Here is a 60763-nt window from a genome sequence, read left to right on the forward strand (position 1 = left end):
TGGTGTTGTCATGAGCCTGTAGTCCCAGCTACTCAGCTGAGATGGAAGGATCATTTGAGCCTGGGAGGTTGAGGCTACAATGACTGCACTACTGCACTCCATCCTGGGTGACAGAGCAAGACCTAGTGTCTAAAAATAAAAAATAGGCTGGGCACGGTGGCTCACGCCTGTAATCCCAAAGCTTTGGGAGGTCAAGGTGGGTGGATCACCTGAGGTCAGGAGTTCGGGACCAGTCTGGCCAACATGGAGAAACCCCATCTCTACTGAAAATACAAAAATTAGCTACTCACGATGGCACATGCCTGTAATCCCAGCTACTCGGGAGGCTAAGGCAGGAGAATTGCTTGAGCCTGGGAGGCAGAGGTTGCAGTGAGCTGAGATTGCACCACTGCACTCCATCCAGCCTGGGCAACAGAGCGAGACTACATCTCAAAAAAAAAAAAAAAAAAAAAAGCAAAAATTAGCCAGGCGTGGTGGTGCATGCCTGTAATCCCAGCTACTTGGGAGGCTGAGGGAGGAGAATTGCTTGAACCAAAGAGGCGGAGGCTGCAGTGAGACAAGATTGTCCCACTGCACTCCAACCTGGGGGATAGAGTGAGACTCTGTCTCCAAAATAAAAATAAAAAATTTAATATCTGACTTTTTTGTATGTATATTTTTTGAGACCGGGTCTCACTCTGTCAAGGTGCCCAGGCTGGAGTGCAGTGGTGTGATCATGGCTCACTGCAGCCTTGACCTCCAGGGCTTGGGCGATCCTTCTATTTCAGCGTCCCTATTAGCTGGCACTAGAGTTCTGTGCCAACACGTCTGGCTATTTTTTTGTATTTTTAGTAGAGATGAGGTTTTGCCATGTTGCCCAGGCTGGCCTCCAAGTCCTGGGCTCAAGCAATCCTCCAGCCTCGGCCTCCCAAAGTGCTGGGATTACAGGCATGAGCATGCAACTGGCCACACCTTTTCGTAAATACATTAAATCACATTGATTCACATGGACTCTACTAGTTACTTCAAGGTCTAAGTCAGGGTGAGCATCTGTGATATTTTAGGGTGTCTCCTATGATCAGGATGTGATATGAAATTATCTTTGATTTCCACAGGGGACAAAGTTCCAGGGCTAGCCAATGTCTGCATTCACAGTGAGAGGACCTGATGAATTCCAGTTAGAGGCTAATGAAATGGGCCGGGCACAGTGGCTCACGCCTGTAATCCCAGCAATTTGGGAGGCCGAGGCGGGAGGATCACCTAAAGTCAGGAGTTCAAGACCAGCCTGGCCAACATATAATGAAACCCCATCTCCACTAAAAAAATACAAAAATTAGCTGGGTGTGGTAGCGCACTCCTGTAATCCCAGGTACTCAGGAGGCTGAGGCAGGAGAATCGCTTAAACCCGGGAGGCAGAGGTTGCAGTGAGCTGAGATCACGCCACTGCACTCCAGCCTGGGTTACAGAGTCAGACTCTGTCTCTAAAAAAACAAAACAAAACAAAATGGGGGGACTGGGCGCGGTGGCTCATGCCTGTAATCCCAGCACTTTGGGAGGCCAAGGCAGGCGCATCACGAGGTCAGGAGATCGAGACCATCTTGGCTAACATGGTGAAACCCTGTCTCTACTAAAAATACAAAAAAAAAATAGCCGGGCGTGGTGGCGGGCACCTGTAGTCCCAGCTACTGGGGAGGCTGAGGCAGGAGAATGGCATGAACCCGGGAGGCGAAGCTTGCAGTGAGCCGAGATCGCGCCTCTGCACTCCAGGCTGGGCGACAGAGTGAGACTCCATCTCAAATAAAAAAAGAAGAAGAAGAAGAAGCGAATGTATTTTTTTTCCTCCATCCTCCTGAATTCTGTCTGGACCGCCCACACCTTAAGACTGTAGATGTGTAGGTGTAGAAGGCTGAAAGTCATGGATATTATATTTTGCATCTCCAACTCCAACCCTGTCAAAGGGTAGAGACTAGTTCTGCCCCCCCTTGAATCCAGGTAGGTTTCATGACTTGCTTTGACGTATCAAATGTGGTGGAATGGGCTAAGCGCGGTGGTTCAGCCTGTAATCCCAGCACTTTTGCAGGCTGAGGCAGGCGGATCACTTGAGGTCAGGAGTTCGAGACCAGCCTAGACAACAATGGTGAAACCCTGTCTCTACTAAAAATACAAAAATTAGCTGGGCATGGTGGCAGGTGCCTGTAATCCCAGCTACTCAGGAGGCTGAAGTGGGAGAATTGCTTGAATTTGGGAGGCGGAGATTGCAGTGAGCTGCGATCGCACCATTGCACTCCAGCCTAGGAGACAGAGCATGACTCCATCTCAAAAATAAATAAATAAAATAGAATGTGGTGAAATGTGTGAGTTTCAAAGATGTCTTCATTTTATTTTATTTTTCAGAGACGGGGTCTCGATCTGTCATTCAGGCTGAAGTGCAGTGGTGCAATCATAGCTCACTGTAGTCTTGACCTCCTGGACTCATGGGATCCTCCTGCCTCGGCCTCCTGAGTAGATGGGACTACAGGTGCATGCCAGCATGCCCATCTAGTTTTAAAATTTTTTGTAGAGGTCGGGTCTCACTCTTTTGCCCATGCCGATCTGGAACTCCTGGTCTTAAGTGATACTCCCGCCTTAGCTTCTCAAAGTGCTGGGATTACAGCTGTAATGTGCCTGGCCTGAAGAGTATCTTTAGTTTCCTTCTGCCTCTCATTTTACTCTTGAAACTCTATTGGGACCCCATGTAAGAAAGCCGATCTAGGCAGGGCAAATTTGCTCATAACTGTAATCCCAGCACTTTGGGAAGCTGAGGCGATCAGATCTCTTGATCCCAGGAGTTCAAGAGTAGCCTGGGCAACATAGCAAAACCCCCTCTACAAAAAAATACAAAAATTATCTGGGCATGGTGGTGCACCTGTAGTCCCAGCTACTTGAGGGTGCTGAGGCTGGTGGATGACTTGAGCCTGGGAGGTCAGGGATGCGGGGAACTGAGATGATGCCTCTGTACTCCAGCCCCCAGGCAATAGAGTGAGACCCTGTCTAAATAAATAAATAAATAAATAAATAAATAAATAAATAAATAAATGCAAGCAGATCTAGGTATGGCACAGTGGCTCATGCTCATGCTTGTAATCGCAGCAATTTGGCAGGCCAAGGCAGGAAGACAGCTTGACCCCAGGAGTTCAAGACCGGCCTAGGCAATGTGGCAAAACCCTGTCTCTACAAAAATTAGCCAGGTGTGGTGGCACACGCCTGTGGTTCCAGGTACTCGAGAGGCTGGGGTGGGAGCCTCTCCCTCCTGAGCCCAGGAGGTCAAGGCTGCAGTGAGCCGGGATCGTGCCACTGCACTCCAACCTTGGCCACAGACTGAGACCCTGTCTCAACAATAAAAAAGAAAGAAGGGGCGGGGCGCGGTAGCTCACGCCTGTAATCCCAGCGCTTTGGGAGGCCGAGGCAGGTGGATCATGAGGTCAAGAGATCAAGACCATCCTGGCCAACATGGTGAAACCCTGTCTCTACTAAAAATACAAAAATCAGCAGGGCTTGGTGGCACATGCCTGTAGTCCCAGCTACTTGGGAGGCTGAGGCAGGAGAATCGCTTGAACCCAGCAGGAGGAGGTTGCAATGAGCCGAGATCACGCCACTGCACTCCAGCCTGGCGACAGAGTGAGACTCTGTCTCAAAAAAAAGAAAAAGAAAGAAAGAGAAGGAAGGAAGGAGGGAAGGAAGATAGAAAGACAAAAGAAAGAAAGAGAGAGAAAGAAAGAAAGAAAGAAGCTCTAGTCCAGGGCTCTGTTCCTCTTGTCTGTAGAGGACTAGGAGGTAAACACTTTCATCTTTGAAGTCCATGTGGCTTCTGTTGAGAACCATAGCTCTCATCTTTCCTCCTTCTGTAGTGGGTTGAACTACAGGCTCCCCACAAAAAGATAAATCCATGCCTTCGCCCCCGGAACCTGTTAATGGGACCTTGTTTGGAAGAAGGAGTCTTTGCAGGTGTTACTTAGTTAAGGATCTTGAGATGACATCATCCTGGATTATCTGAGTGGGCCCTAAATCCAATGACTGATGTTGTAAACGGGAGCGTGACCGCTGAAGCACAGCATCACAGGGGGACGTTTAGGCCTCCGGATGGCTGCGGGCGGGCCTGACTAATGTCAGGCCTTCCACAAGAGGTGGTGGAGCAGAGTCTTCTCTAACTCCCCTGGGGAAAGGGAGACTCCCTTTCCAGGTCGGCTAAGTAATGGGTGCCTTCCCAGGCGCTGGCGTTACCGCTAGACCAGGGAGCCCTCTAGTGGCCCTCTTCGGGCATGACAGAGGGCTCACACTTGTCTTCTGGTGACTTCTCACCGTGTCCCTTCAGCTCCTACCTCTGTATGGCCTGGTTTTTCCTAGGTTATAATTGTAGAACAGAGATTATTTTAATATTGGAATAAAGAGTAACGCTACAAACTAACGAATGATTAATAATATTCATATATAATCATATCTATATTCTATTTCTAGTATAACTATTCTTATTCTATATATTTTGTTTATTATACTGGAACAGTTTGTGCCCTCGGTCTCTTGCCTCGGCACCTGGGTGCTTGCCGCCCACAGAGGTGATCAGTCCAAGACCACCTGGCTAGAAACGAGCAGAGAGCAGTTTGGCCCGGAAGCCTGAGTTTTACTCCCTGGTCCACATCTCAGTTTCCTGGGGATAGGACAGTTCCCAATCCCTCATCTGAAATCCCTGGGGACAGCTCTGTTTGTGAATTGGGAGATTTTGTATTTTAGGAAAACAACTGGGGGCAGAGGCTGCTGTATACCCGTGCTGTTTTAGGGGGCTCAGAAAATAATACCCAGGCCGGGCTCAGTGGCTCATGCCTGTAATCCCAGCACTTTGGGAGGCCGAGGTGGGGGATCACTTGAGGTCAGGAGTTTGAGACCAGCCTGGCCAACATGGCAAAACCCCATTTCTACTAAAAATACAAAAATTAGCCAGGCACGGTGGTGTGCATCTGTAATCCCAGCTACTCAGGAGGCTGAGGCAGGAGAATCTCTTGAACCCGGGAGGCAAAAGTCGCAGTGAGCTGAGATTGGGCAACTGCACTCCAGCCTGGGTGACAGAGCAAGACTCCGACTGAAAAAGAGAGAGAGAGAGAGAGAGAGAGAGGGAGAGAGAGAGAGAGAGAGAGAGAAAGAGAGAGAGAGAGAAAGAAAGAAAGAAAGAAAGAAAGAAAGAAAGAAAGAAAGAAAGAAAGAAAACACCCTAAAATGAAGATCTCAGAAGCAAAAGTTTTTCTCTGACCTTCTCCTGCCCTCTTGTGTCTCAGATCTATTCTCCCCCAAGGCTGGCCATAAAAACTAGAATCCCTCTTTCCCAAGGTAGGTTTTAGAAACTAGAACTCTTGGCTGGGTGTGGTGCCTCATGTCTGTAATCCCAGCACTTTGGGAGGCCAAGGCAGGCGGATCGCTTGAGATCAGAAGTTCGTGACCAGCCTGGTCAACATGGTGAAACCCTGTCTCTACCAAAAATACATAATTAGCTAGGCTTGGTGGCGTGCGCCTGTAATCCCAGCTCCTGGGGAGGCTGAGGCAGGAATCGCGTGGACCCAGGAGGCGGAGGTTGCAGTGAGCCAAGATTGAGACATTGCACTCCAGCCTGTGTGACAGAGTAAGATTCCATCTCAAAACAAACAAACAAACTGGTAAGATGGAGGGGGGAAAGGGAGGAAAGGAAAAAAGGAAGGGGGGAAGAGAGGAGGAAGGCAGGGAGGAGGAGAGAAAAGGGCAGAAAGGAGAGAAGGAGGGAGAAAGAGAGAAGGAGGAAGTGGGGTAAGAGAAGAGAGAATCAGAGCACAAGAAAGTGGAGGGGAAGTTTAGAGAAGAAAAAGGAGGAGGAGGGGTAAGAAGAGAGGAAGGAGGAGGGAAAGGAGGAGAGGAGGGGAGGAGGGACAGGGAACACTCAGCTGACATTTATGAATGAATGAATCTCAATTCCAAGTAAGCATGACAGCTCCAGTCCTCAGTTTCTTTCTTCCTTCTTTCTTTGTTTCTTTCTTTCTTTTCTTTCTTTCTTTCTCTCTTCTATTTTTTTTTTTTAAGACAGGGTCTTGCTTTGTCACCCAGGCTGGAGTATAGTGATGCCGCGATCTTGGCTCACTGGATCCTCTGCCTTCCGGGTTCAAGTGATTCTGCTCCCTCAGCCTCCGGAGTAGCTGGGATTACAGGTGTGCTCCACCATGCCTGACTAATTTTTGTATTTTTAGTAAAGACGGGGTTTCGTCATGTTGGTCAGGCTGGTTTCGAACTTCTGGCCTCAAGTGATCCACCCAACTCGGCCTCCCAAAATGCTGGGATTACAGGCGTGAGTCACCACGCCCAGCCTGACCTCAGTTTCTTTACCTGTCAAATGGGGTGATCACAGCGGTGCTACCTGGCTAGGTAAGAGTGCAATTGCAGTTACTGGTCATTGCTGACTCTTCCAGGCCCAGAAAGCAGCAGGCCAGTGGCTGGCTCTGGGCCTGTCCTCCGGATCTTCCTCGTGATCCCTCATTCCAGCCACCCTGCTGCCCGCAGGGACCAATGGCAGCGTAGAGGGTGAGTGCCTGCCCAGCCCTGTCCTCCAAATGCATTGGAATCAGGCCCGGGCCGCCTCCTAAGGAGAACGCTGGAAAGGTCGGCCAAGGACAGCAGAAAACAAGCAGTGGAGGAGTCGGCAGTGGGGCAGAGGAGGGGGAGCTGGAAGGGAAGGACCCCAAAGCAGAAGCCCGCACAGTAGGCACAGCGCACCCAAGAAGGGTCCAGGAGTCTGCAGAAACAGAAAGGTCCCCGGCCTCAGCCTCCTAGTCCCTGCCTGCCTCCTGCCTGAGCTTCTGGGAGACTGAAGGCACGGCTTGCAGCTTCAGGTCAGCCAGAGAACGGGGTTGTGCGTGCCCCCAGGCCAGCGCTGGCAGCGCTTTGGGGAGCATCTAGGACCCCGGGGTGCAAGTAAAGGGCCTGTAGGTGCTTCTAGGAAGGATGGGGACCTGGCGTGTGGATTTTGTCCTCCCTGGGATCCTGGGGTGTGACGTTGAGACTTAACCGACAAGGCTTCGGGACATGGATTAAGAATTAGCTGTGTCCTTGAATTACACGTGTTAAGACCGCGGCGGTGTTTACAGTTAAAGACTTCTGAGGCCCCAATGGTGTGAGTTGAGCACTCCCCCGGGCCCTGGAATGTGTTTTTAAGACCGAAAGAGGCTTTGGGGCTTGGATTTAGGACAAGCTGGGGCAAGAATACAGCCCGCGCGGGCCGTGGGTGTGGACTGGGATTTTTTTGGTCCCCCGGGGTAGAGATCCTGCACGCCTACTAGGGCTCGGGTCCTGATATCTTGCGAGCCACGCCCCACGGCTGCAGGACACGTGTGTTTCCTAAAAGGAGAGGGGGCGGGGCAAGGCTTGGTTGTCATGGAGACAGCGGACGACCCTGGCGGGCCGTTCTAGCACCCATGTCTCTTTGGCCGTCGCCTCTCCGGTCCGGTTGCCTCTCTATGGTCGTGGCTTCTGGAAGACGGCCGGCCTCGGCTCTGTGGGCTGAGGGGCTTCGAAGTAAACAGGAGGGAAGAAGGGCGGGGCCTAGGTCCTAGGGGGGCCGGAGTGAAACCCAGGAGGTGGCGACCGAGCCAAAGCCTGAGGGCGGGGCCAGTGGCCAGGATAGAACCTGAGCCTGGGAACTTGGGCTAGGCCCGGAACTGGGATGGGGCTTGAACGGATTGGGGAGGGGTCTAGTTTCGGGAGGGCGGGGCGTGTGTTTGTTGTGGGGGGGAGGCATATGTCTAACCTAGAGGGTGGGGCCTGGCTGAGAGGGGCGGGACTCGGGGAGAGGGCTTGTGCCTGTGGGCTGGGCTAGAAGCATAACCTAAGGGCGGGGCCCAGTGAGTGGTGAAAAGGCCACGGGGTAGAGGCAGGACCAGGAGGAAAGGGGACAGGACGTGAAGGGTAATTCGGGGATCGAGGATAGAGGCTAGGTGAAGGCATGTGGCGAGGCCTGACAGTGACCGACAGGGTGGACATGCTGGCTCTGGGGGCGGGGACTGTTGTAAGATTGGCAGGGAAGGATGGGCTCAAAAATATGGAATAGAGCGGACCCAGGGTCCGGGGGCGGAGCCTGGCCAGGACCTGGCCAATCCCAGGCCTGGGGCCCTGGTCCGGTTCCTAGTTAGCGGGCGGGTGTAAAAGCCTGGAAAGGGGCGATGCCTGGCCTGAGGAGTTGACCAATCCCAGGCCTGGGGGCGGAGTCTGACTCGGAGCGCGTTCCCGGACTCGCGGGGGGCGCAGAGCCGAGGCCTGGGGGTGCGGCTCGCTGTAGAGGCGGGGGCGGTCGTGGGGCGGAGCGGGTCGTGGGGCGGAGCTGGAGCGGCCGGCGGCCTCAGCTCTCTCTGCTTCCCCAGGATGCGGGCTCCGGGTGCGGGCGCGGCCTCGGTGGTCTCGCTGGCGCTGTTGTGGCTGCTGGGGCTGCCGTGGACCTGGAGCGCGGCAGCGGCGCTCGGCGTGTACGTGGGCAGTGGCGGCTGGCGCTTCCTGCGCATCGTCTGCAAGACCGCGAGGCGAGACCTCTTGTGAGTGTAGCCGGGATCCGTCCAGGGCCGGGGGCGGGGCTGAGGGCTCTGGGGGCGCACGGTGCAGGGCTGGGTTGCGGGGACGGCTTGGAGGGTCCGGAGAGCTGAGGGTGCTTTGTAGGTTGGGGGCGGGGCTGGGCCGAGGGCTGGGCGGGGGCGGGGCCTGAGAGGGTGACCAGTTGGGGGGCTCTGAGGGGGCTACAGGGGACACTTTAAGGATTTCTCGAGGAAGGTGAGTAGCCTCTAAGGTGCTTCGGGCGTTGCAGGCTGCTTAGGAGATGATCTCAGGGGATTTGGGGGGCAATTTGGGGGTCTTTGGGCAGCTGGTGGAAATTCCAGGGAGCTGGGGCTGACTGGAAATCCGAGGCGGTGTGGGGGTCTTTTTGGAGCCGTGATAACTGTGAGAGACTTCAGGGGGCTCTCCAGTAGGTCACCGGGGCTCACAGGGACGACCCAATAGATAGTCTCTGGGGGGTTGCCAAGACACTTTGGGTCTATCTAGGGCTTTCTCTGAGGGATGAGCAAGCTGCTTAGGAAGTCTATAAAGGACTTGCCGGGTTTCTGAAGGTGTGAGTTTCCTCGGGATCGTTTACAGCTGGGGCACTGTTTGAGATTTTGGGGTCTGTGTGGGACTTTGGGTTTGGGAGTTGTTCGGAGTGTGTCGGGAGGCTGCTGTGTATTCCAGGATTTGTTTGGGGGGGTCTCTTCTGGAGACTGGGACACTGGATTCATGCTAGGGGGGCAGATTCTGTTGTCCTGTGCAAGGATCCTTGGAGGGTTTTTGCGGTGTCTCTGAGGGGCTTGCTCAAACGAGCCGTTGGGGGTCCTTCTGGGATGAAACAGGCATTGCTGGGGGTTTCTATCAGAGCAGACCTCAGGAGCAGCACCACGTGGGAGCAGGTGAGCGCCGGCTAGCGGGGCAGGGCTCAACACCTTCACAGCTCCTTGTAAGATGGAGTAGCAAGAGGGACTGAACCCATTGTAAGGAGGGCACAGAGGGTGTGGAGATGGGAAGGATCCCACCGTAAGTTGATTGGTTCTGAACTTTCTAAAACTCACCCCTTCTGCATGCCATGGCCCCCTGTCCCCGGTCCCTTGGTTGTTCTGATGTGGAAATCTGACTGTGCCCTCTGCTCAGACACCTTCCACGGCCAGCCCATCCTTGGCAGAAGGAAGACTCAGCCCCTAGCTGGGCACTCAAGGTCCTACCATCTGTTCCCTGCCCACCTGCCACTCCCCCCATCCATATGTTCACTTGGTCTTCAGAAAGACTTGCAGTGTCAAGCTCAAGCTGCCCAGAACATACTGGACCCCTTTTAGCCAGGGCAGGCTTTCCCTCTGGGAACCTTTGCTGAATTTTCCTGCTCAGCACCCTCCCATAGCTCCTTGTTGCCCTTAGAATTGAGGCCATACTGGCCGGGAGCGGTGGCTCACGCCTGTAATCCCAGCACTTTGGGAGGCCGAGGCAGGCAGATCACGAGGTCAGGAGATCAAAACCATCCTGGCTAACACGGTGAAACCCGTTTCTAATAAAAATACAAAAAAATTAGCCGGGCGTGGTGATGGGCGCCTGTAGTCCCAGCTACTCGGGAGGCTGAGGCAGGAGAATGGTGTGAACCCCGGAGGCGGAGCTTGCAGTGAGCGGAGATCGTGCCACTGCAGTCCACCTTGGGCGACAGAATGAGACTCCGTCTCAAAAAAAAAAAAAATAGAATTAGAATTGAGGCCATACTCCTGAGCATTGCGCACGAGGTCCCTGACCATGTCCCAGCCTCCGCTTCCTTCCCTCTTGTTGCCTAGCTGCACTTACCTCTTGTCTATTGCTCATTTGTTTGTTTGTTTGAGGCAGAGTCTCACTCCGTCGCCCAGGCTGGAGTGCAGTGGTGCGATCTCGGCTCACTGCAACCTCCGCCTCCCAGGTTCAAGTGATTCTCCTGCGTCAGCCTCCCAAGTAGCTGGGACTACAGGCACGTGCCACCATGCCCAGCTAATTTTTGTAATTTTAGTAGAGATGGGGTTTCACCGTGTTAACCAGGCTGGTCTCAAACTCCTGACATCACGTAGTCCGCCTGCCTTGGCCTCCTAAAGTGCTGGGATTACAGGCATGAGCCACCATGCCTGGCCCCCTTTTTTTTGAGACAGGGTGTCCCCTCTGTTGCCCAGGGTGGACCAGCCTCCATCTCCTGGGCTCAGGCAATCCTCCCACCTCAGCCTCCTGACTAGCTGGGACTCCAAGCGCCTGCCACCGCTCCTGGATAGTTAATAGAATGTTTTTTATAGAGATGGGGTCTCGCCATATTGCCCAGTCTGGTCTGGAACTCCTGGCTTTAAGCGATCCTCCTACCTCAGCCTCCCAAGTGGCTGGGATGACAGGTGCACACCACCACACCTGGCTAATTTTTGTATTTTTTGTAGAGACGTGGTTTTGCCATGTTGCCCAGGCTAGTCTCGAACTCCTGGCCTCAAGCGATCACCCAATTTCAGCCTCCCAAAGTGCTGGGATTACCGCGCCCAGCGTGAACTGCTTTGAACCATATTGTCTACTTGAGGACTTTCAGACAGCCAGATGGTGCAGTTGGAGTTGCAAACTCATGTGAGGTTATGAGTCATCGATCGAGATTTCACCCCTTCCTCCTAACAGCAAGGTCTGAGATACCAAATTTCCTTTTAGCTCCTGGGGTGTGTATGTTAAGGAAAGATCTTATTTTGATTTCCAATTCACCTTTATGTTGAATGGGCATGCTTTGAGGTCTTATCAGACTCAAACCTGCTTGTCTGACACCTAAGCTGTCCCCCTCCTGGGGCTACAATGACATTTTGGCCTCTGGTTGGTCCTTATTTTCTGATCACCTTGTTGCTACATTAATAAAAAATTAACTCGGCTGGGCGTGGTGGCTCACACCTGTAATCCCAGCACTTTGGGAGGCCGAAGTGGGTGGATCACCTGAGGTTAGGAGTTTGAGACCAGCCTGGCCAACGTGGCGAAGCCTTGTCTCAACTAAAAATACAAAAATTAGCTGGGCGTGGGGGTGCACACCTGTAATCTCAGCTACTTGGGAGTCTGAGGCAAGACAATCACTTGAACCTGGGAGGCGGAGGTTGCAGTGAGCCAAGATCGTGCCATTGCACTCCAGACTGGGCAACAAGAGCAAAACTCCATCTCAAAAAAACAAAACAAAACAAAACAAAGATTTAACTCATTTAACCCAGCATTTTTAGTTGTTTTCTTTTCTTTCTTTGCTTTGGGATTAGAAGTTTCTTGTTTTTTTGATAAAGTCTCACTCTGTCACCCAGGCTGGAGTGCAGTGGTGTGATCATAGCTCACTGTAGCCTCAACTTCCTGGGCTCAAATGATCCTCCCATCACAGCCTCCCAAGTAGCTGGGACTACAGATGCGTGCCACAACAGCCAGCAGATTTTGTTTATTTTTTATAGAGGAGAGGTCTCACTATGTTGTCCAGGCTGGTCTTGAACTCCTGAGGTCAAGAGATCCTCCTGCCTTAGCCTCCCAAAGTGCTAGGATTATAGGTGTGAACCACCACATCTGGCCTGTTTTCTTGCCTTTTAATCTTGGGCCTCTTTCTAGACTGTGGGCCCTATAGGGGCACAGAAGGAGACTGTGTCAGTCTTGGTGCCACTGTGGCCCTGCGCCCCACTCAGGATTGGCGCACAGTGGTAGCGCAGGACATGTTTGTTAGGTGGAAGGCCATCCCTTCCTTCTTGGGTTCACCCAGGCCCATCTCTCCCTCCTCTCCAGCTCTGCTCCTATGGGCCCTGTGGGTGTCCATGCCTGGTTCTAAGTTCCTGACATGGCTTGACATACTTGCCTGTGGGTGGCAGCTTTGAAGATGGCCCCAGGGATCCCTGTTTCCTGCTCTTCCCACTTGTATGGTCCCCTCCCTTTGAGTGTGGGCTGGACCTAGTGACCCCCTTCTTTTTTTTTTTTTTTTTTTTTTTGAGATGGGAGTTTCACTTTGTCACCCAGGCTGGAGTGCAATGGCGCAATCTCGGCTCACCGCAACCTCCGCCTCCCAGGTTCAAGTTATTTTCCTGCCTTAGCCTCCTGAGTAGCTGGGATTACAAGCATGCACCACCACGCCCAGCTAATTTTGTATTTTTAGTAGAGACGGGGTTTCTCCATGTTGGCCAGGCTGGTCTTGAACTCCCGACCTCAGGTGATCCACCTGCCTGGGCCTCCCAAAGTGCTGGGATTACAGGTGTGAGCCACCGTGCCCTGTTTTTTTTTTTTGAGACGGAGTCTTGATCTGCCACCCAGGCTGGAGTGCAGTGGTGTGACTCCACTGCAACCTCCAGCTCCCAGGTTCAAGCAATTCTCCTGTCTCAGCCTCCTGAGTAGCTGGGATTACAGGTGCCTGCCACCACACCCGGATAATTTTTGTATTTTTAGTTGAGTGGGGGTTTCACCACGTTGGCCAGGCTGGTCTCAAGGTTGTAACCTCAGGTCATCCGCCTGCCTTGGCCTCCCAAAATGCTGGTATTACAGGCTGAACCACTGCGCCCAGCCCTAGTGACTCCCTTCTAATGAGTAAAATACATCAGAATTGATGGAGGCTGGGTGCAGAGGCTCGTGCATATAATTCCAGCACTTTGGGAGCCCAAGATGGGAGGATTGCCTGAGGCCAGGAGTTCAAGACCAGCCTGGGCAACATGATGAGACTCCATCTCTACACACAAAAAATTAGCTGGGGGAGTGGGGCTCTCCTGTGGTCCTAGCTACTCAGGAGGCTGAGGTGGGAGGATTGCTTGAGTCCAGGAGGTCAAGGCTGCAGTGAGCCATGATTGCCCCACTGCACTCCAGCCTGGGTGAGGGAGCAAGACTCTGTCTTGAAAAATGAAGGGGTGCTGACAAATCCCATTTAACACGTGAGAGAACAAAGGCACAGAGAGGGGAGGTTATTTGCCCAGAAACACACAGCCGGGGAGGCACAGGACTCCAGAGCATGTGCTGTTAGCCACTGTGCCGCACTGGAGTGGTGGAGGTGCTAAATTTGGACCTTGGCTTCAGAAAATATTTCAGCACCCTGCCCTGACTCTCCTAACATGCCCTGTACTTCCTGCATGAAATTTGATCGTATTCATCCTTGTTGATTTCTTCCGCCCCGGAGTCCTGGGCCCAGAGCTGGACAGTGGGCTCATTGTCCACAGGCTGGGGGTGGCTTGAGCAGCTGCCAGGCAGGGCTGCCTAGGCATGTGGCTGGAACCAAGTACAGGAATCCACTGCCTGCTGGTGTGGGCGTCCTTGAGAGAGAACGAGTGAGACCAAGAGACCGGGAGGCTGGGGGTGAATCCTCGTGTTCCCACATCTAGCTCTGGTGTTTAGCCCGACAGTGACCAACTGTGGCCTCAGTTCCTGTTTCTTGTTGTTGTGTTGCCTCTGGAGGGGCACCCTACTGGCAGGGGCTGTTTCCTGTGGTTACTCCCTCAATAACAGCCCTCTCCCCATGGATGAAACATTTGTACCCCATCATGGAGTTCTTGGGGTGCTCCGTCAAATTCACCCACAGGAAGCCCTTAGAGCAGAATTGGTTGTATAATAGGTGCTCCAGGCTGGGCATGGTGGCTCATGCCTGTAATCCCAGCACTTTGGGAGGCCGAGGCGGGCTGATCACCTGAGGTCAGGAGTTCGAGACCAGCCTGGCCAACGTGGCGAAACCCTGTCTCTACTAAAAATACAAAAAAATTACCTGGGCGTGGTAGCGGGCACCTGTAATCCCAGCTACTCGGGACGCTGAGGCAGGAGAATCGTTTGAACCTGGGAGGCAGAGGTTGCAGTGAGCTGAGGTGGCACCACTGCACTCCAGCCTGGGTGACAGAGTGAGACTCTGTCTCAAAAAAAAAAAAAAAAAAAAAGGAAAAAAAAAAGACGCAGACATTGGGCACCTGTTGTGTGCCTCATGGGCACTTGGTCTGCCACTGGCTATGTCGCCAGCACTTAATAAATGCTTTGTAATAAGTCTGCCAGGGATTAGAGGGACCCTGTGAGGAGGCTTTGTTTCTGGGTTGTTCTGTCCTCAAATTGCTCTGTGACCTTGGGCGTGTTCATTCCCCACTCCGAGCCCCCAGTTCATTCATTATTTGACAAATGGGGATCTGAGGGACCTATTTTGGAGCATGGATATAAGGTTAGCACAGGGCATGGCAGATAGTAGGTGCTTAATAAACACTGAGAAAGATCATCTGGTTTTTTTTTTTGTTTTTTTTTTTTGAGACATGGTCTCACACTGTCACCCAGGCTGGAGTGCAGTGGTACAATCTTGGCTCACTGCAACCTTCACCTCCCGGGTTCAAACAATTCTTATGGCTGAGCCTCCCAAGTAGCTGGGACTATAGGTGCCCACCACCACGCCTGGCTAATTTTTGTATTTTTAGTAGAGACGGGGTTTTGCCATGTTGGCCAGGCTGGTCTCGAACTCCTGGCCTCAAGTGATCCACCCACCTTGGCCTACCAAAGTGCTGGGATTGCAAGTGTGAGCTACTATGTCTAGCTGAGAATGATTATCTTGGCTGCTCTGTTTATTGGTTGAATGGATGAGCAGCGCTTTTTTTTTTTTTTTTTTTTTTTGAGACCGAATCTTGCTCGATTGCCCAGGCTGGAGTACAGTGGTGCGATCTCAGCTCACTGCAACCTCCACCTCATGGATTCATTCTCCTGCCTCAGCCTCCTGAGTAGCTGGGATTACAGGTGTGCACCACGATGCCTGGCTACTTTTTTTGTATTTGTAGTAGAGACAGGGTTTCATCATGTTGACCAGGGTGGTCTCAAACTCCTGACCTCAGGTGATCCACCCACCTTGGCCTCCCAAAGAGCTGGGATTACAGGCATGACCCACCATGCCTGGCTCTTTCTTTTTTTTTTTTTTTTTAAGACAGGGTCTCGCTCTCGTTGCCCAGGCTGGAGTGCAGTGGTGCAATCTTGGCTCACTGCAACCTCCACCTCCTGAGTTCAAGCAAGTCTCCTGCCTCAGCCTCCTGAGTAGCTGGGATTACAGGCACCCGCCAGCACGCCCAGCTAATTTTTTGTATTTTTAGTAGAGACGGGGTTTCACCATGTTGGGCAGGCTGGTCTTGAACTCCTGCCCTCAGGTGATCCGCCCACCTCAGCCTCCCAAAGTGCTGGAATTACAGGTGTGAGCCACCACGCCTGCCCCCCACCTTTTTTTTAAATAAATTTAAAAAATTATTTTAACATAGAGATGAGGTCTCACTATATTGCCCAGGCTGGTCTCGAACTCCTGGCCTCAAATAATCCTCCCGTCTCGGCCTCCCAAAGTGCTGGAATTACAGGAGTGAGCCCCTACACCCGGCCCTGAAGTGTTGACATTGAACTCAACTAGCAGCACTAAAACCCATGCCTGAAGAAAGCTGCTGTAACACACATATTTTCTCCATGACGCACATCACACCAGACAAGCACCTCAGCCCTGTGCTTGGGGGTCATTTTCAACAGCGAAGTCACCAGCAAAAATCACAAAAATGCAGCTGGGCGTGGTGGCTCATGCCTGTAATCCCAGCACTTTGGGAGGCTGAGGCAGGCGGATCACCTGAGGTCAGGAGTTTGAGACCAGCCTGGCCAACACGATGAAACCCCATCTCTACTAAAAATACAAAAATTAGCCAGGCGTGGTGGCAGGCGCCTGTGGTCCCAGCTACTCAGGAGGCTGAGGCAGGAAAATCGCTTGAACCTGGGAGGCGGAGTCTGCAGTGAGCCAAGATTGTGCCATTGCACTCCAGCCTGGGCAACAGAGCAAGACTCTGTCTCAAAAAAAAAAAAAAAAAAAAAGGCACAAAAATGCAGAAAACATGGGCACTAAATAGACTGTGAAAAGGGTGCTTGTTTACAATGTGAGAGCTGAATTAAGGAGGCAGAGTGGGCCAGGTGCGGTGGCTCACGCCTGTAATCCCAGCACTTTGGGAGGCTGAGGTGGGAGGATGGCTTGAGCCCAGGAGTTTGAGACCAGCCTGGGCAACATGGCGAAACCCCATCTCTACAAAAATACAAAAATTAGCCAGGTGTGGTGGTGTACGCCTGTAGTCCCAGCTACTCAGGGGGCTGAGGTGGGAGGATTGCTTGAGCCCAGGAGTCAGAGGTTGCAGTGAGCGGAGGTTGCAGTGAGCCGAGATTGTGCCACTGTACTCCACCCTGGGCAACTGAGTGAGACCCTGTATCAAAAAAAAGAAGGCAGAGTGTTGTCTTGATGACTTCAGATGGGAACATGCATGTTGGCAATTCTGATTTTTCACCTCTCCACGTGTGTTTGAGAATGGCGGTGAATGGCAGCTACTCAGGAGGCTGAGGCAGGAGATCACTTGAGCCCTGGAGTTCGAGGCCACAGTGAGTTATAATGGTGCCACTACACTCCAGCCTAGGCAACAGAGTGAGACCCTGTCTCTAAACAATAAAAAATTTAAAAAATTATCAGCTGGGAACAGTACTCACGCCTGGAATCCTAGTACTTTGGGAGGCCGAGGCAGGCGGATCACCTGAGGCCAGAAGTTCAAGACCAGCCTGGCCAACAAAATGAGATCCCTTCTCTACAAAAAAACAAAACAAAACAAAACAAACCCACAAAAATCCCTTTACTGGCAATTTTGGAGATGCAGGGAGGCACAAAGGCCTGTCAGTGTCTTTGTACTGGATTTGCTGTCTTTGTCATGAAATCACTGAATTTTCCCACTTGGTTTGAGCCCCGTTAGTCATCAGCCTGCAGCGGGAGGCCCCATTCTTGTGCAGGCTGCCCAGTTTTCTGTTGTAAAGACAATCCATTGTATAGGTCATCCCTCCCCTGCTGTAGGGCGTTTGGTGTTTTTCTGATCTTCTGCACTTTGGAAGCTACAATGAATAGCACTGTTATTTCCCATATGCGAATTTAATATGGGAAATATTAACTTTAATATGGGAAAAATAAAACTTTTTATTTTTTAAATTTTTGAGACATACTTCATATTCTATTGTCGTTTCTTTCTCTCTCTCTCTCTCAATTTTTTTAAGATGAGTCTTGCTCTGTGGCTCAGCTGGAGTGCAGTGGTGCAATCTAGGCTCACTGCAACCTCTGCCTCCCACATTCAAGTGATTCTTGTGCCTCACGCTTTTGAGTAGCCGGGATTACAGGCACCCACCACCACGCACGGCTAATTTTTGTATCTTTAGTAGAGACGGAGTTTCACCATGTTGGCCGGGCTGGTCTCAAACTCCTGGCCTCAAGTGATCTGCCCACCTTGGCCTCACAAAGTGCTGGGATTACAGGCATGAGCCCCTGTGCCCAGCCTGGTCTGCTCTTTGGAAGCTACAATGAACAGCACTGTCATTTCCCCCATTCGACTTTAAGATGCCAAATTTTTTATTTTTCGATATAAAAAAATTTTTTTTTGAGACAGAGCCTCACTCTGTCACCCAGGCTGGAGTACAGTGGCATGATCTCAGTTCACTGCAACCTCCACCTCCCAGGTTCCAGTGATTTTCCTGCCACAGCCTCCCAAGTAGCTGGGACTGCAGGAATGTGCCACCACATCTGGCTAATTTTGTATTTTTAGTAGAGACGGGGTTTCACCATGTTGGCCAGGCTGGTCTCGAACTCCTGACCTCAAGTGATCTGCTTACCTCGGCCTCCCAAAGTGCATAGATTACAGACATGAGCCACTACACCTGGCCTATTTTTTAAAAATTTTTGAGACATATATTTCTATTGTCATTTCTTTCTCTTTTTTTTTTCATGAAGAAGTTTTACTCTGTCACCCAGGCTCAATTGCAGTGGCGTTATCATGGCTCACTGCAACCCTGATCTCCTAGGCCCAAGCGATCCTCCTGTCTCATCCTCCTGAGTAGCTGGGACTATACATGCCACAATGGCCAGCTATTTTTTTTCTTTTTTTTTTCTTTTTTTGCAGAGATGAGGTCTCAGTTTGTTGCCCAGGCTGGTTTCAAACTCCTGAGCTCAAGTGATCCTCCCAACTTGACCTTTCAAAGTCCTAGGATTATAGGCGTGAGCCACCGTGTCCACCCAATTTAAAAAAAAATTTTAATTTTAGGCTGCAGGTTGCACGTGCTGGTTTGTTGCATTGGTATATTGTATGATGCTGAGGTTTGGGCTTGTAATCATCCCATTGTCCAGGTAGTGAACAGAATAGAATATCCAATAGGTTATTTTCAGCTGCCCCTTATGGAGTTCCCAGTGTCTGTTGTTCCCATCTTTGCGTCCGTGCGTACTCAATGTTTAGCTCCCACTTATAACGAAAACATGTGGTATTTGGATTTCTTTTTTTTTTTTTTTTTTTGAGATGGGGTTTTGCTCTTGTTGCCCAGCCTGGAGTGCAATGACGTGATCTCGGCTCACTGCAACCTCCGCCTCCCGGGTTCAAGCAATTCTCCTGCTTCAGCCTCCCAAGTAGTTGGGATTACAGGCATGCGCCACCACGCCCGGCCAATTTTCTAATTTTAGTTGAGACAGGGTTTCTCCATGTTGGCCAGGCTGGTCTCGAAGTCCCAACCTCAGGTGATCCATCCACCTCAGTCTCCCAAAGTGCTGGGATTACAGGCGTGAGCCACTGGGCCCGGCGGTGTTTGGATTTCTTTTTTTGCCTTAATTTGCTCAGCGTCATGGCCTCCAGCTGCATCCACGTTGCTCCAAAGCACATGGTTTCGTTCCTTTTTTTTTTTTTTTTTTTGAGACAGAGTCTCAATCTGTCACCCAGGCTGGAGTGCAGTGGCGCAATCTCGGCTCACTGCAACCTCTGCCTCCTGGGTCCAAGCGATTCTCCTGCCTTAGCCTCCTGAGTAGCTGGGATTATAGGCTCATGCCACCACACCCGGCCTCCATTTACATTTTTTAAAAATGATTTTAAAAAATTTCTGAGATAGGGTCTCACTCCCATAACCTAGGCTGGAGTGCAGTGACACAATCTCGGTTCACTGCAGCCTTGACTTCCTGGGCTCAAGCGATCCTCCTGCTTCAGCCTTCTGAGTAGTTGGGACTACAGGCTTGCGCCACTACCCTGGCTAATTTCTGTATTTTTAGTGGAGCTGGGGTTTCACCATGTTGCCCAGGCTGGTCTCGAACTGCTGGGCTCAAGCAATCCTCCCACCTCAGCCTTCCTTCCAAAGTGCTGGGATTACAGGCATGAGCCAGCATGCCTGCATGGCTGATTGACATTTTTTGAAGTTCTCTCCTTAAGGAGGGAACTCTCCAATTGGAGTGTTAATTTATCAGCAGCCCATGAGCCACCCAGAGAGCAGCAGGACAGGTCCCTGCAGGGGACCTGGTGGGCCAGAACCTGCCCAGAGCCCCTTAGATCGGGCTGGGGCCACGGATGGCTGCTCTCTCCCTAGGCCTGCAGGATTGGAACCTGATCTGAGAGTCCCAGATGCCTCTCTTCCTTCGAGATTATTTGTAGCAAGCTCTCTGTGCTCCAGGAGAGCTGGGTCTTGGGCCGTCTCCTCCCCTGCTGTCTCTCTGGTACTAGAATGTAACAGATGCATGCCCTGTCTACCCAGTATAGGGAGGGACAGACCAAGGACAAGGTGGTAAATGAGTACATTGCACGTGGCGTTTAAAGACTAGAAGTGCCCGCTGGACGCGGTGGCTAACGCCTGTAATCCCAGCACTTTGCGGGGGCGAGGCAGGCGGATCACCTGAGGTCAGGAGCTTGAGACCAGCCTGGCCAACATGACGAAACTCCGTCTCTACTAAAAATACAAAAATGGCCGGGTGCGGTGGCTCACGCCTGTAATCCCACCACTTTGGGAGGCCGAGGTGGGTGGATCATGAGGTCAAGAAATGGAGACCATTCTGGCTAACATGGTGAAACCCCGTCTCTACTAAAAATACAAAAATTAGCTGGGCGTGGTAGCATGTGCCTGTAGTCCCAGCTACTTGGGAGGCTGAGGCAGGAGAATTGCTGGAACCCAGGAGGCAAATGTTTCAGTGAGCCGAGATAGCACCACTGCACTCCGGCCTGGGTGACAGAGCAAGACTGTCTCAAAAAAAAAAAAAAAAAAAAAAGGGGGAGAGAATGGAGCGGGAGGAGGGTCTGTATCACCACAGGGTCTAGGCTAGTGTGGGCTTGGCACTCAGTAGGTGCTCACCATTTCAAGAATCAGAGTTCATGCTTCTGCAACTGGCTGCTAGGGAGGGCAGATGCCCTAGGTACTGGACCCAGGGGCATGAAATGAACATTGGTCCACCCTCTATTGACTGAGCACATACTCCAGCAGATGCACAGATGCTGCTAGGGAGGGCAGATGCCCTAGGTACTGGACCCAGGGGCATGAAATGAACATTGGTCCACCCTCTATTGACTGAGCACATACTCCAGCAGATGCACAGATGCTAGAGATGCACAGATGCACAGATCTCCTGCGTGCTCACAATGCCAGTGAATGATGGAGGGAATGAATGAATGAGGGAATGAGTGAAGGAGGGAATGAATGAATGAGGGAATGAGTGAAGGAGGGAATGAATGAATGAGGGAAGGAGGGAATGAATGAATGAGGGAATGAGGGAATGAATGAACAAAGGAGGGAATGAATGAGTGAAATGAGTGAATGAATGAGGGAGAAATAGACCCATGACCTGGTGGCTCTGCATAAGGCTTTGATGGGGAGAGTGAAGGTGACAGGGAGGGCTCCCAGGGTGGAACAGAGAGCTCCCTGACACCAGCCAGTGCCCCACTGACCAAGTGTGGCCCCATTTCGGGGGAGCTGTGATTGGGGAGCAGTAAGCATGGTGCATGGGCCATGTGGTGCCTGGAAGGTTTCCTGAGGGAGGCAATGAGGCTGCTGGGGGGAGCTCAGTGAGTGGGTGTGTGTGGGGGGGCTGTGCTCAGCTCAGTGAGCTTGTGGGTCATGGTGGGTAGGGAAGTATTGTCACTAGGAGTTCAGCAGCCTGCTCATATCCCAAAAGTAGCCAGAGGGGCCTTCTAGGGGCTTCCAGGGTAAGTGGTTTGACCCATGCAGGAAGTCTCATGAAAACCCTGGACCTTTGTTTTTAGAAATTGCGGATGCACTCCCCCAACAGACCCCGGCACCCTCCTGTCTCCATGGCTTTCATTGTGAACCCCTCCTGGGGCCCATGAGCCTCATGGAGCCGGCCCCTGCCCACCTCAGACCTCATTCCCCTTTCATCTCGCTTTCCCCTAATTCCCCCCACACTGACCTCCACGCTGGTCCTCAACTGTGCCCCATTCCCAGGCCTGTTCCCACCCCAGGGCCTTTGCACTGGCTGCGTTCTGGATGTACCCACAGCAACTCCCTTTTGCCTCACCAGGTCCTGCTCAGATGCCGCCTGCCTCTCTCAAGGGCCTCCCCTGCCTCTGCCCTTGGTCCGTGTGACTGACCACATCACCCCTTGCAGTCTTGTCACCATCCAGCACGGCCTGGTATTCAGTCATATACATGGAACGGGTCTCTCTCCCCAGAGGACTGTGAACCCCAGAGGGTGGGGCCTGGTGGTCTGGATGCTCTGTCCCCAGAGCTGAGAACAGTGCCTAAAGCACAACAGACACTGGTATGCACCAGCTGCCTGAATGAGTGAAGGAAGGAAGGAGGGAATGAAGGAATGAAAGAGGGAGTAAATGATAAATGGAGGGAAAGAATATAGGAGGGAATGAATGATGGAGGGAATAAATGCATGAAAGAGGTAATAAATGAACAAAGGAGGGAATGAAAGAGTGAAGGAGATAATAAATAAGGATGGAATGAGACCAGATGCGGTGGCCCACGCCTGTAATCCCAGCACATTGGGAGGCCGAGGGAGGACCACCTGAGTCCAGGAGTTCGAGACCAGCCTGGCCAACATGGTGAAACCCTGTCTCTACAAAAAATACAAAAATTTTGCTGGCCCTGGTGACGTGCACCTGTAGTCTCAGCTACTAGGGAGGCTGAGGTGGGAGGATTGCTTGAGCCTGGGAGGTCTGCAGTGAGCCATGATCATGGACTCTAGTCTGGGCGACAGAGTGAGACCCTGTCTCAAAAAAAAAGTACTGAATGAGTGAAGGGGGGAAAGAATGAATGACGGAGGGAGGGAAAGAGTGAGTGAAGTAGGGAATGAGTGAATGAAGATGGAATGAATGATGAAGGAGGGAATGAATGAAGGAGAGAATGAGGGAGGGAATGAAAGAGGGAAAGAACGAAGAAGAGAATGAATGAATGACCGAGAGGATGAATGAATATCGGTGCTGAAGTCCACTGTGAACATTTTGGGGGGTGTGAGCAGCCATTGCAGGGATCTGGGGAGGCCTGGGAAAGGCAGGGGAGATCCAAAGGATGGATTTGGTGATTTTGATGCGGAAGCTGGAGGGAGGCAGTGGCCGGGCCAGGCTGAAACAGGGGCAGGTGGGTGGAGCCCCTGCCCTGTGTTGGTCAGGGCTGGTCAGGGCCAGGTATATAACAAACACGCCCCACATTCCAGTGGCTTACCCCAGTACAAGGTTATTGGTTCCCAGAGCCAGGGGCGCAGGGTGGTGGGGCAGGGAGCCAGGAAGGGGTGGGGACCGCTCATTTCTCCAGCTTCTCAACCAAGAAAATCTGAATTTCCAGCTTCTGTGATCTAAACTTTTCCTTTCCTTTCCATTTCCTTTTCGTTTCCTTTTTTTTTTTTTGACGGAGTCTTGCTCTTTTGCCCAGGCTGGAATGAAGTTGCGTGATCTCGGCTCACTGCAACCTCTGCCTGCTGTGTTTAAGCAATTCTCCTGCCTCAGCCTCCAGAGTAGCTGGGATTACAGGCGCCCACCACCACACCTGGCTAATTTTTGTATGTTTAGTAGAGACGGGGTTTCACCGTGTTAGCCAGGATGGTCTCAATCTGCTGACCTTGTGATCCACCCGCCTCGGCCTCCCAAAGTGCTAGGATTACAGGTGTGAGCCACCGCGCCTGGCCTAAAGCATTTCCTGTTTGTTTGTTTGTTTGTTTGTTTGTTGTTTTTAAAGTTCATTCTTGGCTGGGCATGGTGGCTCACACCTGTAATCCCAATACTTTGGGAGGCCGGGGCTGGTGGATTACCTGAGGTCAGGAGTTTGAGACCAGCCTGACCAATATGATAAAACCCCGTCTCTACTAAAAGTGCAAAAATTAGTCGGGTGTGGTGGTGGGCACCTGTAATCCCAGCTATTCCGGAGGCTGAGGCAGGAGAATTGCTTAAACCCAGGAGGCGGAGGGTGAGCCGAGATTGCACCATTGTACTCCGGCCTGGGCGACAGAGTGAGACTCCGTCTCAAAAACAAAAAAACAAAAAAACAGTTCATTCTCATTCATCTAACAGCAAGTGGTGGCCCGCCTGCCTCCACACAATCATTCAGGAACCCGGCTCCTTTCACTGGGGGCTCTGCAGTTCCCTGGGGCCTCTGCCTGTTATATCTACTAGCGAGTGGGGAAGGGGAACTTGGAACCCTCCATCTGGGCTTGGCATTGGTCCCTACACCCCCCATCCACTGGCACATCTCCTGGCCCTACCTGGGGCAGGGACAATCCCTCCCCAGTTGGGGGCACACGTGCTAGATGCTTCAGCCATCTGTCCCTGGTGCCACCCAGTGACCTGGGGGCAGAACAGCTGCCCAGCTCGGGGCTGGACCCTGGGGGTCCTGGTTAGGGTGATCTGAGCATGAAGAGTCCAGGCTGGAGGTGGTGGGGGATGGTGTCAGGTGCTCCAGACGTCGCAGGGGACAGAAAGGAGGATGGGTTCAGGCCCCAGCTCCCCCAGGGCCACCAAGCCAGCTGGGGTATGGGGGAGGACAGGGTGACTGGTTTATTATGCTTTGAGAATCTACCTTCTTCCTGGCTGGTTGGTAAATGGCCCTTGCCCTTGGTCCACTGAGAGATCCAGGCACCAAAAGTTTCACCATAGACCCCATCAAAGCCCCTGGCTGCCCTGGGGTCCTCCAGCGGGGAGGCTGAGGCTCCCGGAGGCCAGGCGGGACAGGGCACCAGTGACGCTGTCCCCTCCGTCCTCCCTCCCAGCGGTCTCTCTGTGCTGATCCGCGTGCGCCTGGAGCTGCGGCGGCACCAGCGTGCCGGCCACACCATCCCGCGCATCTTTCAGGCGGTAGTGCAGCGACAGCCCGAGCGCCTGGCGCTGGTGGATGCTGGGACCGGCGAGTGCTGGACCTTCGCGCAGCTGGACGCCTACTCCAATGCGGTAGCCAACCTCTTCCGCCAGCTGGGCTTCGCGCCGGGCGACGTGGTGGCCGTGTTCCTGGAGGGCCGGCCGGAGTTCGTGGGGCTGTGGCTGGGCCTGGCCAAGGCGGGCATGGAGGCCGCGCTGCTCAACGTGAACCTGCGGCGCGAGCCCCTGGCCTTCTGCCTGGGCACCTCGGGCGCTAAGGCCCTGATCTTTGGAGGAGAAATGGTGGCGGGTGAGGCCAGGCGTGGGCATCAGGTGGGCGGGGACCCATGACTGGCCCCTGGGCGGGCGGGGAGATGCTGCGCCCCAGGCCTCGGAAGGCGGCCGCCCTGGACGTGGGCATGAGGTGCACGGTCTGGGTATGCCCCGGGCAGGGAGTTGGTGCATCCCAGGCCTCGGGAGGGGGCCTGTCCGGCGGTGACCATGACCCATGTGTTGGGGACCACAGCGGTGGCCGAAGTGAGCGGGCATCTGGGGAAAAGTTTGATCAAGTTCTGCTCTGGAGACTTGGGGCCCGAGGGCATCTTGCCGGACACCCACCTCCTGGACCCGCTGCTGAAGGAGGCCTCTACTGCCCCCTTGGCACAGATCCCCAGCAAGGGCATGGACGGTGAGTCAAGGGTGGGACCCCTGCTCTATCAACTGGTTTCCTACCCGCCCAGGCCCCGCCCCCAACTTCCAGGCCCCACCCCCCAATGCTCAGGCCCCACCCCTAACACCTGTATCTCCTGCAGATCGTCTTTTCTACATCTACACGTCGGGGACCACCGGGCTGCCCAAGGCTGCCATTGTCGTGCACAGCAGGTGAGGGGCCCACAGGCATAATGCCCTCAGCCGCTGAGAGTGACCCAGGCTATCTTGCCAGCCTGACCTGCCCCTCAGCTGCTGTGGGCATCTCCATGTTACCCTGGGGACAGAGAGGGCAGATGGTGTTTCCTGAGCACTTGCTCTGTGTCCAGACCAGGGCCAAGCCCTCCACGTGTAAACTCATTGCAACTCTCATAACTGCTTGGGGCTGGACAAAGGCATCACACCCATTTTCACACCCATCTTGGGACCCGGTTGCCTGTGCCCACTACTCTGGGGCCCCTCTCATCCCCCCACCTGTTCACCACATCCATCCCACCAGCAAAACCCGTCCCCTCCATCTGTCTACTTTTTTCCATGCCCCCCATCTGGACCTGTGCCAGCCCCTCCTCGGGCTCCTCCTGCTCCCCCCACTCTCTCCTCCACCCACAATGGCCCAGCTCCTGTCAGCAGCTACAGGAGGTTTGAAAATCCTAAATCAGACCTCCCCTGCCCCAGACCTCCCTGCATCTACTGTGACCCTCAGAATAAAACCCTCTCTCGGGCTAGGCGTGGTGGCTTACGCCTGTAACCCCAACACTTTGGGAGGCTGAGGCAGGCGGGTCACTTGACGTCAGGAGTTCAAGACCGTCCTGGCCAACGTGGCGAAACCCTGTCTCTACTAAAAATACAAAAATTAGCTGGGTGTGGTGCCACATGACTGTAATCCCAGCTACTCAGGAGGCTGAGGCAGGAGAATCGCTTGAACCCAGAGGCGGAGGTTGCAGTGAGCTGAGATCCCGCCACTGCACTCCAGCCTGGATGATACAGCAAGACTTCCTCTCAAAAAAAGAAACAAATAACAAACAAACAAAAACCCTCTCTCAGTTTGGGTGGCTTCTGCCACTTCCCTGATGTCATTTTCCTCCCCTTCACCCCTTACTCACTCCTCCTCAGCCCCCCAAACTCTTCAAACCCATACACTCCTTCCGGCCTCAGGGCCCTTGCATGTGCTGTGCCTGGGCACTCTTCCATAGCTCGCCCCCACAGCTGTTTCTTGCTAGGTCTCGGATCACACTTCACCTCCCTAGACAGGATCCCCCAACCCCCCTGGCTGCATTACCATCAGCCCCTCTATGCCCCTTGACCCTATTATATCCTTCGTGACACCTAACACCACCAACAATTGTTGGTTGCGTGTTTCCTTCCTGCCAGCCTGTGAACTCATGCGAACTGGGCTGGCTTTGCCTGGGTCCACACGCAGCATGCTTCCCCATGCCTGTACCCTGGGGGATTTAGGTCCCAGCCTCTGCCCTCCCGGCTCCCCCTCCCCCTGCAGGTACTACCGCATGGCAGCCTTCGGCCACCACGCCTACCGCATGCAGGCGGCTGACGTGCTCTATGACTGCCTGCCCCTGTACCACTCGGCAGGTACTACGGCCTGGGTAGGGAATGGTGGGTGGGGGCGGGGGACCCCTTACCAAGGCCACCCTCTGCAGGAAACATCATCGGCGTGGGGCAGTGTCTCATCTATGGGCTGACAGTCGTCCTCCGCAAGAAATTCTCGGCCAGCCGCTTCTGGGACGACTGCATCAAGTACAACTGCACGGTCAGGCCCTGCCCTGTTCTGTCTAGACCCCGCCCCTCCCAGCCAGGCCTCACCCCCTCCCAATCAGGCCCCACCTCCTCCCAGTGAGGCCCCGTCCCTCCCAGCAAAGCCCCACCTCCTCCTGGTCAGGCCCCGTCCTCTCCCAGCCAGGCCCCGCCCCCCGACCAGGCTCTATTCCCTTAACTCCCTTATGTGCGCCCTCCTGTCCACCTGCTGGGGCAACCTGCTCCCCCATCTCTAGGGGTGGGGTGGGGAGCGGGGCCTAAGGAATGGCTGTCCAGGATGGGGACAGAGAAGGCAAGTAGTGTTTCCTGAGTGCCTGCTCTGTGTCCAGACCAGAGCTAAACCCTCCACGTGTAAACTCAATGCAATCCTATAACTGTTTGGAGGGTGGACCCATTTTGCAGCTGGGGAAACTGAGGCTTGTAATGAGGCTGGGATTGGGCCCAGGGTGCCTGAGCTCCTTAAGGCAATGCCTTCCCCATGCCTTGTGCCCTGTGGGTCTTCCCTGCTGCTGACTGTAGGGAATTGAGACCCTGGGATGGGAAGGGCGATGAGTCTGGGGCTTCCAGGTGAGGAATGCGTGAGGCGGAGGTGGAGGCATCTGCTGTCCCTGAGAGGAGAGCAGGCAGAGGTTAAGAACAGGAATTCTTCTTTCCCCTCCACAGTGAGAGGAAACCAGGCTGAGGGTTTCAGTGCTGTAACGTGGGGCAGGATACAGGAAATACAGGTGGGAGGTACAGGAAACAGGTATGGAGCCCGGAGGGAATAGCAAGGCTGACTGGGAAGGATTGGGTGAGAGGTTGTCCAGGGACTGTGGCAAGTTGGCAGATGCAGATTGGACAGATGGGGCCCAGAGAGATTCAGGCCAGGTCACACAGCTGAGCAGGGGTTGGGGGCTCTGGGCTGAGCATCTTGGGGTATACCACAAGGTCCACAGCTGTGCTTGGCTCCGCTTTTGAGGAGTTTTGGTTCTGTTTGGAGGGTCTTGGGAAAATTACTAATCTGCATGTTGAAATGCAAAAGTATATTTTTATTTTGTTTATTTATTATTATTATTATTATTTTTTTGAGACAGGATCTCACTCTGTTGCCCAGACTGGAGTGCAGTGGCGCTATCATGGCTCACTGCAGCTTTGACCTCCTGGGCTCAAGTGATCTTCCAGCATTGGCCTCCCAAGTAGCTGGGACTACAGGTAGGTGCGCACCACCACGCCTGGCCCACTTTTGAATTTTTTTTGTAGAGAAGAGGTTTCGCCATGTTGCCCAGGCTGGTCTCAAACTCCTGGGTTCAAGCAATCCACCCACCTCGGCCTCCCAAAGTGCTGGGATTACAGGCGTGAGCCACTGTACCCAGCCCAAAATTATCTTTTTAAAAAAATTACAGAGAGTAGCAAATACACATAAAAGTGGACAGAAAAGTATAGAGAGTTCTGGTGCACCCCTCAGCTGGACCCAGAGGCTATCAGATACCCTGTCCTGCCCCTCCCCACCTCCCCACATCCTCCCCTCGGCGATGGCATAAAGCATCCCTCAGACGGCATCATGTTTCCTGTGTAGCTGTTTCACTATAACCTTTGAAAGATGAGTACTTGTTTTTTCAAATTAAAGTGAAATTCATATAAATTAGCCATATTAAAGTGAATAATTTGGCCAGGCACAGTGGCTCACACCTGTAATCCCTGTACTTCGGGAGGCTGAGATGGGCAGATCACTTGAGGTCAGGAGTTTGAGACCAGCTGGCCAACATGGTGAAACCCTGTCTCTACTAAAAATACAGAAATGCAGCCTGGCGTGGTGGTTGGCGCCTGTAATCCCAGCTACTCGGGAGACTGAGGCGGAAGAATCGCTTGAACCCGGGAGGCAGAGGTTGCAGTGAGCCAAGATTGCACCACTGCACTCCAGCCTGGGCGCGACAGAGTGAGACTCCATCTCAAAAAAAAAAAAAAAAAAAATTTGGCCGGGCATGATGGTACACGCCTGTAATCCCAGCTGCCTGGAAGGCTGAGGCAGAAGAATCGCTTGAACCTGGGAAGCGGAGGCTGCAGTGAGCTGAGATCGGGCCACTGCACTCCAGTCTGGGCGACAGAGTGAGATTCCATCTTTAAAAAAAAAAAAAAAGTCAGTAATTTGGTGGCATTCACAATGTACAATCACCATGTCTATCTAGATCCAGAACATTCTCATGCCCCCCAAAGGAAATCCCATCCCCAGTTACTCCCCATTCCTCCACCCCCAGCCCCTGGCAACCACTATTCTGCTTCCTGCCTCTATGATTTGCCTGTTCTGGACATTTCAGATCAATGGAGTCAGACACTGTAGCCTTTTGTGTCTGGTAAGGATTGTTTTTAAGTGACAGTGATAACTCAGTGTCATCAGGAATCTGGGCAGTGGCTCAATTCTGTCTCACAATGTCAAAAATGTGTTTTTTCTTATTTCCATAATTAAATACACAACCAGCATTATGACTGGTTGATGTGTCTTGTAAGAATTCTTGGCTGAGCGCAATGGCTCATGCCTGTAATCCCAGCACTTTGGGAAGCCGAGGCGGGAGGATCGCTTGAGCCCAAGAGTTGGAGACCAGCCTGGGCAACATAGTGAGTCCCTCATCTCTACCAAAAAATTGAAAATCTAGCTGGCTGTGGTGGTTTGTGCCTGTAGTCCCAGCTGCTTGGGAGGCTGAGGTGGGAGGATTGCTTGAGCCCAGGAGGTCAAGGCTGCTGTGAGCCGTGATTGTGCCAGTGTACTCTAGCCTGGGCAACAGAGCAAGCCCCTATCTCAAAAAAAAAAAAAAAAAAAAAAGAGAAAAGAAAAGAAAAAAAGAAATATTTCATCTGTAGGTGCCTTTTCTCTTTCTGTCTGTCTCTCTTCCCTCTTGGAATTTATTTATTACAGAAATTGAGATAGTGTCCAGACCAGGTTTGACTCTTAACATTTGGGGCTGGATCATTCCCTGGGGTGGGAGGTGTCCTGTGCATTGTAGCATATATTTAGCAACATCCCTGGCCTCCCTGCACCAGATGCCAGTAGCAGTCCCCTTCCCCCAAGTTGTGACAATTAAAAAAATGTGTCTAGATGTTGCTAAGTGTCCCTGGGGGACAGAATGGTCCCCGCTTGAGAATCGCTGGTCTATATATTTTATCGGCTTCAAACTCAACTTTTTTGGCAAAGATTCCTTATGGCTGGTGTGATGTCCTCCCACTGGGAAGCCCGTCATGTCTGATGGTCTCTCTTTGTCCTTGACACACCATCTTGCATTGGTTACTACTTACTGTCTCCTGGGCCTTGGAAGCTCATTCTGTCAGTTTCCTAGAAGTGGAATTTCTGTGTCAAATAAGGCACACAGTGAACATTGAGAGGCTTTTTAAGAAATAGAGGATGGGAAATTAGCTAGGCATGGTGGGCGCCTATAGTCCCAGTTATTTGGGAGGCTGAGGCAGGAGAATCCTGTGAACCCAGGAGGTGGAGGTTGCAGTGAGCCGAGATCGCACCACTGCACTCCAGCCTGGGCGACAGAGTGAGACTCCATCTCAAAAAAAAAAAAAAAAAAAAGAAAAAGAAATAGAGGACGGGGCCGGGCGCAGTGGCTCACGCCTGTAATCCCAGCACTTTGGGAGGCCGAGGCGGGTGGATCACCTGAGGTCTGGAGTTTGAGACCAGCCTGACCAACATGGAGAAACCCCATCTCTACTAAAAATACAAAAATTAGCAGAGTGTGGTGGCACATGCCTGTAATCCCAGCTACTCAGGAGGCTGAGGCAGGAGAATCGCTTGAACCCGGGAGGTGGAAGTTGCAGTGAGAGCCGAGATTGTGCCATTGCACTCCAGCCTGGGCAACGAGAGCGAAACTCCGTCTTAAAAAAAAAAAAAGAAAGAAATAGAGGATGGGAAATTAGCCAGGTGCGGTGGTGGGCACCTGTAGTCCCAGCTATTTGGGAGGCTGAGGCAGGAGAATCCTGTGAACCCAGGAGGTGGAGGTTGCAGTGAGCTGAGACTGTGCCACTGCACTCCAGCCTGGGCGACAGAGTGAGACTCCATCTCAAAAAAAAAAAAAGAAAAAGAAATAGAGGACAGGGCCGGGCGCAGTGGCTCACGCCTGTAATCCCAGCACTTTGGGAAGTCGAGGCAGGTGGATCACCTGAGGTCAGGAGTTCAAGACCAGCCTGGCCAACATGGTGAAACCCCATCTCTACAAAAACAATTAGCCATGCATGGTGGCGGGCGCCTGTAGTCCCAGCTACCCGGGAGGCTGAGGCAGGAGAATCGTTTGAACCCGGGAAGTGGAGGTTGCAGTGAGCCGAGATCGCGCCACTGCACTCCAGACTGGGTGAGAGAGCACAACTCCATCTCAAAACAAAAAGCAAAAAACAAAACAAAAACAAAAACAAAAACAAAAAAACAGGACAGAATCTCTAAAGGTGATGTTTAATAAGGACACAAGGAGAAAACAAGAGCATGCATTTATTTGGGTTCAGAAATTACATCTCATGAGAAACTGCTCACTGCTGTTTTATCTGTAGCAGCAGTTGCAGTCTAGCCATTCTCATGGGGGCAGCAGGCTATAATCTAGAACCTTACTTTTTTTTTTTGAGACAGAGTCTCGCTGCATCTCCCAGGCTGGAATGGAGTAGTGTGATCTCGGCTCACTGCAACCTCCTTCTCCTCCTGGGTTCAAGTGATTCCCCTCCCTCAGCCTCCTGAGTAGCTGGGATTACAGGGGTCTACCACCAAGCCTAGCTAATTTTTTGTATTTTTAGTAGAGACGGGGTTTCACCATGTTGGCCAGGCTGGTCTCAAACTTCTGACCTCAGGTGATCTGCCTGCCCCAGCCTCCCAAACTGCTGGGATTACAGCCATGAGGCACAGCAGCCAGCTTTTGTTGCTTATTTCTTTCTTACTGTACACGTGCTAACAAAAAAGGGATGGTGGAGCCCCAAGGGTGGACATGCCCAGACCCAGGTAGCTGTTTCTTTTTCTTTTTTTTTTTTTTTTGAGACGGAGTCTCGCTCTGTCTCCCTGGCTGGAGTGCAGTGGCGCAATCTTGGCTCACTGCAAGCTCCACCTCCTGGGTTCCCACCATTCTCCTGCCTCAGCCTCCTGAGTAGCTGGGACTACAGGCGCCCGTCACCACACCTGGCTAATTTTTTTTTTTTTGTATTTTTTAGTACAGACAGGGTTTCACTGTGTTAGCCAGGATGGTCTCGATCTCCTGACCTCATGATCCGCCCACCTCAGCCTCCCAAAGTGCTGGGATTACAGGCGTGAGCCACCGTGCCTGGCCTTTTTCTTTTTCTTTTTGAGACGGAGTCTCACTCTGTTGCCCAGGCCAGAGTGCAGTGGTGCGATCTCAGTTCACTGCAACCTCCACCTCCTGGGTTCAAGTGATTCTCCTGCCTCAGGCTCCTGAATAGCTGGGATTACAGGTGTGTGCCACCACGCCTGGCTAATTTTGTATTTTTAGTAGAGATGGGGTTTCACCATGTTGGCCAGGCTGGTCTCGAACTCCTGACCTCAGGTGATCCACCCGCCTTGGCCTCTGAAAGTGCTGAGATTACAGGCGTGAGCCACCGTGCCCGGCCACAGGTAGCCCTTTTTATCGGTGCAGCTGCTGGCATCCCCAGCTGCAAGCTTCCAGCTTCCTTATCTGTGTTTGCAGCCCAATCTTCCAAGCTGTTCTTTGTTAGAAAATAAGTGATTTCTTGGGCTGCTTTTTGTTAGAAGGGAAGTTCTACTGAGGATTTTTTGTTTCCAAAAAAAAAAAAAAAAAAAAATAGGCAACGTAGAGTAGCTACTCACCTGCATAATAAGAGATTGGGTTGGGGGCTGCCAGAGCTTTGCGCCCTATGCGGATGGCACACCTGGTCCTCACCGGTTTTTCACGGTCTATTTAGATCAGATACAGCCTCCCTGCTAGCTTGTCTGTAAAAATCCTTGCCTTTTTTTTCTTCTGAGACAGAGTCTCACTCTTGTCCCCAGGCTGGAGTACAATAGAGTGATCTTGGCTTACTGCAACCTCTGCCTCTCGGGTTCAAGAGATTCTCCTGCCTCAGCCTCCTGAGTAGCTGGGATTACAGGCACATGCCACCACGTCTGGCAAAATTTTCTTGTATTTTTGTAGAGATGAGGTGTTACTACATTGGCCAGGCTGGTCTCGAACTTCTGACCTGAAGTGATCTGCCCACCTCGGCCCCTCAAAGTGCTGGGATTACAGGCATGAGCCACCGCGCCCAGCCATGTGCCCATTTTTTTTTTTTTTTTTTTTTTGAGATGGAGTCTCGCTCTGTCGCCCAGGCTGGAGTGCAGTGGCACCATCTCGGCTCACTGCAAGCTCCGCCTCCCGGGTTTACGCCATTCTCCTGCCTCAGCCTCCCGAGTAGCTGGGATTACAGGTGCGTGCCACCACGCCCGGCTAATTTTTTGTATTTTTTAGTAGAGACGGGGTTTCACCATGTTAGCCAGGATGGTCTCGATCTCCTGACCTCGTGATCCACCCGCTTCGGCCTCCCAAAGTGCTGGGATTACAGGCTTGAGCCACCCCGCCCGGCCGTGCCCATTCTTAAGCCAGTCATATTGGCTGAGGAGGGGCTGGGCTGATTGGCCAGGTTCTCTCCTAGAGATGGTGTGGACTGTACCACACCTAAGGCAGTGGCCCAAGTCTGAGAATGGAGGGAGAGGACCCTCCCCCTTAGGGACCTGCTGTTGGTCAGCAGCCAGTGATCTTGGGTGCACTGCATTTCCTCTCTGGGCCTCAGTGCCTTCATCTCCAAGCTCAGCTCAGAGCGTGGCGGTGGTGTCTGCTGATCATATTGGTTTAGTCATCAGCTATTTAGTCAGTACCTTCTCAGGGGCACAGCTGGGGGCACCGGGGATGCCTCTCAGTGACGTTTGAGCTGAGACTGAAGAGTTCAGGCAAATGCATCTGGGGGAAGACTGCTTCAGGCAAAAGGCTAGCGTGTGCAAAGTCCGTGAGGAGGCAGAGTGTTCAGCGGAGATGGAGGGAGAGGAGGCAGCAGGGGCGGCAGGGCCAGATCCAGTTGGCCACAGGAAGAAATGTGGGTTTCATCGTGTGTGTGAGCGGGAAGCCCCGAGCACATTTGCAGCTGTTATGATCCATCTGGTGGGCAATCCCTGGCATGCAACTGTTTTATTCCCACTCTGGGGCCGGGATGCCTGGGTTCAAATCAAATTCTGCCACTTCCCAGCTCTGTGATCTCGTTCCAGTTCCTTACCATCTGTGAGCCTCGGTTTCTCCATCTGTAAAGTGGGGGGGGTGGGGGCAGTCATTCCGAAGCCCAACTGGAGATGAGAACTCAAAGGCACCGTGGGGCACCTGGTGGATGACCCCAGGAAGCTCTTGCGGGGCTTGAGAATGTGTGGCAGGGAGGGAAGATGTCCTGCAGGGGGAGCCCATGAGCAGGTGGCTCCGTGGGCACCTGGGGCTCAGTCCAGATGCAGCGCAGCCTAGTGGGTGCACCTGGGAGTTGTCTGCCCAGGGGTGACGCTCTGGCCAGCCCAGGCTCAGCCAGGGGGCTCTGGGTGACAGTGTAGGCTCCAGGCTGAGGGTTGCCTGCGGGGTGCCAACTCTCCTGCTAGTCCTGCCCTGTGTGCCTGCTGAGGCTCAGACAGGGATGTGGTATCTCCAGGAAGCTGCCTGGCAGAATCGAGGGACCACGAAGGGGTGTGGGTAAGGGGAGGAGGAAAGACACTGCATCTGCTTGGATAGAAGTTGCATCCGGCCAGGCACAAGTGGCTCACACCTGGAATCTCACACTTTGGGAGGCTGAGGCAGGAGGATTGCTTGAGGCCAGGAGTTCAAGACCAGCCCGGGCAACAGAGCGAGATCCCCCATCTCTACAAAAAAAATCTGTAGTCCCAGCTACTCGGGAGGCTAAGGCTGGAGGATCACTTAAACCCAGGAGTTAGAGGCTGCAGTGAGCTGTGATCATGCCACTGCACTCCAGCCTGGGTGGCACAGGGAGACCCCCAACGAAAAAACAAAAAAAAAAGCTGCATCCTAGACCCTTTGCAAGAGACTGAACGAGTCCTGGGAGTCAGTGTGGTCCCTAATGGAGTGTGGACGATTCTGCAGCCATCATCATCCTTAGGCTGTTCCGCTCATAGGATTAGCTCCCTGGGTGGGGCGGTCTCGGGGTCTCTCTTCTCATCCGGGCTCCCCACCGCCTGCCGGTCCCATCACCCACTTCCTCACCCCGCCCCCCAGGTGGTTCAGTACATCGGGGAGATCTGCCGCTACCTGCTGAAGCAGCCGGTGCGCGAGGCGGAGAGGCGACACCGCGTGCGCCTGGCGGTGGGGAACGGGCTGCGTCCTGCCATCTGGGAGGAGTTCACGGAGCGCTTCGGCGTACGCCAAATCGGGGAGTTCTACGGCGCCACCGAGTGCAACTGCAGCATTGCCAACATGGACGGCAAGGTGCGCACCGGCAGGGCCCCGGGGCAGGTCTCGGAGTTCAGGGAAGACCACTGTCTCCTCTTCCTGGGGCCCCTGGGATACATAAAACAGCCTGGACTGGCGCGGAAGGCTCCGCCAAGGCGCACGCAGGGCGGGGCGTAAGGGGAGTTCCTAGGACTCCCGGTGCACCACCAGAGGGACAATCCTCCAGCCTGCACAGATAGTCATGTGACTGTGGTCCTTGGGTCAGGAGAGTTGGAGGATAGGTATGGCTGTGCGCCCTGGCAAGTGCCTCAGCCTTTCTGAGCCTCAGTTTCTGCGTGTGGAGATTAGCAAGGAGAATAGGGCTCTGGGTACCGTGCTGTTATTTTGTTGTTGTTGTTTGTTTGAGACAGAGTCTCGCTCTGTCGCCCAGGCTGGAGTGCAGCCACGTGATCATAGCTCACTGTAGCTTTCAGTTCCTGAGCTCAAGCAATCCTCCTGCCTCAGCCTCCCAAGTAGCAGCAAACAGATACCTTCATAATTAGCAACTACTTACTCTCTTAATCATCTCCATTCTCCGCTTGCATGAATCTCCCTCTCGTTTCCCAAGCCCCTCCCATCCAAGGCCAAGAACAGACCGTAATAATGATCATAAAGCAAATGTCGGCTGGGCACAGTGGCTCACACCTGTAATCCTAACACTTTGGGAGGCTGAGGCAGGAGGATCACTTGAGCCCAGGAGTTTGAGACCAGCATAGCCAATGTAGTGAGACCCCCTTTTCTACAGAAAATAAAAAATCAGCCATGCATGGTGGCAGGTGCATGTAGTCAATGCTACTAAGGAGGCTGAGGCGGGAGGATCACGTGAGCTCACGAGATCGAGGCTGCAGTGAGCTATGATTACACCACTGGACTCCAGCCTGGGCAACAGAGTGAGACTCTGTGTCTCTAAAAAGGAAAAAAAAAAAAAAACAGCAAGTGCCATGGGGGCTGGGTCCTCACTGCCAAGAACAATGCTCCTTCCTCAGTGTGCTTGGTGTTGGATGGCCAGCCCCCAGGGCACTTTTGCTCACTGTAGCTCAGATTCTTGCATAGGAAACACACCAGGCCAGGCATGGTGGCTCACGCCTGTAGGGTCCAGCCCCACAGGGTCGGTGGGTTTTTCTCCCCGTGTGCGGAGACGAGAGATTGTAGAAATAAAGACACAAGACAAAGAGATAAAAGACAGCTGGGCCCGGGGGACCACTACCACCAAGAGGCGGAGACCGGTAGAGGCCCCGAATGTCTGGCTGCACTGTTATTTACTGGATACAAAGCAAAAGGGGCAGGGTAAAGAGTGTGAGTCATCTCCAATGATAGGTAAGGTCACGTGGGTCATGCGTCCACTGGACAGGGGGCCCTTCCCTGCCTGGCAGCCGAGGCAGAGGCAGAGAGAGGGAGAGAGAGAGAAAGACAGCTTATGCCATTATTTCTGCATATCAGAGACTTTTAGTACTTTCACTGATTTTGCTACTGTTATCTAGAAGGCAGAGCCAGGTGTACAGGATGGAACATGAAGGCGGACTAGGAGCGAGACCACTGAAGCACAGCATCACGGGGAGATGGTTAGGCCTCCGGATAACTGCGGGCGGTCCTGACTGATGACAGGCCCTCCACAAGAGGTGGAGGAGTAGAGTCTTCTCTAAACTCCCCGGGGGAAAGGGAGTCCCGGTCCACTAAGTAGCAGGTGTTTTTCCTTGACACTAAGGCTACCGCTAGACTAGACTTCCCAGACGCTAGCGTCACCGCTAAACCAAGGAACCCTCTGGTGGCCCTGTCTGGGCATAACAGAAGGCTCGCACTCTTGTCTTCTGGTCACTTCTCACTGTGTCCCCTCAGCTCTTATCTCTCTATGGCCCAGTTTTTTCTAGGTTATGATTATAGAATGAGGATTATTATAATACTGGAATAAAGAGTAATTGCTACAAACTAGTGATTAATGATATTCATATATAATCATGTCTATGATCTAGATCTAGTATAACTCTTGTTGTTTTGTATATTTTATTATACTGGAATGGCTCGTGCCCTCGGTCTCTTGCCTCGGCACCTGGGTAGCTTGCCACCCACACACGCCTGTAATCCCAGCACTTTGGGAGGCTGAGGTGGGTGGATCACGTGAGGTCACGAGTTCGAGACCAGTCTGGCCAACATGGCAAAACCCCATCTCTACTAAAAATACAAAAAAAAAAAAAATTGTTTGGGCTCAGTGGCATGCGCCTGTAATCCCAGACTCAGGAGGCTGAGGCATGAGAACCACTTGAACGTGGGAGGCAGAGGTTACAGCGAGCGAAGATTGCGCCACTGCATTCCAGCCTAGGCGACAGAGTGAGACTCTATAAAAAAAGGAAGGAAGGAAGGAAGGGAGGAACGGAGGAAGGGGGAAAGGCAGAAAGGAACACACCAGACACGGTGTAGTGGCTCAAACATGTTGCAGAAGCATTTCTGTTCATAGAACCATGCCAAGCAGGGCGGCGGGCAGCAGGTGAAGCTCTGCAGTATCTGACGTAGCTGTAGTGTCCACACAGAGGCATCTACTTCCTGCCAGCATGGAGGGTTTTGTGGATCAGGAAGTGGGCGCCAGCCAGAGGTCTTCTCTTGACTGAATGCAGACTGGGAAGGTGGGAGGAGGGGCCCTGAGTTGGAGGCGACACTTACCACCCTGCTTTTGCAGATCAGCCAAGGTCACAGAGCTTAGAATGACACTGGAGGTGCTAGGTCCAAGCCCCAGGGCAAGGCAGGCAAAGTGTTAGTGAGAAGGACCCCGCATATCCCCGGCTCCTTCCAACTCAGTTCACCGCATTCCAGGTCGGCTCCTGTGGTTTCAACAGCCGCATCCTGCCCCACGTGTACCCCATCCGGCTGGTGAAGGTCAATGAGGACACAATGGAGCTGCTGCGGGATGCCCAGGGCCTCTGCATCCCCTGCCAGGCCGGTGAGCAGGGCCCCCACGTGGTCCCCACCCGGAGCTGGGGTCCCCACGCACTGCCTGCCTAGCGCAGCCTGAACATGGCCTTCTCCCTAGGGGAGCCTGGCCTCCTTGTGGGTCAGATCAACCAACAGGACCCGCTGCGCCGCTTCGATGGCTATGTCAGCGAGAGCGCCACCAGCAAGAAGATCGCCCACAGCGTCTTCAGCAAGGGCGACAGCGCCTACCTCTCAGGTGTGCAGCCTGCTAGGCCCCGGTGACTGGCTCTGCGGATGGGGATCCGCCACCCATCTGCCCCTCTCCCCTCTGCCAGGTGACGTGCTAGTGATGGATGAGCTGGGCTACATGTACTTCCGGGACCGTAGCGGGGATACCTTCCGCTGGCGAGGGGAGAACGTCTCCACCACTGAGGTGGAGGGCGTGCTGAGCCGCCTGCTGGGCCAGACAGACGTGGCCGTCTATGGGGTGGCTGTTCCAGGCAAGCTGGGGTTGCAGGGGGTGGTCCTGAGGCATGGTCCTGAGGGAGCTCAGCCAAAAAGGGCTTAGAAGTACACGTGCCTTTGGGCAGTGCACAACCTGGACAACTGCTCATGGCAGCCCAGGAGGAAGCACTGGATCTGGAGCCAGTTCACCTGGGTGATGTTGAGCCTCAGTTTTGTCATCCAGAAAATGGGATCATGAAAGCCCACCTGTCTTAGGGCTTCAACGAGCCAAGCAGGAGCTCCACAAAATGTGTGGCTGCTTCCATAAATGTCATCCCAGGTTGGGAGAGACTGGAGATTACAGACCAGGGGCTACTGCTTGACAGTGTATCTGGTCCTGCTGGTGGGGAGGATGAGAGGCGGGGTGTCCTCAGCTGAGCCTCTGCCTCCAGGAGTGGAGGGTAAGGCAGGGATGGCGGCCATCGCAGACCCCCACAGCCTGCTGGACCCCAACGCGATATACCAGGAGCTGCAGAAGGTGCTGGCACCCTATGCCCGGCCCATCTTCCTGCGCCTCCTGCCCCAGGTGGACACCACAGGTGCGAGTCTCCCCCACTCCAACCTCTCTCTTCATCCATCAGTGTGTCTGTTGATTCGTGTCTTGGTCCATTTCGTGTTGCTCTAAAAGAATACCTGGCCGGGGCCAGGCATGGTGGCTCACGCCTGTAATCCCAGCACTTTGGGAGGCCAAGGCGGGCAGATCACGAGGTCAGGAGATCGAGACCATCCTGGCTAACATAGCGAAACGCTGTCTCTACTAAAAATACAAAAAATTAGCCGGGCACGGTGGCGGGTGCCTGTAGTCCCAGCTACTTGGGAGGCTGAGGCAGGGGAGTGGCATGAACCTGGGAGGCGGAGTTTGCAGTGAGCCAAGATCGTGCCACTGCACTCCAGCCTGGGCGACAGAGTGATACTCTGTCTCAAAAAAAAAAAAAAAAAAAAAAAAGAATACCTGGCCGGGTGCGGTGGCTCACGCCTGTAATCTCAGCACTTTGGGAGGCTGAGGCAGGTGGATCACCTGAGGTCAGGAGTTCGAGACCAGCCTGGCCAACATGGTGAAACTGTCTCTACTAAAAATACAAAAAAAAATTAGCCAGGCATGGTGGCATGCGCTTGTAGTACCAGCTACTGAGGAGGCTGAGGCAGGAGAATTGCTTGAACCTGGGAGGCAGAGGTTGCAGTGAGCTGAGATCAGGCCACTGCACTCCAGCCTGGGTGACAGAGTGAGACAATGTCTCAAAATAATAATAATAATTTCAACATGATTTTTGGTGCGGACAAACAAACCATATCCAAACCATTTATTCATCCTAGTTCAGGACACTGTCCTGGGACTGAGACAAGGGTTCACAGCCAGCTTGCACTGTGGGCTCACACGGGTCCCTTCTGCTGTTTTATTTTAGTAGTTAGTTATTTATTTCCATTCCTCACTTCCACTGCCACTAAGCATTCTGAAATAGTGTTTTTTTTTTTTTTTTTTTGACTCCCTTGCTCTGTCGCCCAGGCTGGAGTGCAGTGGCGTGATCTTGGCTCACTGCAACCTCTACCTCCTGGGTTCAAGAGATTCTCCTGCCTCAGCCTGCTGAATAGCTGGGATTACAGGTGTGCACCACCATGCCCAGCTAATTTTTTTGTATTTTTAGTAGAGATCGAGTTTCACCATATTGGCCAGGCTGGTCTTGAACTCCTGACCTCAAGTGATCCACCTGTCTTGGCCTCCCAAAGTGCTGGGATTACACACATGAGCCACTGCACCCGGCCTCGGTGTATCTTTTATTTTTCTTTTGTTTTTTTTTTGTTTGTTTGTTTGAGACAGGGTCTTACTCTGTTGCCCAGGCTGGCATGCAGTGGCACTATCATAGCTCACTGCAGCCTCAGCCTCCTGGGTTCAAATGATCCTCCCACCTCAGCCTCTGGAGTAGCTAGGACTACAGGCAGGCACCATCATGCCTGACTAATTTTTTTGATTTTTTGTAGAGATGGGGTCTGTATTAGTCCATTCTCATGCTGCTAATAAAGACATATCCGAGACTGGGTAATTTATAAAGGAAAGAGGTTTAATGGAGCTCACAGTTCACATGGCTGGGGTGGCCTCACGATCATGGCAGAAGACGAAGGAAAAGCAAAGGGACTTTTTAATGGTGGAGGGCAAGAGGGTGTGTGCAAGGGAACTCCCCTTTAAAAACCACCAAATAAAGCCATCAAATCTCGTGAGACCCCTTCACTATCACGAGAACAGCACGGGAAAGACCCGCCCCCATGATTCAACTACCTCCCACCGGGCCCCTCCCACAACACGTGGGAATTATGGGAGCTACAATTCAAGATGAGATTTGGGTGGGGACACAGCCAAAATATATCAGGGTCTCACTGTGTTGCCCAGGCTGGTCTCACAGTCCTGGGCTCAGGCAAACTTTCTTAAAGGACCAGATAGTTAATATTTTCGGCTTTGCAGGCCATACAGCCTTGATTGCTATTCAACGCTGCTATTCTTGTGCAAAAGCAGCCATAGACAATGTGCAAATGAATGGGCATGGCTGTGTGCCAATAAAACTTTATTTCTAAATTTTTATTTATTTTTTGAGACACGATCTTGCTGTTGTCCAGGCTGGAATGCAATAATGCAATCATAGTTTACTGCAGCCTTCTCCTCCTGGGCTCACGTGATTCTCCCACCTCAGCCTCCCAAGTAGCTGGAACTACACGCACGTGCCATGACACCCAGCTAATTAAAAAAAAAAAAATTGTTGGCCGGGTGCGGTGGCTTACGCCTGTCATCCCAGCTACTTGGGAGGCTGAGGCAGGAGAATCACTTGAATCCAGGAGGTGGAGGTTGCAGTGAGCCGAGATCACACCATTGCACTCCAGCCTGGGTGACAGAGCAAGACTATGTCTCCAAAAAAAAAAAAAAAAAAAGGGTTTTTGTAGAGACAGAGTCTCACTATGTTGCCCAGGCTGATCTTAAACTCCTGGGCTCAAGCGACCCTCCTGCCTTGGCATCCCAAAGTACTGAGATTATAGGCATGAGCCATTATTGTGCCCGGCCCCAGTAAAACTTTATTTACAAAAACAGGTGGAGGGCCAAATTTGGCCCACAGGATGTAAGTTGCTAAACTCTTATTCACTGTGTAACAGACATAGCCCTGCCTGTCGTGTGGGGAATGGACACATGACCAGGCAGGGTATACATTTTCTTGCTCTGGTGAGGAGTGGTTAGGGAGGCCTCACTGGAGGAGGGGGCATGAAGCCAGGATCTGACAGACAAGGGGGAATCAGGCAGGCAAAATGGGGAAGAACATTCCTGCCCAGGGGACAGCCTGTGGGAAGGTCCAGAGGTGCAGGAGAGGATACTGAGTTGAGGCCTCCCAGAAGCCACCTGCTCAGCCCTTATCTGCCCCCCATCCCCACTATAGGCACCTTCAAGATCCAGAAGACGAGGCTGCAGCGAGAGGGCTTTGACCCACGCCAGACCTCAGACCGGCTCTTCTTCCTGGACCTGAAGCAGGGCCACTACCTGCCCTTAAACGAGGCAGTCTACACTCGCATCTGCTCGGGCGCCTTCTCCCTCTGAAGCTGTTCCTCTACTGGCCACAAACTCTGGGCCTGGTGGGAGAGGCCAGCTTGAGCCAGACAGCGCTGCCCAGGGGTGGCCGCCTACTACACACCCACCTGGCCGAGCTGTACCTGGCACGGCCCATCCTGGACTGAGAAACTGGAACCTCAGAGGAACCCATGCCTCTCTGCTGCCTTGGTGCCCCTGTGTCTGCCTCCTCTCCCTGCTTTTCAGCCTCTGTCTCCTTCCATCCCTGTCCCTGTCTGGCCTTAACTCTTCCCTCTTTTTCTTTTCTTTCTTTCTTTTTTTTTTTTTTTAAGACAGAGTCTCACTCTGCTGCCTGGGCTAGAGTGCAGCGGTGGGATCTCGGCTCACTGCAACCTCTGCCTCCTGGGGTTCAAGTGATCCTCCCACCTCAGCCTCCTGAGTAGCTGGGATTACAGGCACCTGCCACCACGTCTAGCTAATTTTTATATTTTTAGTAGAGATGGGGTTTCACCATGTTGGTCAGGCTGGTCTTGAACTCCTGACCTCAGGTGATCTGCTGGCCTCGGCCTCCCAGAGTGCTGGGATTATAGGCGTGAGCCTCTGGCCCGGCCTTTCCTTTTTCCTCTCCTCTCCTGCCGAGAGTGGAACACGCGTGTCCTGGGAGCTGCATCTTGTGCAGGGTCCAGCTGCTCTCAGGGACTGCAGGAATCATCTCCCCTGGGCCCTGGACTCGGACTGGGGCCTCCCCACCTCCCTCTCGGCTGTGCCTTACGGAGCCCCGATCCAGGCCTCCTGTGGCTGTTGGGTTCCAGATGCTGCAGCTCCATGTGACTTCCAAGCAGGCCCTCCGCCCTCCCTGCTGAATGGAGGAGCCGGGGGTCCCCCAGGCCAACTGGAAAATCTCCCAGGCTAGGCCAATTGCCTTTTGCACTTCCCCGTTCCTGTCACATTTCCCCAGCCCCACCTTCCCCTCCTGATGCCCTGAAAGCTTCCGGAATTGACTGTGACCACTTGGATGTCACCACTGTCAGCCCCTGCCTTGATGTCCCCATTTAGCCATCTCCATGGAGCTCCTGCTGGAGGGCCCTGAACCCTGCACTGCGTGGCTGCCCAGCCAGCTGCCTCCTGTCCTGGGAGGAGGCCTCCTGGGTGTCCTCATCTGGTGTGGCTACTGGAGGGTCCCACAGGAGAGGCAGCAGAGGGGTCAGGGGAGGTCTCCTGCCGGGGGTTGGCCTCTCAAGCCTCAGGGGTTCTAGCCTGTTGAATATACCCCACCTGGTGGTGGCCCCTCCGATGTCCCCACTGATGGCTCTGACACCGTGTTGGTGGCGATGTCCCAGACAATCCCACCAGGACGGCCCAGACATCCCTACTGGCTTCGCTGGTGGCTCATCTCGAACATCCACGCCAGCCTTTCTGGGGCCGGCCACCCAGGCCGCCTGTCCGTCTGTCCTCCCTCCAGCAGCACCCCCTGGCCCCTGGAGTGGTGGGGCCATGGCAAGAGACACCGTGGCATCTCATGTGAACTTTCCTGGGCACTGTGGTTTTATTTCCTAATTGATTTAAGAAATAAACCTGAAGACCGTCTGGTGCCTGCTGAGAGCCCATTCATTGAGTGTCCCTATGTGGCAGAGAACCCTTGCTGAGTTTCAGAAGGCAGGACTCGGCCAGCCGGGCATAGTGGCTCATGCCTGTAATCCCAGCACTTTGGAAGGCTGAGGTGGGTGAATCACTTGAGCCCAGGAGTTCGAGACCAGCCTGGCCAACATGGTGAAACCCTGTCTCTACTAAAAATACAAACAAAATAATTAGCTGGGCGTGGTGGCTCACACCTGTAATTCCAGCTACTCGGGAGGCTCAGGCAGGAGAATTGCTGGAACCTAGGAGGCAGAGGTTGCAGTGCACTCCAGCCTGGGTGGCAGAGCGAGACTCTGGTTCAAAATAGAAAGAAAGAGGGAGGGAGGGAGGGAAAGAGCGAGAGAGGAGAGGAGAGGGAGGGAGGGAATACAAAAAGTAGCCAGGCGTGGTGCGCGCACCTGTAATCCCAGCTACCCCAGAGGCTGGGGCAGGAGAACTGCTTGAGCCAGGAGGTGGAGGTTGCAGTGAGCCAAGATGGTGCCACTGCACTCCATCCTGGGTGACAGAGCGAGACTTTGTCTCAAAAAAAAAGAAAAAGAAGGTGGGACCCTGTACCATGTGGCCCCATCTGCAAGACTGAAGGGACCTTGGGGCAGGGGCACTCAGGTTGGCCCTCTCGCTGGCCTGCCGAGGGGGAGGCACCTCCCTGCAGCGTCTGGGCCTCACAGGCCCGCGTTGGCCTCGTAGTTGCAGGAGAGGGATGGCCAATCTGCCTGTGGGTTCCTGCAGGTGTTGCAGGATGGCTCAGATCACGGTATGTCCTGGCACCTGTGGCTGCCCTGGGAGTGTCCTCTTCCATGTACAGGCCGGCTGGTGTGAGAGCTCTGGGTGAAAGTCGCTAGGCCTGCTGGGGTGGCCGTCTGAGCTGGGATTCGAACCCAGGACTCCAAGCTCAGGAGTCTATACAGTATTCCTCCCAATTGCTGGGGGATATGTTCCAAGACCCCAAATGGATGCCTGAAACTGACCATAATACTGAGCCCTAAATATGTTTTGTTTCTTTTCTTTCTTCCTTTCTTTCCTTTCCTTCTTTCTTTTTCTTTCCCTTCCTCCCTCCCTCCCTTCCTTTCCTTCATCCTTTCCTCCCTTTCTAATTTTCATTTAATTTAATTATTTATTTATTTTTTGAGATGGAGTCCTGCTGTCTCCCAGGCTGGAGTGCAGTGGCACGATCTTGGCTCACTGCAAGCTCTGCCTCCCGGGTTCACGCCATTTTCCTGCCTCAGCCTCCCGAGTAGCTGGGACTACAGGTGCCTGCCACCACGCCCGGCTAATTTTTTTGTATTTTTAGTAGAGATGGGGTTTCACCGTGTTAGCCAGGATGGTCTCGATCTCCTGACCTCGTGATCCGCCCTCCTCAGCCTCCCAAAGTGCTGGGATTACAGGCGTGAGCCACCGCACCCGGCCTAATTTATTTATTTTTAAGACAAGGTCTTATTCTGTTGCCCAGGCCAGAGTACAGTGGCATGATCATAGCTCACTGCAGCCTTGACCTCCCACACTCAAGCAATCCTCCATCAGCCTCCTGCGTGGCTGAGACTACAGATATGCACCATCACGCCCAGCTAATTTTTTGATTTGTTTGCAGAGATGAGGTCCCACTGTATTGCCCAGGCTGGTCTTGAACTCCTGGGCTGAAGCCATCCTCCTGCCTCGGCCTCCCAAAGTGCTGGGATTACAGGTGTGAGTCACCGTGCCCAGTTTATACTGGTTTTTCAATCTCATAATCAGGAGGCTACTAAGTGACAAATGAGTGGGCATGGGGGGAGTGGTGTCTCCAGCATGGATCTGCTGGACAAAGGGGTGATTCATGACCCTGGGCGGGACAGAGAGGGATGGAGCAAGGCAGTCCGAGATTTCATCATGCTCCTCAGAACAGCACACAATTTAAAACTTATGAATTGCTTATTTCTGGAATTCTCCATTTAATATGTTTGAACTGTGGAAACCTCAGAAAGAGAAACTTTGAATAAGCGGGGACTACTGTACTCTCAACTGACTCTCACCTCTGCTGTCCCCCTCGCGTGTCATAATGTTGGCATCCTGTTTGTTGTCTCTACCTCAGGGGACAGGAGGTGACAGAGCATTTGCTGGGAGAGGACACCGAGGGGGTGACCCTCGTGTGCAGATGAGCAAGTGAATTCTTTTTTGTTTTTTGCTTTTTGTTTGAGACGGAGTCTTGCTCTGTCGCCCAGGCTGGAGTGCAGTGGCACAATCTGACTCACTGCAGCCTCCGCCTCCCGGGTTCAAGCAATTCTCCTGCCTCAGCTTCCTCAGTGGCTGGGATTGCAGGCACGTGCCACCACACACAGCTCATTTTTGTATTTTTAGTAGAGACAGGGTTTCACCATGTTGGCTAGGCTGGTCTCGAACTCCTGACCTCAGGTGATCCACCCACCTTGGCCTCTCAAAGTGCTGGAATTACAGGTGTGAGCCACGGCACCCAGCTGGGCAAGTGAATTCTGACTAATCTCTCTCCAACCTTGCAACCACTTCAGGAAGTGTCACCATGGTCCCCATTGTACAGATGCAGAAACTGAGGCACAAGAAGGGTAATGGACTCATTGCCAGGGGCTCCAGGTGAGACAGTGGCCCAGTGAACTTTCTTGTTCCAAAGCCTCTAGCTGCAATAGTGTCTAGGAAGTTCCCTCCGAGTTGGCCAGAAAATAATCCCAATGACTCTTAGGCTTGAACTCTGTTAGTTTTTCTTATTAATTAACAGACTTTTTGGGTTTTATTTATTTATTTATTGTTTTGAGACGGAGTCTAGCTCTGTTGCCCAGGCTGGAGTGCAATGGCGAGATCACGGCTCACTGCAAGCTCCTTCTCCCAGGTTCACACCATTCTCCTGCCTCAGCGTCCCAAGTAGCTGGGACCACAGGCGCCCGCCACCACACCTGGCTAATTTGTATTTTTACTAGAGACGGGGTTTTTCATCGTGTTAGCCAGGATGGTCGTGATCTCCTGACCTCGTGATCCACCCGCCTCGGCCTCTCAAAGTGCTGGGATTACAGGCGTGAGGCACCGCGCCCGGCCTATTTATTTATTTAAGAGGGAGTCTTGCTCTGTCGCCCAGGCTGGAGTGCGGTGGCGCGATCTTGGCTCACTGCAACCTCTGCCTCCCGGGTTCAAGCCATTCTCCTGCCTCAGACTCCGAGTAGCTGGGATTACAGGCATGAGCTACTACGCCTGGCTAATTTTTGTATTTTTAGTAGAGATGGGGTTTCTACTTCATTTGAGAGGCTGGTCTCGAACTCCTGACCGCAGGTGATCTGCCTACCTTGGCTTGCCAAAGTGTTGGGATTACAGGCGTGAAGCACCACGCCTGGCCTATTCCTTTTTTTTTTTTTGAGACAGAGTTTTGCTCGTTGCCCAGGCTGGAGTGCAATGGCGTGATCTCAGCTCACCACAACCTCCACCTCCGGGGTTCAAGCCATTCTCCTGCCTCCACCTCCCGAGTAGCTGAGATTACAGGCATGTGCCACCACGCCCAGCTAAGGCTTTGTATTTTTAGTAGAGACAGGGTTTCTCCATGTTGGTCAGGCTGATCTTAAACTCCCGACCTCAGGTGATCCACCCGCCTTGGCCTCTCAAAGTGCTGGAATTACAGGCGTGAGCCACCACGCCCAGCCCTCCTTTCTTTTTGAATAGTCCTGGCACCGTTGCCAAAGATGAGCTGACCATATATGCATAGGTTTATTTCTGCATCAGTTCCAATCATTTATTTATATGTCTATCCTTATGCCAATACCACAGTTTTGATTATTGTACCTTTTTATTGTTTGAAATGAGAAAGTATGAGTCCTCGTATTTTATTCAAGATTGTTTTGGCTATTTGGGGGCCATTTGCAATTTATTATTAATTTTAGGATCAATTTGTCAATTTCAACAAAAACATTGTAAATTTGAAAGGGATTACATTGCATCCGTAGACCAATTTGTGGAGTACTGCCATCTTAACAATATTATACTTTCCAATCCATGAACGTGGAATGTCTTACCATTTATTTAGATCATCTTTAATTTTTTATTTCAGCGAAGTTTCAGTTCTTCTGCTTGTTTCGAGACAGGGTCTCACTCTATTGCCCAGGCTGGAGTGGAATGGCAGGAACACAGCTCACTGCAGCCTTAGCCTCCTGGGCTCAAGTGATCCTCCCACCACAGCCTCCCAAGTAGCTGGGACCACAGGCAGCTGCCACCGGGTCCAGCCTTGGCTTCCCAACGTGCTGGGATTACAGCTGTGAGCCACCAAGCCCAGCTACAGCTCTCAAGAAGTACAGTCTTGTACTTCTTTTATTAAATTTATGCCTACTTTATACTTTATGATGCTATGGTAAATGGAATTGTTTTCTTAATTTGCTACTGATTTTAAAATCCACTACCTGTGTGAGTTGAACTGCGCTTACACACATCACTGAAATGTCCCACTCTCAGAAGTGGCCCAGCCTCCCCAGGCCCACCAGGCCTTCTTCCTCTTCCAGCCCTCTGTTCAGGCAAGAACTCGATTGGAGGCCTTTCTGGGCACTCAGAGGGACACACCACCACACTAGGAGGGTTAGCTTAAAAAATTCAACAAGCATGGCCAGGCGCAGTGGCTTTCGCCTGAATGCTACCACTTTGGGAGGCCGAGGCAGGAAGATCGCTTGAGCCCAGGGGTTCAAGGCCAGCCTAGACCATATAGCAAGAGCCCGTCCCTCCGGAAAATGTAAAAAAAAAAAAAAAAATTCAACAAGCATATTTTCATCCCCTACTTTTTTTTGAGATGGAGCCTCGCTCTGTCGCCCAAACTGGGGTGCAGTGGCACGATCTCGGCTCACTGCAACCTCCGCCACCCGGGTTCAAGCGATTCTTCTGCCTCAGCCTCCCGAGTAGCTAGGATTACAGGCGCCCGCCACCACGCCCGGTTAATTTTTTGTGTTTTCAGTAGAGACGGGGTTTCACCGTGTTAGCCAGGATGGTCTCGATCTCCTGACCTCGTGATCCGCCCGCCTCGGCCTCCCAAAGTGTTGGGATTACAGGCGTCAGCCACCGCGCCCGGCGGTGCAGGAATTTTAAAACTCGCCAAAATACGCCCTCCTTCAGAAAATCCCTGCCACCTCGATAGGACGTCCTCTTCTTGAGCTCCCCTCTCCGGCCCTCCCTGATACCGCAAGGTTGAGCATTCGGGCACTGGCTTCCCGAACTCACTTCGACTCAGGCACAGCAGGCAAAAAGATTCAATGGGTAGGGCCGGACCGACTGCCCGACCTTCGCGGTGCTTCACTTACCTCACTGCGCATGTGCCAAAGACAATCACCCAAAGTACTCGAAACCCAGCGGCAGGGCCGGCCCTTGCGCAGGCGTACTAGCGGCCGTAGGGAGCGCTTCCTCCTCCCCGCCGCCGCCCTCGCCATGGCCGCGCCGGCCCCGGGCCTCATCTCGGTGTTTTCGAGTCCCCAGGAGCTGGGTGCGGCGCTAGCGCAGCTGGTGGCCCAGCGCGCAGCATGCTGCCTGGCAGGGGCCCGCGCCCGTTTCGCGCTCGGCCTGTCGGGCGGGAGCCTCGTCTCGATGCTAGCCCGCGAGCTGCCCGCCGCCGTCGCCCCTGCCGGGCCAGCCAGCTTAGCGCGCTGGACGCTGGGTTTCTGCGACGAGCGCCTCGTGCCCTTCGATCACGCCGAGAGCACGTACGGCCTCTACCGGGTGAGAGCTACGGGGGCCGCCGGGGATCAGGCCGAGAGGGCCACAGCCACCGCCTACACCCCGGCTACGGAGGCCGCCGGGGGCCATGCCGAAAGGGCCGCGCCCGCTGTCTGCACCTCGGCTACGGGGGCCACTGGGTATCATGCCAAGAGGGCCGTGCCCACTGCCTGCACCTCGACTACGGGGGCCGCTGGGGGTCTAGCCGACAGGGCTCGCCCGCCGCCTGAACCCCGCCTGCAGTGAGTCCCGCAGGACCTCACTGCGCCCTCTGCCTTTATCTGGGCAGGGCTAGAAATGGTCTACTTGCAGTCCGTCTTCATGCTTCATCCGGTGGCCAGGCAGAGGGAACGGCACGGGCAAGGGCCTGGAAGAGAATCCGAGTGGCCCATGTCAAACGATGCCCATAACTCAGCCCCGTAGCGGACGGGGGCACGAGGAATCAGGTGTAGAGCCTGAGTCTCAGGGTCCTGATCTCTAACCCCAGCGAGTTCTCGGGGATCCCTGGGCAGCCTTGCCGCTCTGATGGCTCTGCTTCCAGGCTGTTCATCTTTGGCTTTGAGCCTCAGGATTCTATAGAATCAGAGGAGCGCGCTCTTTTAAAGACAGGGTAACTGAGGCTTGGAGGAGCCTTGGCCTGGCCGAGGGAAGAGTGGGAGGGGCGGGCTCAAAGGCCAGGAACCTCAAGTCACCTGAGCCTTGCAGCGTCAAGGGACACCCCATGCTGGGTGTGCCGTCTTCTCTTTGCATAGAATCTTGAGCTGATGATGGTTTTGTGTGGGTTTTTTATTAAGAGAAAGGGCTTACTGAACGCTTTATATGCATCAGTTCATGAGTCCGTACCACAGCCTATGAGATGTTACACTCATTTCACAGATGGAGAAACTGAGGCCAGAAGAGGCGAGCTTACCTGCCCAAGGCATCTAGTGACCAGAGGGGCAGCCAGGGTGTGATCCTGCCTCATCTGACTTCGTAGTTGGGTACACATTTAACTTCCGCCTTCCTGTGTGTGTTTTCCAAGAGCATCATTAAAAAGTTTTGGCCGGGTGCGGTGGCTCACGCGTGTAATCCCAGCACTTTGGGAGGCCGACGTGAGTAGATCACCTGAGGTCAGGATTTCGAGACCAGCCTGGCCAACATGGCAAAACCCTGTCTCTACTAAAAAAAAATACAAAAATTGGCTGGGTGCGGTGGCTCACGCTTGTAATCCCAGCACTTTGGGAGGCTGAGGCGGGCGGATCACGAGGTCAGGAGTTTGAGACCAACCTGACCAACATGGTGAAACCTGTCTCTACTAAAAATACAAAAATTAGCCAGGTATGGTGGTGCGCGCCTGTAATCCCAGCTACTCGGGAGGCTGAGGCAGGAGTGAGGCATGATCAGTGAGCCGAGATCATGCCATTACACTCCAGCCTGGGCGACAGAGTGAGACTGTCTTAAAGATAAAAAAAAAAAAAAGCAAGTTTTTGGCCGGGCGTGGTGGCTCATACCTGTAATCCCAGCACTTTGGGAGGCCAAGGATGGCGGATCACCTGAGGTCAGGTGTTGGAGACCAGCCTAGCCAACATGGCGAGACCCCGTCTCTACTAAAAATACAAAAATTAGCTGGGTGTGGTGGCGTGTGCCTGTAATCCCAGCTACAGGGGAGGCTGAAGCACGAGAATCGTTTGAATGCGGGAGGCAGAGGTTGCAGTGAGCTGAGATCATGCCACTGCACTCCAGCCTGGGCGACAGTTGAGACTCTGTCTCAAAATAAATAATTGTGAAATGCTGCAGAGTGCTAGGGAATAGGGAGTGAGCATTCGTCAAGGGCTAAGGGGTGGGAGGTCCTGAGAAGGTGCCATTTGAGCTGAGAGCTGGAGCATGTGCAGGAGCTGGCCATGGTCAAGCTGTGGCAAGAGGGCTCAGCTAAGGCCAAAGCCGTGTGATGGGAACAAACCTGAAGCCAGGACTTGCTCCTTCTGCCCATTCTCTGTGAGGGGAATCATATTGGTTCCCTAGGGCTACATAACGAATGACCACAAACTGAGCGGCTTAAAGCCACAGGAATTTATTCTCTCACCGTTCTGGAGGCCAGAAGTCTGAAATCAAGGTGTTGGTGGGGTCACGCCCCATCTGAAAGCTCTTTGGGAGGATCCTTTATTTTCTCCTCCATCTTCTGGGGGCTCTGGGTGTTCCTTGGCTTGGGGTCACACCATTCCAATTCCTGTCTCTGTCTGCACATGGCCTTCTCGGATTCTGTGTGTCTTCTCATCTTATATAAGGACTCCAGTCATTGGATTTAGGGCCCACACTAATCCACTATGACTTGTTCTTAACTAATTACATCTGCAAAGACCCTATTTCCTTCCTTCCTTCCCTCCTTCCCTCCCTTCCTTCCTTCCTCCCTTCCTATACTTTCTTTTCTTTTCCTTTCCTTTTCTTTCTTTTTTTGAGATAGGATCTTGTTGTGTTGCCCAGGCTGGAGTGCAGAGGCACGATCGTGGCTTACTGCAGCCTTCAGCTCCCGGGCTCTATCAATCCTCCTGCCTCAGCCTCCTCAGTAGCTGGGACTACAGGTGTGCACCACCAGGCCCAGCTAATTTTTTTTTTTGAGTCGGAGTTTCGCCCTTGTTGCCCAGGCTGGAGTGCAATGGCGCGATCTCAGCTCACCACAACCTCCGCCTCCTGGGTTCAAGTGATTCTCCTGCCTCAGCCTCCCAAGTAGCTGGGATTACAGGCATTCACCACCATGCCCAGCTAATTTTATATTTTTAGCAGAGGTGGGATTTCTCCATGTTGGTCAGGCTGGTCTCTAACTCCTGACCTCAGGTGATCCGCCTGCCTTGGCCTCCCAGAGTGCTGGGATTACAGGCATGAGCCACTGTGCCAGGCCGCTAATTTTTTATTTTTGGTAAATACGAAGTTTCACTATGCTGCCCAGGCTGGTCTCAAACTCCTGGGCTCAACCGATTGTCCCACCTCAGCCTCCCAAAGTGCTGGGATTACAGCCGTGAGCCACCATGCCTGGCCATTTTCTGGTGTTCATAAGCCTCAAGTTTATGGTGTTTTGTGATAGCAGCCTGCATAGATTAACACAGGGACCTTGGACAAAGCAGAGTGGTCTTTCCAACTGTGGATACGATTGTGTCCCTCCCCAGCTCACACACCCACCTTGGCTCCCCAGTGCCCTCAGTGTGGAGCTCATACTCCTCAGGTCAGCATTCAGGGCAGTCAGCCCCTGCGTTTACTTCGTGGCTCACCTTAGCATTGCCTCAGCTCACTGAGCTAGACTCTGCACAAACACGAGGCACCGAGACATGGATGCCATCTCAGAGCAGACCAGGGCCCCTGGGGCACCTCTCAGTGGGATAGGGCTGCAGCTTTCTCCTTGATCCAAGTGCTTTTGAGTTAAATCTGCTGCCAACTACTCCACCATTCACAGGCCAGGGCATCTACTGTGCGCTGGCCACAAGTGCTGGGCCTGGGCAAGCCTGGCCCCCACTCCCTGTAGTGGGGCAGGTGCAGGCGGGGGTGGCTGCTCGGAGGAGGTGGCCTGAGGGATGTATATGAGTTTCCCAGGCAGCCTTAGGAGGGAGGGTGGGGATGGAGAAGGTTACCCTTCTCCATGGAGGGTGGTGAGGGGCTGAGTTTTATCCCAAGGGCCATGGGACCCTGGAGGCTTTGAAACAGGACAATGGGCTGGCTAGACAGGTGCAGGCTAGACAGGTGCAGGCTATGGCCAGGAAACCCCCCAAATACAACGGAATTGAAAGACTCCTGTTGGAATGCTGGCCCCCGCAGGAACCACCATGATCCCGATTCACCCAGGAGGGCCACCCTCCCATCCAGCCCCCCAAGAGCAGCAGGGCTCCCTCTTGCCCTTGAACTTCCTCTGCCCTGACAGGCGGCGTCACCCAGGGCTCAGGATCCTGGCTTCCAGCATTCCAGAGGTGACTCACCAACCGAAGGACCTTGCACAAATGCGCCAGCCTCCCCATGCCTCAGTCTCCCCATCTGTAAATGAGTATTTTGACGGTACTGTCATAACCTCCCTGGAGGATCCAGGTGGTCACATTACTGTTGGTGACATTGTCCCTCTGTTGGCTGCAGACGCATCTTCTCTCCAGACTGCCGATCCCAGAAAGCCAGGTGATCACCATTAACCCCGAGCTGCCTGTGGAGGAGGCGGCTGAGGACTACGCCAAGAAGCTGAGACAGGTGAGCCCCGAGGAGCGGCCGCAAGGGAGTCACATCCACGAAGCGGCCACACCCCGGGCAACAGAGCGGCCTTCTGATTGTCACCAGCAGGAACTGCCCCAGGGATCACTGGCAGATCCCTTTGAGGAATCCCCTCTTCGAGGCCACAGCCCTGCCCTGGGGAGCCTGAAGGCCACTCGGCCTCTGTTGCCCAGGTAACAGGCCTGGGTCCTCACATCTTGGGGAAATATGATGGGTATGGCTATGGCTTTGATCACAGGCTACATTGAGCACTGTTTCCTGCGTTACAGCTACTTGTATTTCTTTTTTTTTTTTTTTTTTTTTTTCTTTGAGACGGAGTCTCACTCTGTCGCCCAGGCTGGAGTGCAGTGGCGTGATCATGGCTCACTGCAAGCTCCGCCTCCCGGGTTCACGCCATTCTCCTGCCTCAGCCTCCTGAGTAGCTGGGACTACAGGCGCCCGCCACCACGCCCGGCTAATTTTTTTGTATTTTTTTAGTAGAGACGGGATTTCACCGTGTTAGCCAGGATGGTCTCGATCTCCTGACCTCGTGATCCGCCCACCTTGGCCTCCAAAGTGCTGGGATTATAGGCGTGAGCCACCATGGGCCTTTTTTTCTGTTTTGAGATGGAGTCTTACTCTGTCACTCTGTCACCTAGGCTGGAGTGCAGTGATGCAATCTCAGCTCACTGCAACCTCTGCCTCCCGGGCTCAAGTGATTATCCTACCTCAGCCTCCCAAGTAGCTAGGACTACAGGTGCCTGCCACCATGCCTGGCTAATTTTTGTATTTTTAGTAGAGACAGGGTTTCATCATGTTGGCCAGGCTGGTCTTGAACTCCTGACCTCGTGATCCACCTACCTCGGCCTCCCAAAGTGCTGGGATTTCAGGTGTGAGCCACCATGCCCAGCCACAGCAGCTTGTCTTTTTTTATCTGACAACTGTTTCTGTGTCCTCTGAGTCTCCCCTGCCCCTGCCACCTGCAACCTCTCAAGGCTGTCTTCTCCCCACGCCCAGGCATTCCAAGGGGACTCCATCCCGGTTTTCGACCTGCTGATCCTGGGGGTGGGCCCCGATGGTCACACCTGCTCACTCTTCCCAGACCACCCCCTCCTACAGGTGAGCACACCAATGTGGGGTTCCACCCTAGTCCTGAGCCCAGTCCCTAACATCTGGGACTCCCAGAGGGAGGGCCACCTGCCGGGTGGGGTGTCTAGAGCCAGGGTTCAAGTCAGCCTCCACCAACATACCTGCCTGCTGGGCTCAATCCTTCCAGGTCTCAGTTGAGCCCCTTAAAACAGGGACCTTAAACTACCCACCATGGGATTGTTAGTAGGATGGGATGGAACGGTGGCTGGACCAGGCCTGGTGTGTGTAAGTGTCCAAGAAGCTGAAGTGACACTGTCCTGCCTCCATCCCTGGGCTTCCTCCCCAAGGAGCGGGAGAAGATTGTGGCTCCCATCAGTGACTCCCCGAAGCCACCGCCACAGCGTGTGACCCTCACACTACCTGTCCTGAATGCAGCACGAACTGTCATCTTTGTGGCAACTGGAGAAGGCAAGACAGCTGTTCTGAAGGTAACAGCTGAGGGTTCTAGTCCTGGGAAGTTCATGGGCATGTGGGCCCCAGGGACAGAAAATGGCCCCAGACATTATTGTGCTGAAGCATCAGATCTGAAGAAAACTCAGTCATTCTTGGGTTGAAAGGTAACTTGAAATTGCAATTAGAAAAAAAGGAAAAAAAAAAAAAAAACAGAAAATTGCAATTAAAGGCTAGTTAGGTATTAACCGCTATGAAATGAAATTGATGAGATGAGGCCAAAGCTGCATTCAGAGGTAAATTAATAGCATTCAAATGCATTTAAAAAAATTATTAAGTAGCAAACTATTGAAATAAATCAAGTGCTTTCCTGTAGAATTAGAAAAAGGACAATAATATAAATCTACAAAAGTCAGTGGCAGGACTAAGTGAAATTAAAGTCAGAAATTAATGAGTTGGTTAATATATTTTAAACTTTAATGGTAAGTAGATCTAAAAGATAGACAAGCTCCTGACAAGGCTAATCAAGAGAAAAAAAAATCACGTGGTATTATGAATAAAAAAAGGTACTGTTATGTAAAGTATTTTAGGAAAATACAAATTCATTAGAGCATTAAAAATAAACTAAATAATTAAAAAGGTTTTAGTTGCCTTCATTGAAAAGATCAACAACTACAGAAGAAACTGGAAATATATTTTTATTTGTTTATTTGTTTTTTTTGTTATTGTTGTTGAGACAGAGTCTCCCTCTGTCACCAAGGCTGGAGTGCAGTGATGTGACCTCAGCTCGCTGCAGTCTCTACCTCCCAGGTTCAAGTGGTTCTCCTGCCTCAGCCTCTTGACTAGCTGGGATTATAGGCGCCTGCCACCAGGCCTGGCTAATTTTTGTATTTTTAGTAGAGATGGGGTTTCACCATGTTGGCCAGGCTGGTCTCAAACTCCTGACCTCATGTGATCCACCTGCCTTGGCCTCCCAAAGTGCTGGGATTACAGATATGAGTCACTGTGCCTAGCCTAGTTTTTACTTTTCTAAGTGGTTGGAAAAAAGTCAAATGAAGAGCCAGGCCATGCTTATCATCCCATCTACTCAGGAGGCTAAGGCAGGAGGATTACTTGAGCTCAGGAGTTTGAAGCTATAGTGAAATGTAATTGCAACTGTGAATTACCACTGCACCGGGGAGCATCACGAGAGCTCATCTCCAAAAAAAATAAATAAATCAGGCTGGGCGCGGTGGCTTATGCCTGTAATCCCAGCACTTTGGGAGGCTGAGGCAGGTGGATCACCTGAGGTCAGGAGTTCGAGACCAGCCTGGCCAACATGGCGAAACCCTGTCTCTACTAAAAATACAAAAATTAGCCAGGCGTGGTGGCACGCGCCTGTAGTCCCAGCTACTCAGGAGCCTGAAGCAGGAGAATCACTTGAACCCGGGAGGCGGAGGTTGCTGTGGGCCGAGATCATGCCATTGCACTCCAGCCTGGGCGACAAGAACGAAACTCAGTCTCAAAAAAAAAAAAAAAAAAAAAAAAAATCAAATGATAATACTCCTTGACCTTGTGAAGATTCTATGAAGTTCAGATTTCAGTGTCCAGAAATTGTTTTGTTTGTTTGTTTTTTTGAGACAGCTTCTCACCCTGTCGTCCAAGCTGGAGTGCAGTGGCGCCATCTCAGCTCACTGCAACCTCCACCTCCCTGGTTCAAGTGGTTCTCCTGCCTCAGCCTCCCGAGTAGCTGGGATTACAGGCACCTTCCACCATGCCCAGCTAATTTTTGTATTTTTAGTAGAGACAGGGTTTCACAACGTTGGCCAGGCTGGTCTCAAACTCCTAACCTCAAGTGATCCGCCCCCCTCGGCCTCCCAAAGTGCTGGGATTACAGGCATGAGCCACCGCACCCGGCCCAGAAAAGTTTTATTGGAACATAGCCACACCCGTTTATGTATATATTGTCTGCAGCTGTTCTGGGGCCAGAACTGTAGAGCTGAGTGGTTGCAATAGAGACTGGATGGTCTGCAGAGCTTAATCTATTGACTCTGGTCTTTTGCTGAAAAAGGGTGCCAACCGCAATATTAAACAGTTACAGACCAGGCACAGTGGCTCATGCCTGCACTTTGGGAGGCTGAGGCAGGAGGATTGCTTGAGTCTAGGAGTTTGAGACTAGTCTTGGCAACATAGCAAGACCCTGTCTCTACAAAAAATAAAAAATTAGCTGGGCACAGTGCCATGTGCCTGTGGTCCCAGATACTTGGCAGACTGAGGCAAGAGGATCGCTTGAGCCTCAGAGATTGAGGCTGCAGTGAGCCTTGATGCCGTCACTGTACTCCAGCCTGGATGACAGCGCAAGACCTTGTCTCAAAAAAAATACAAATAGTTACAGTGGGCCGGGCATGGTGGCTCAACGTGGGAGTTCAAGACCAGCCTGGCTAGTATGGTGAAACCCCGTCTCTACTAAAAATATAAAAAATTAGGCCAGGCGCGGTGGCTCACGCCTGTAATCCCAGCACTTTGGGAGACCTAGGCGGGTGGATCACCTGAGGTCAGGAGTTCTAGACCAGCCTGACCAACATGATGAAACCGTCTCTACTAAAAACAAAAAAATTAGCCAGGTGTGGTGGGAGGCGCCTGTAATCCCAGCTACTTGGGGGGCCGAGGCAGGAGAATTGCTTGAAACCGGGAGGCGGAAGTTGCAGTGAGCCAAGATCGCACCATCACGCCATCACACTCCAGCCTGGGGGACAAGATCGAGACTTCGTCTCAAAAAAAAAAAAAGTTAGCCGAGCGTGGTGGCACTTGCCTGTAATCCCAGCTACTCAGGAGGCTGAGGCAGAAGAATCGCTTGAAACCGGGAGGCGGAGGTTGCCGTGAACCAAGATCGTACCACTGCACTCCAGCCTGGGCGACAGAGTGAGACTCCATCTCAAAATAAATAAATAAATAAATAAATAAATAAATAAATAAAAATAGTTACAGTGGATAGAAAGGAAGGGACTCTTGTCCCTGCTGTTTGGCACTAGGACAGCTGAGCTGGGCATTGTCACATTTTGAGGATACAAGAGTCTTATTTATCCTTGGTTGGGGAGCCAGGACAGTGCCGAGGGGCGGCGCCTGGGCTGCAGGCAGGGCCTTACTCTTCTGCCCTCTTCTTCAGCGCATTTTGGAGGACCAGGAGGAAAACCCGCTGCCCGCCGCCCTGGTCCAGCCCCACACCGGGAAACTGTGCTGGTTCTTGGACGAGGCGGCCGCCCGCCTCCTGACCGTGCCCTTCGAGAAGCATTCCACTTTGTAGCTGGCCAGAGGGACGCCGCAGCTGGGACCAGGCATGCGGCCCATGGGGCTGGGCCCCTGCTGGCCGCCACTCTCCGGGCTCTCCTTTCAAAAAGCCACGTCGTGCTGCTGCTGGAAGCCAACAGCCTCCGGCCAGCAGCCCTACCCGGGGCTCAACACACAGGCTGTGGCTCTGGACATCCGGATATTAAAAGGAGCGTTGCTGGAAGTCTGCACTGTCTCGCGGTGTTTGATGGCAGCAGGCCTGGGGGCGCCCTGGCCTGGGTTCTGATCCATAGCCCTCATCTGTGGGGAGGAAGGCGGGGCCTGCTTCCCTGGGGCATAGCCACCATGGATGAATTTCCTAAGACAACAGGCTGGGCACAGTGGCTCACGCCTGTCATCCCAGCACTTCGTGGGGAGGATGAGGTGGGCAAATCACTTGAGGTCAGGATTTCGAGACTAGCCTGGCCAACATAGTGAAATCTCGTCTCTACTAAAAATACAAAAATTAGCTGGGCGCAGTGGCTCACACCTGTAATCCCAGCACTTTGGGAGGCCGAGGCTGGTGGATCACGAGGTCGGGAGTTCGAGACCATCCTGGCTAACACAGTGAAACCCTGTCTCTACTAAAAATATAAAAAAAAATTAGCTGGGCGTAGGTGGTGCACGCCTGTAGTCCCAGCTACTTGGGAGGCTGAGGCAGGAGAATGGCATAAAACCCAGGAGGCGAAGCTTGCAGTGAGCTGAGATCGCACCACTGCACTCCAACCTGGGAGATACAGCGAGACTCCATCTTGAAAAAAAAAAAAATACAAAAATTAGCCGGGCGTAGTGGTGTGCACCTGTAATCCCAGCTACTTGGGAGGGTGAGGCACAACAATCGCTTGAATCGGGGAGGCAGAGCTTGCAGTGAGCTGAGATCGTGCCACTGCACTCCACCCTGGGTGACAGAGCGAGACTCGGTCTCAAGAAAAAAAAAAAGCTGGGCACGGTGGCTTACGCCTGTAATCTCAGCACTTTGGGAGGCTGAGGTGGGCGGATCACCCGAGGTCAGGAGTTTGAAACCAGCCTGATCAATATGGCAAAACCCTATCTCTACTGAAAATACAAAAATTAGCTGGGTGTGGTGGCATGCGCCTGTAATCCCAGCTACTTGGGAGGCTGAGGCAGGAGAATTGCTTCAACCCAGGAGGCGGAGGTTGCAGTGAGCCAAGACTGCGCCATTGCACTCCAGCCTGGGCAACAAGAGTGAAACTCCGTCTTAAAATGAAACAAAACAAGACAAAAAAACAAATGTATTCTGTCTTAGCTATAGAGATCAGAAGTCCAAGGTCAAGGTGGCGGCAGGGCTGGTTCCCTCTGGAGACTCTGAGGCAGAACCCATCCCAGGCCTCTCCTGTCCTTGGCATTCCTTAGCTTGTGGCCGTATCACTCCAGTCTCTCCTTGTCTTCACTTGGACTTCTTTCTCTTGTGTGTTCTCTCCTCCTATTTATTTTTTTGAGACAGGGTCTCGCTCTGTCACCCAGACTGGAGTGCAGTGGTGCAATCACAGCTCACTGCAGCCTCCATCTCCTGGGCTAAAGCGATCCTCTCACCTCAGCCTCCCAAGTAGCTGGTGCTACAGATATGCACCACCATGCCTGGCTACTTGTACAAATTTTTTGCAGAGATGGGGTCTTGGTATGTTGCCCAGGTTGGTCTCCAACCCCTGAGATCAAGCGATCCTCCAGCCTCAGCCTCCCAAAGTGTTGGGATTACAGGCATGAGCCACTGTGCCCAGCACTCTTTTCTTATAAGGACACCTGTCATTGGATTTAGGATCGCCTTGCACCCAGGATGGTTTCATCTCAAGATACCAAATGAGTATTCCAAATAAGTTCCAAATAAATGCTTATTTGGAATAAGTATTCCGAATAAGGTCACATGCTGAGTTTCCTGGGTCAGGACGTAGACATGTCATTTGGGGAACATAAGTCAACCCTCT

The 60763-nt window shown here is 52.9% G+C and overlaps 2 protein-coding genes across 11 annotated transcripts; both read left to right on the top strand.

The window, feature by feature from the left end:
- The first annotated feature begins 6515 nt into the window (after positions 1-6515).
- SLC27A1 (solute carrier family 27 member 1) lies at positions 6516-44048 on the top strand. Of its 10 annotated transcripts, none has more exons than XM_019015090.3 (13): positions 6530-6860; positions 8385-8552; positions 24521-24915; positions 25132-25293; positions 25418-25487; positions 26809-26900; positions 26969-27078; positions 35300-35509; positions 38318-38444; positions 38535-38672; positions 38752-38916; positions 39313-39459; positions 42334-44048. In XM_019015090.3, the coding sequence occupies exons 2-13, from the start codon at positions 8386-8388 to the stop codon at positions 42489-42491; spliced, it is 1941 nt and encodes a 646-aa protein (XP_018870635.2). In that variant the 5' UTR covers positions 6530-6860; position 8385; the 3' UTR covers positions 42492-44048. The 10 variants fall into 10 exon arrangements, with proteins under 10 accessions (XP_063557169.1, XP_018870635.2, XP_055228079.1 ...); XM_055372102.2 differs by lacking the exon at positions 6530-6860 and adding an exon at positions 7389-7542; XM_019015089.4 differs by lacking the exon at positions 6530-6860 and adding an exon at positions 7795-7932.
- A 1305-nt stretch (positions 44049-45353) lies between these two features.
- Positions 45354-59004, top strand: PGLS (6-phosphogluconolactonase). The gene is made up of 5 exons (XM_031004315.3): positions 45354-49778; positions 53868-53975; positions 54993-55094; positions 55412-55552; positions 58660-59004. Exons 1-5 carry the CDS (start codon positions 49377-49379, stop codon positions 58795-58797), a joined length of 891 nt encoding a protein of 296 aa, XP_030860175.2. The 5' UTR covers positions 45354-49376; the 3' UTR covers positions 58798-59004.
- The last annotated feature ends 1759 nt before the right edge of the window (positions 59005-60763 follow it).

The sequence above is a fragment of the Gorilla gorilla genome, chromosome 20 (assembly GCF_029281585.2).
Source record: "Gorilla gorilla gorilla isolate KB3781 chromosome 20, NHGRI_mGorGor1-v2.1_pri, whole genome shotgun sequence".
Taxonomy (NCBI): domain Eukaryota; kingdom Metazoa; phylum Chordata; class Mammalia; order Primates; family Hominidae; genus Gorilla; species Gorilla gorilla.

Coding starts and splice junctions, on each gene's coding strand:
- SLC27A1 (XM_019015090.3), top strand. CDS start 8,386: ATGCGGGCTCCGGGTGCGGGCGCGGCCTCGGTGGTCTCGCTGGCGCTG. Junction 24,916..25,131: donor TGGAGGAGAAATGGTGGCGG/GTGAGGCCAGGC, acceptor TGGGGACCACAG/CGGTGGCCGAAGTGAGCGGG. Junction 38,673..38,751: donor CGACAGCGCCTACCTCTCAG/GTGTGCAGCCTG, acceptor CCCCTCTGCCAG/GTGACGTGCTAGTGATGGAT.
- PGLS (XM_031004315.3), top strand. CDS start 49,377: ATGTGCCAAAGACAATCACCCAAAGTACTCGAAACCCAGCGGCAGGGC. Junction 49,779..53,867: donor GCACGTACGGCCTCTACCGG/GTGAGAGCTACG, acceptor TGTTGGCTGCAG/ACGCATCTTCTCTCCAGACT. Junction 55,553..58,659: donor GCAAGACAGCTGTTCTGAAG/GTAACAGCTGAG, acceptor CCTCTTCTTCAG/CGCATTTTGGAGGACCAGGA.